The sequence below is a fragment of the Labrus mixtus genome, chromosome 1 (genome assembly GCF_963584025.1).
Source record: "Labrus mixtus chromosome 1, fLabMix1.1, whole genome shotgun sequence".
NCBI lineage: Eukaryota > Metazoa > Chordata > Actinopteri > Labriformes > Labridae > Labrus > Labrus mixtus.
In genome coordinates, this window is record NC_083612.1 from 15871898 (window position 1) to 15942150 (window position 70253).

Below are 70253 nucleotides of genomic sequence, written 5' to 3' on the forward strand. Positions count from 1 at the left end.
TATTGCCTTCAACTTAAAAAAAAAAATGACTTAATGAGCTATAAAATACAACAAGCTGTTTTTCCAGCCAAACACACCAAACTCATCAATCAACCAGCTTTACTGTATTTGATGTGCTCTTTGCCCTTTTGTATTTAACTATAAATACAATCTCTATTTAGAGAGAAAAAAGTGTCCTATTTTAAGAGAATCAGACCCATAAGCAACAAAGACAGCAGTGTCCCAGTTTTGACAGGAGGGAGCTGAAGCCTCAAGGCTCAAGTGGCACAGGCGACACAGAGAAACTAGCTGTGGGGTAATGGTACACAAGGACTTACAACTAATTGATGTTGCATCCAACTTTCTATCAAGATGTATCACTATAGAGACATCAGTCATATTTGGGATTTCTGATAAGGCAGCCGATTCCATACAGAATTAAATAGGCAGTTTAGTTTCTTTTTTCTAGTGATGCATGGCTAGGCTTTTGTTTTGGACATGCTTCACCTAGCAGAAAAAACTAATCTGAAACCCTACGATGTGGATTTAAATCATTTTGTAACATGCCCAGGATTTCCAGCAGATACAAAGCAGCAACTCTCACCTATGATTCCACTGTCTTTGCTCTCCAGGGTGGAGGTCGGGCTATGAGAAGGAAGCCCAGGGCTGTTCCCGGTGATGAATCCAGGAGCAGAACCAGGGGCGGGGCTGGGCACAGGGTGGGAGAGCGTTCCACTGGGGCTGGTGTTGGAGCTGCAGTGCGGTGAAGGTAAAGGTAAGGGCTGGTACAGAGGCTGGCCCCCTGCACTGTGGCTCAGGGTGGAAGAGGGGCTCTCTGAGCAGGGGGAGGCGGTGCTGCAGGTCAGAGTGGAGCTTGGACTCCCCCCCTGAGCGGAGGAATCACACTGAGGAAGAGAGAGCAGAAACATACATTGATACATAATACCAAGGAGGTTAAAGGGACATATAGTCATGATATGAAGTGAGACATTTTGTCTACTGCATGTAATATTTCTTGTTATTTCTGTTTTGAACAGTAGTTAATTCAGAAAAATAATTAGTACACCAGTGTGCATGATAACGTTTGCCTTTGTCATGTGACTGAGTGTGTTTGTGTGTGCACACAGATAGGAAATGAAAGGATAATTCTAGTGATTTTCATGCTGGCTCTCATTTTCCCCCATTTTTCATAATAACTGCTCGCTGTGTTTGAAACTCGCTGCAGACATCATCTATGGTTCAACGTAACCAATATAAACACATTTTTCTGTTTGTCACCGGGCAATGACAACAATTCAATGTGAACTTTAATCAAAGGCAGTTTAAATATGGACAACCCAATCAACCCAGTATTAGAAAGTCTGAATTACACACCTACCAAAATATATTATATATTAAATATATTATGTCCGATGTGTCCTTGGGCAAGACACTTAACTCCGCATTGCTCCCGCTGCTTGTGTTGTACTTACTCTCTGATGTACGTCGCTTTGGATAAAAGCGTCTGCTAAGTGAATTGTAACACTGTAACATTGTAAGTTCTCAGTATCTGATATTTGGTAAAAGTACCACTGCAGTTCATGTTACTGCATTAGAATTTGTGCTTCAGTTCCTTTTGCATAGCAACAGCGAGGAATGCTCTACAGCAAAGCAAAAATACAAACGGATTCTGAGCACAATAAGTCATCATGGGTGGAGGAGAGTACAAAGAGAGCCAGTCAGATGGAAAAAAAAGAAGATGATTTTCAAACAGCCTTCACAGCTCTATCTGAGTAGTACCTTCTATTTGAAATGGAAATGAGTCTATAAAATCATTTTTTCAAAAATAAAGAAAATACTAACATTACATAATGTAGAATAATGAGTACATCCACACAATATATATTTGAACCTTTAGTACCACTGCAATAAGTATTTTTATTATAGAGCTTATTATGTCATATTTTAGTTTGAACTGTAAAAAGGGCTTCCTAGTGTTCTGTGATGTTGAAGTTTATGGTTATCTTGTGATATTCTGTATTAGTTTCTTCTTAGTTATATGTTATACCAATATTAATGTAAGTGTTTAAACTTGTCTCCTAAATATGATTTATTTTCACTGATCTTTAAAAATATTTGAGCTCACTGTCAAAATTGCTGTCGTCGGCACTTATTTAAAAAAGCAGCAGTAAAGGATCTGTGTGAAATGTTCGGAGGAGATTAAACCTTTTAACAGAATATTGATTAATATGTGGAGATGTTCTTCGAGGAAAACAAGGCAACCGTTTACTTTTATTCTTATCCTTGTAGTTTTGTTCACGTGCCTCTCAGGTCTCCTCATTACTGATGCAACGTTTCTGCAAGGCAGATAGATACTGTAGGCAGACCAGGCAGCAGAGTTGAAGCAGCTCACTGTTATTCCCTTTATACCAGAGCCTCATCTATCTTAGCCAGGACAACCCACATTCCTCATATGAGCCGCGCTATCGCTGCGAAACTGAGTGAATCTGGAGCTCAGGTGGTGGAATGAGGCTGAGAAAATGGGCCAAGGCTGAGCAACACAACGACATAGAGATGGAGAGACATAAGCACATCCAATAACTGTAATACAGATAGTGTAAGCTTAGATAGAGTTTAAAAAAACACAGGACTGGAGAAGCACAAATAATGATGCTTCAAGATATTGACCCATTTTTCCAAACAGGATTTGAGTGCATTTATCAAACAGCGTATGAAATGCATACTTTCATTTCACATAACGACATTGTAATAAAACTATCAACTAATCCTAATGTCTAAATGCTTTTAGAACAAATTAAGTTTATGGTGTCACTGTTTGGCGTAAAAGAAGAAGGTTGAAGGTTGTAAACCATCCATCACATTTTTATAAGACAGCAAAGGGCCAGTAAATCAATACGCTGCCCTACCTTCTTTTCCCTCCTGTCCTCCATAGGAGAGCTAGCAGTGCCAGGCGTTGCTTCTCCCAATAAGAAGCATAGTCTGGTCATCAGTTCCTGGGTAGAAAGGGAGGAGCCCGAATGGGGCTCCACGTGGAGGTCTGTAAGACACACACAATCAGGATACATGCATTAACAAGCAAATGGAAACCCGGACGGCCAGATGAGACCGTCGTCAAACTGATGCTCTCGTTTCGGCTCAGACCGCTCGTGACGTTCCCACCCAGCAAGCAGCGAGCGGACTGCAGGAAATGTGTGCATCCACAGGTCAGCACAGCCCCAGCTGCCCTGATTACGGATGCACAGACTGTGGCTTTCCAGTCCCTGGTTGAGGCAGCAGCAAGAGGTTGTGTGAGGTTGTGAGTTTGCCTGCGCACACGCCTGCCAGGTGCTCTCGGTTAAAGACGGGCTGTGAATTTCAATGAGCTTCGTGTCAACTGTGGAACAGTGTGAAGGAGTGCCTCAGCTCTGCCTACGTTGTTTCTCCTGGAGAGATTGGCTGACACTGGCCATGTGCTGCATTCATTTATCACTCTTTAAGGCTCCCTGATGCTTTGACCCCCGACCCCAGCTCCTCTAAAGGTCCATGCACATATCTGCAGAGTAAGGCTTCTAACAGCTCTTACATCTCAGCGCAAATACATTCCTCTGTTCTCACACCTTACCTATGTACAGCTATCAGCTGAGGAACATGAATAATGAGTAGGCATATCAACAAGATGACAGCACATCATGGATAGCAGGAACAGCTCACCCCTCCTCACAAACATCTTTGCGTTTAGATATCACATTCATCTAGCACTCCCTCCACAGATTTTTTTTTTTTCTGTCTTGCTGGCTCACGCTCTCTTTTTTGAAAGAAACCGCATCACTTCATGTTGCATTTAACCCAAGTGTATTCAAACGTGAGCTTTGAGGGGATCAAGGTCCACTTTGAGAGGGAAGCTCGGTAATAATTGTTCCATAAAGCGCTCCAGCTCTAGCCTTTAATAACTCTTTTCACTTCAGATTGAAAAAAAAAGAATGTGAAGAGTCGGTGGGTAGACGGGGTGGATGTGTATTTGCAAGAGGGGGAGGAGAGAAAACTTTGCATTTAGTAGGCAGAGCACTGCGATCCAATCTGGAGTAACATGAGGACATACTGAATGTCCAGTACTATTCATCAAACCACCTAGCAGTTGCTATTGGAAACGGGAAGCTGAGAGGTGCCTGGCAACCAGGATTGAAGAAGCCTCATAAAAATCTGTTAAGCCTAAGGGTAGCCCTTTGGTCAAAAACACAAGGAAAGCTGTTGGAGATGTAAGTATTCACACCATGTTTCCTTTAATTAATCCAACCTGAACTGTGGGAACAACACACAGACAAATCAGGGGAAAGACTCAGGACAAACTGTGATAACACAAAGCCTCTTTCAATGACACACTGAGGATAACACAGACATCACTATCGCTATACGGATACCTGAAAGACAAAAACTTAATGCAAAGCTTCTTTCAGATGTTATTAAAACACAACCACACGCTCACTTTTCCCTGTATCTCATCAGTCATTCTCCCCCTCACCTCTACCACATTCATTCTAATTCAGCCCGCCTGATCAATACCTGGAAAAACAGACATGATGCTCAACACACGCCCACACGCTCCCGTTCTCACCTCTGTGGTCTGCCTTGCCACGGCACGAGGCAAAGACAAGAGGTTCTCTCGCATTGGAAGAGCCATCCACATACTCCGGCTTCCTTACCCGTCCTTCGGCCACAGCAGAGAGGGAGAAGGGAGAGGGAGGGGGAGAGCAGGCAGGGTGGGAGGGATTGAGGGTGGAGATAAGGAGGGATATGAAAGAAAGTGAGAGAGAGCGAGAGAGAGAGAGAGAGAGAGAGAGAGAGAGAGAGAGAGAGTGAGATTAAGCCTCCCCAGATGAGATCTCTGGTGCAGAATTTGAATTGTGTCCCCTGAGTATAAAGCAGTATGTTCAGAGTGCGAGTTATGCATGCAAACAGAACAATATTCACTGTACCGTGGGCGTTTATCTATAATATATTAACACTGCTAATGTCTGTGTGTATGTGTGTGTGTGTGTGTTTGTGTGAGATGGCAGGGACAGCGGTGCACTCATATTGATGCATGTGGGTGTGTCTCAATTTATGCAACAACATCTGAGGCTTCTTGCGAGCGCAGAATCTTTAGTACAGGATATCATTGACAAGGATGAAATGTTTGAGAACACTGATTCTGCACTCAAGGTTATTTGATGTTTGAATCCTGCTTGTGGGTGGCTCAGAAAAAAACTCTGTGCAGTCTGACATACAGCTGGATGTGTGCTTTTTGCACAACCACCAAATGTAAGAATGCCTTGATAGCATATATTTTGGGATACTTGGTGTAGTTTTATTTTATGGTTCGGTGTAGTCAGGGGAAACAAGGCAGCGCTGCATGCAATGAAATGTAACAGCATCGTTTTCTGAATGGCTCTTCCTGTTGCAGGACACTGCCACCTAGTGCTTTTCCAAGTTGAAGACCCCCACCTAGCAATCATAAAGTGGTGGTTGCTAAACAACCTTCAACTATAAGATTTAACTTGACTGGAAATGTCCCAGATCATTTTCATGTTTTACATTATTGAACAACTTATTTCCCATTAATAACCATACAACACACATACTGTATTAGCTGAGTTACAAAACATGTTTAAACACGGATTATTCTGCTTTAACTTAATGAATAAGGAACTTAAGAAAGCTGTTAATTTTATTGTGATTTCACTTGAATATTAAACAATCATTTTGCAGTGATTTAGGTAGATTTGATATATTTTCACTTTCATCTACTGATTGGGGAAAAGTTATTCTCTACTCTTTAATCAAAGTTAAAGCATAGCCTACTATTATTATCTTCTGAAATTGCAACTCATTTTTGATTATATAGTCATTATCCAACCTACACAACTGTGACGTGTAAATCTGAAACTTCAAGTGTACACACGGTTTAGTTTATCTCTCAGGGCTGCCTGTGTGCATGAGAATTATCTTGATCAAGCAGCATTGAAGGCCTGCGCTTGTGAAATGAAACATTTTGCTCCTGAGCATGATGCGTTTTTTTTTTTTTTTTAAAACCACAGATAGGTTCACGGCAATGCCAAATACTTTTACAGTAAAGTGGGAGATATCTTTTGTCCAGCTGGTAAAGCATTTTAATGGAAGATGTAAACGTGTGTAGAGATTGCAGATGTCATTTTTAACAAGGGGAAATGAAAAACGACTAAATCTTTGGTCACACACTGTGTATCTAACAGTTGACTATAGGGTTTGACAGGGGAAAGAAGAGATGGAGAAATGCCATGCATTAATCAAACAAGTGTCCCAATTCAAAGCTATATGTGTAACTTAAAGACATATGGCACACTTGCATGACTGCGCCAACAACCAACATTACATGAGATTCTTCTTTTTAGCCCAGATGGTGCAAAAAAACTATTTTTTCAGAAGATTATAAGTTGTCTTTAAGCATGATATTATTAGATATTTGATTAAATTAATATAGATCCAAACTCTAAAAACGATCTCATAATCGACCTCCTTAATTGGGGTTCCTTTGCCTTAAGTAATCTTGTTCAATCATTTACTCTGACAATCTGTCTCATGGTTCTGGGCCCAGGGGGCACAGTCTGTATGCTCTTTTATTTGCTGTCACATGCATGGAACAGCTGAACGCACAGAAGCTCTCTCTGCTAATCAACCCAAACCCATGAAAGCTTTCTGCTGTTTCTGCCTCTATTCCCTCGTGCACAGCGTCTTGTCATGTTCAGGCCTTCAGACTGAGAGACCACGAGGCTTAGTTTTAATCACTACTTTAAATAAACCCACCTGTGAACCTGATGCATGACTGTGAGGGAACTACGTCAGCTGGGCGTGGAAGAAGAGGGGAGGAAGGTAAAGAAATGGACACCCCCTTGGTCAGTCTCTTCCTGTTTGCTGGGCTTTGGGTGTAACCGCCGTCTCTGTCATGGAAGTGAGTGGCATGCCCGGCTCCCTCTCTTTGCAAGGTGCCACCTGCACGGAAAAGGTGGTGTACAAAGAAAGAAGAGTGCAGATGTAAAGGGTTAGAGAAGCATAGTTTAGAAAGCTTTGGCATAGTTGTAGTAGGGTGAGTTGATTGAACAGAAGTTTGGCAGAATTAACATATCGCAGGGAGAGCATAATGAAATATGTCTCACAGAAGGCTGCGATGGAGTGAACATATCTTGTCTTGGAGGCATATTGCCTAGTGAGGTAATGGAAAGTTGGCAATACCAGAACATCTATTCAAAGTAATGGGATTGCACTCAGTAAAGAGGCTATACACTTAATAATAATTCATTCTAATATTTAAATCATTTTAATGTCCTCTCTTATAGCACTCATTAAGCCTTATCCTGTGTATTCAAAAAAGGATTATGCATTAGAAGTCATTAAGCCAGGTGATTACAGAGGCCTTATTGCTACAGATATTGGTTAAACCAGATTGTAATTCTCCTTGTGGTATAATTCAGCCATTCACTTTTAACTATCATAAATGAGTTTGCTGTTATCACCATGAGCAAAACAACCACTCAGAGGTCCACTACATATATTACAGTTCACACCATGAGCAGTTGAATAATCCCTGAAAGTGTTCGCAGATCAGTGCCTTGAAACGTTTCATCATGAGCTTCTGTGAAGAAGTGATATCTCCCTTAGATGATCAGAGCCATTCATGTACTGTAAACATACTATATCATTTTAATGAGACTGACACACTTCTCTATCTTTCTCTCTGTTCTTCCTATACCCAGAGCAGCAAATGATTAAATATTAATGTGCAACATGGTTGCTCTAATACTGAGCTCTACTTATGTTCATCTATCTTCACTGTGCAGTCTGAAATAGCCATGGTAATTGCAGAAAAAAAATAACGTAGAACATCTTAGTTTTGTTTCAACAGCCCACATGATGAAGTTGCTCAGTAGACTTTACAGTTAAAATGTCAGTAATAATCCAAAAAACACATTTAGTTGATTTACAGCATAGAGGAATGTATCTCAAGTCTGCAGGATCATCTCATTCAGTTGGGGCCGACTCATAAATTCTGGTGCAATTCAGTATGTTTTTAGTAGGTCAGGATGTTTTGCCTAACCTACTCTAACTTCTCCTGACACACTTTAAATGCAAGCAGTGGGACACTGTGTGAAGGACAGAACACACTGATGAATTAGGCTAATTGAAATGGCTCTACTTAAATCACCCAAGAGAAGAGAACCTGAATATCGCTGTCAAAATGCAATAGATGTAGTTTATAGTGTGTATAACACATGATATATGACAAGATAAATATTGGTTTGGGGTCAATAAAGTACATCTTTCTATCTAATTTTATTCATGATATCAGGGATCCCAAAAAGGAAAATGTATATGCTTTCAAACTGTAAAAAATATATATAATCAAGGTAAGCCCATGGGTAAAGACAAAAGGTGACACATTGGTTTAAAACTGAGCATAAATGCCACAGTTTTGTATGCGCAGGTACTTTCAGTATTTTTATCCTTACCTTGATGTCTTTGTTTCTTTTTTTCTCCTCGTTTTCCTCCTCCGTCTCTCTTGTTTCCAAACACTGCTCTGAACATGCTGTAGCTGCGCTGTTGCTTCACTGTTTACTGCCTGTGGAAGAATTAACGAAACATTCCTTTAAATAACAAACACATTATTTCAGGCAACATTGCCCTCACAGTTGTTCTTAATTCAACAGCTAGGGAGCCAGCTTTATTTGGTGGTATCTGGAGAAAGTAATTACTAGGCTATTCAGTCTTTTAAAGTAATTTCTTCACATTTACCAACTATTTAATTCACATTAATGAAACCACACAAAGAGATTAAGTCATGCTCCAACTAATCTTGCAATTTACCTGTTCTTACGTCTTCGTTGATGCCTGCATGTCTGCGCATAAATCCACAGGAATCTGGGAGAGCATTTCAACTCGCGGAGTCCAATGAACAAGTGCTGCAGCTCCTCCGTCACGGACACGCGCTTCAAGCACGTGCGTGTTTGCCTTACAGCGCAGGCTTCCATTGATAATTCAATGTTTTGATTCATCTCGTCTTCATCTTGTTATTTTAACTTAAACTATAAGTGTTTTATTATTTCATCATCAATTTCTAACTGCTGTAACTCCAAACCATTCCAATAAAAATAATGATTATGATTTCAATAAATGCATAGGCTAATAGCCTACAATGAAAGTAACATGTAGCCTACTAATGAAACAGTGTTGATTTCTGTACTTAGCCTAACATTAGATTTAATAGATAGATCTTTACAAAGAAATGTCCCCCAATGGGGGATCAATAAAGTTTGTCTTTATCTTTATTGTCATTGCATGTAAATACAACGAAACTCGGTTGAAGCAATCCTGTTTGCAGCATATAAAAGATCAAATATGTACACATAAGCCAGCACACAAACACAATCCACGCACATCTCACCCATACCCACATACACATTCATACCTGTAAACATTTGTAAAAAGAATTTAATAAACTCTATAAATTAAAATATAGGGAGTTAAAACTTAATTGATTGCACTCTACTTAAATTGTAGATGAAATTGTAATGAAATAGCCTAATTGTCATTAAAAGTATAAATGATACTGTAATAGGCTCTTGCTCTCTGTATCATGTCAAGCAGGCTTATAATTTTTCTTTAGGCTAACTTGTGTAAAAGATGCTATAGGATGAGAATTGCATGCACCTCGCCAGAGAAAAAAACTACGGCAGATGCAATTTCCCCTACATAGCCCTCTGTGAAGTTCCTATACATACTTTAAAGTCAAACACTGTTAGCAGCTCATATTTAAGCAGGCCAATGAAAACGCATCTTCTCTCGAGTCTATCGAACAATGAGAACAAACGACTTTATCAAGCTTCAGATGCTTTGTCATCACAGGTCTTGCCCAAGAAATATGACTTATTCCGTTTTAAAGCTGTACTGCGAGGTGCATGCAGTTCTTGGTATAACACCGGGTTAAAGGGAATGTGAGAAAGTAAGCAGTTTTTTTTTTTAATGGGAACTTAATTCATGTGATAATCACCCAGTAACGTTATCCAGTTAAATTTGTAAATGGGCCATTCTACCGAATTAGTTCAAAGTCAGGTTCAAGTTTTATTTCCAAATTATTTTCCCTATATATATTGTTCCCTATCTGAAGTACACATAGGCTATCTAGTAAAAGAACAGTCAAATTTGATATTGTATTTTTAGACTGTTTTGGAATGTAGCCTATTTCCTCTCCCCAAATTTGTCACTACCGAAACATAGTATTAAACTATGATACAAACAATATTATGTTAACCTGTTAGTATTATGTTTACTTCCCTTATGTAAAGATAATTTTTTACAAGTTTTTATTGAAGGTTTTCACAATAAAATCAATAAAAATGATTTTTTTTAACAAATTTTAAATTTCAATTTTTAAAAATTTTCAAAATCTATGTGCAATCTTTCTTTCTAAAATGTAAAATGCTGATCAGATTGAGTTCAGAGTTAATGATTAATGAGATGGAACATACAGTTAACCAATCAGTATTATAACATTTTAGTTGATAACTCAATAACCTATATATATATTTTTTTTTTAAAACACCCAGTGTTTCGGTAGTGATCAGTATTTTCTTTATAGTGTTTTATCATATTCCCTCAACCTTATTGCTTAATTCTAACTCATAACATGCCTGATGTTGGGAATATTACAAGCATGTATGTTTAGTGGTCAATAAAATAATTTATTTTTGAAGAAAAATGTTCATCCATGACCATATAGTACAAATATTACTTATCAATTGCTTATTTGCTGTAAATAGATGATTGAAATGATGATACTCATAGAAACTCACTGATTCTAAGACTTTGGAACACATTTATTTCAAAATGATGAGATTTAACTACTAACCAGTCCATTTTGTCACTACCGAAATGATAATGTCACTACCGAACTTGACCATATGATTCGGTAGTGACAATTCTACCTAATTTTGAGCATTATTAAAGAATGCTAGCAAGCACATGGCTAGCAAACACATCTTTGAAGAGGTGTACACCCATAGAAACATAATAATTTGCATAAAACCCTAAAAAGTTTACATAATTGAAGAGAATGTGTGTTCGGTACTGACAATTTTTAAAGTTACACACTGATTTTCAGACTTTGGAGCACATTTATTTAAAAACTATGGGATTTAGCTGCTTATCATGCAGCCTTGGGGGACAGGGATGCAATGTCACTTCCTGGTAAAAAAAAATCAGGGGTGTGGCTTAAATCTAGACTCAGCCAAGCCACTAAAACTCGTGTGTTTCGGTAGTGACATGAAAACAAGAGACATGAATTTTTGAGCATAGTTTTTTAATTTAAAAATTAAACCCACAATAAATCTAAGTCTTTCAACCTTTGTTTAAACTTAATCATAAATATATTTTAAATTACACAGTTGAAACAAATCTAAAAAAATGTTACATAAATGTAGGGGTCAGGATCGGGGACAGCTACTTATTTTTTTTATTTATTAAGCTTATCACTATCTCATTTAATACTGAATACTTAATTGTTTTGTTAAACCTATTTTTTTTGTAATGGGGCTGCACTTTGAAGAGGCTCCAGCTGCAGCATTTCATTCTTGAGGAAAACGAGCAGTGTCCAGCTGTGGCCACCAGAGGGCGACAAAGTAACATAAAGTTTTCTATTCGACCACAGGGCGGCGGCATCGAGCAAAAGCTGCAACCTATATAATCACTGAGCTACAAGTAAGTCCTTCCTTTCACTGCTCACTCTCTGTGTGAAGCAGTACGATGGCTGTTCATCTTCAGTGTAACAGCTTCAGATGTTCATCCATGTATGCCGTCATACTGTGTTGTAAGTATTTCATCTTTACGTATCGCACTGTCATGTGTAGCCCAATTTAAATTAGGTGTGCGAGTTAAACGTGTGAAATCTTCAAATGTGGACACGTGTTAATAAGTTGGTGCCATTTTGTATCGCCATGTCACACACAACTTAAACAATAGCGTGGGCTGCAACCTAAAGACTTCTGAGATAACTAAATAACTTTACAGTACGCGTAACTAATGTCCCGATTGTCGAGCAAGAGGAGGATTTACAAAATGCATAACACCGGTGAAAGTGCCTTTTAAAGCCATGTGTCCTAGGTAGCTAACATTAAAGCTAATATGAGTTTGTTGCAAAGATAAAATGTCTAAATGTTTCATACCCACCCGAGACACAGGGTTTGGGTGATTTCATATAGGCTGAAGTGACTTAAACTAACATCAATGTAAACTAAGGTCGCATAAGATGTTCATTATACTCCCCAAAGTCCTGGTGAGAAAGCAGCATCATGATTTATTATCAATCCTATCCAGGGGTCAAAGGGACTCCTAATCCTTTCAAGTTATTTAATTAAAAAGTTATCCAAGTAACCAAACTTGGGTAATTCTTTATTAATAAGAAATTAAATTCACTATCTGCCTTTCAATTGTAGCTACAATTTGCAAAACTTTGAAATAAGCAGTAAACTATAATTACCATTAATCACGTACAGTACTAAGAGTTTTATTCTAGCACTGGGTTAGTGTGGCTACGCTTTGTCTCAAGAATTCAAAAATATTTTCAAAAAGCAATGCATTAGAAATAATGTTTCAACCATATTATAATAATAGCTTTGATTTATGTAGCACCTTTCAAGAAACCCACGGATGCTTTACATAACTAAGAAGGGGGGCAGTAGACTAAATATACCGTTTTTATTAGCTGGGATCAAAGATGAATGTCTAACAACTATGTTTTGGTGTAAGCATCCAGACAAGGCTCCTAAAGGAAGTGTATCCTGTTATTTGGTTGAATTAAAGTAAATGTTTGCGTCTTTCAGAAAGTAGTGACTAATTTCCCCTTTTGTCTTTCCTTCCCTCTTTCAGCAGCCCATGTGCCGTGCAGTGGACATGTGCGTGAGCCAGATGGAGGATGATTGCTGTGTTTGAACATCACAAGAATGCTGAAGCTCAAACAGTGACGAATGTGCTGTTGACACACACACACACACACACCAGTGTGCCACGAGAAGAAATGAGTCTGAGCAAGGAGCTCAGAGCAGAGTGCTGCCATCTACCCCAAGCCGTGTTTGGAAATGTATGTAAAAATGTGGTTACCTTTTTGAAAGACGTATGCTTTGGTTAAAAAAAAAAAAAATGTTTTTAATATCAAGCCTTGAGGCCTCGTTAGCAGCTGCATCTTTGACAGCCTGGGCTCTCTGATGTGAGACACCCTGGGTTTTTACTATTTCAGATGCAATATTAAATGTCCCTGCGCTTTCTGCCCGCCTCTTTTCCATGGCGTCTTGGATTGAATCAGGGAGGATATATAGCTACTATTAATCACCTGAACTGCTTAATATTGCATCACTTTGTTTTGCTGTATGAAACCGTAATGTCATGGTTTTCTTGTATTTCCAGTCTGTAGGTATAAGCTCTTGAGAAGACGCCAGCAAGATGTTGCAGCAGCAGCTTGAGCAGATACTGATGAGCTGATTTGAGAGGAGTTTATTATCTGCAGGTGAGTACTTGTTACTTTGGTTTCGGTTGCATCCACTGATAGACCTGAAGCAGGTTTATTTGGCTTCTAGGTTTGCATAGAGATGCTAAACTAAACCTTCCTCATGCTTTCTGACTGCTCAGTCTATAGCAGCACAGATTGCATTGAGGAATACATGTGGCAGCTTAGATTTACAGATGTTATCAGTCGGACTCTGGAGTATCAAGCAGACAATGTACAGACGCATTTTGCAGGCGCTAGATGAACTACCAATTACAGGATGACATTCATGTTCTGTGTTTCATCTCCCTTTTTTAATATTTTTCATTTTCTTGTAGGTGATCAGCAGACTCTGCATAACAGCTGATGGAGATTGGATCTGTGGAAATGTCCTTTCCTCCCCCACATGATGAACACATTTTCTCTATATTTATAGCAAAATTATAAACACTTATGCTGTCAGATTTGCTGTTTTCTGATATGGTTTATTCAAACAATGTGAATCGTTCTGTGCATGTAGAGTTTTAAACTGCTGTCATGTTGTCTTCAATAAAATTGAATTTGACTCCAGTTGAGGCCTTCCTTTTAACTGTACTTAAAAGATCAGGGTTATCCAGCATACACACACAGGGTTGTTCGGATACATTTCAAGTAAACCGTTGGAGAGAACATCACTATTTGCCATGTGGCGTCATCGGGTTTGCTTTGAGGCCACAATGTGAAGTGTTGTACATGCATTAAACTTTAAAATGTATCTGAACAATCCTGCTGTGTTGGCTTACTGTGATATCAAAAGCTGTCTGTTCCTAGCTGCACCGTGGATGAGTAGCATGGCTGTGCACAAGCACCCACCAATCCTCCAGTTTCAAATACTGAATTTGTACAAATTCTGGGAACTCCAGATGTGGAAGTTGCTCATTAAAACTGCTCTGCCACCAGAATATACTTGAAGCCCCAAATTAGGTTCTGTATAATGTACATTATTTGTTTGTTCTACATTTGCCTGAAAGTAAGGAATAAATGGATCAGGGACACAAAGACTAGAGTGGTCTGATTTCTTAACATTTAGTTAAATACTTAAAGCCAGACTGGCTGTAGGAAAAGAGGGATGTTAGGTGATAATAGCTGCACAGGTGCTTAGATGTTAGGCATGTAGTTAAACTAGAACATGTAACTTTTTCTATTGAAACATTTATTACAGAAGTCAATAAAATGTAAAACCAGTTAAAATTGTCATGCGCCTGAAGCGCGATTTTTGAAAAGGGAATACAACATTGCCAGTTTAGATATTTTCAACAGGCTCAGGGTGAATTAATCTTCCAAAATCATGACTCTGAAACTTGCAAGGTTGTTTAAAAGAAGCACATCACTCCAATAAAATGAGAAAGTCAAGAAAAAGAAAATCCCTTATCACACATCGGGGGAATCATTTCTTGCAACACATCCTACCTGCTTACAAGTTTATCCTTTAAAAATTAAACCCATTTTCAAAAAGCAGAATGCATCTTTTGCTTTTTCAAATGTGACGTCCTTTTCCTCTGATGGATGGCACAACTATTTCAAATACTTCGTTTTACCATGAGGTTGTGGTGCACATCAGCATAAAACCTCAATTTGTTTCCTAATGCATCTTCTTGTATCCTACAAAATAACAATAAGAAACAACAACTTCTCTTTGTAAAACTCCACCTCTGCTTCACCTCGTTAGTCAGTGTGTTTCCACACCTGTAAAGAAATCAGGTGAGAGCTCCATGGTCCAATCAAGACCTGATTTGGGAGTTACCCCCATCAAATGAAGAAGATGGTGTATCAGCCCTGCGAGGTCTGGAAACTATTCGTCAGTCTTTTCCTCTCCTTGGTAATGTCGGTATTCTGGCTTGAGCTCCCAGGTATTCTTGTGTGTTCCCTTCACGTTGTAGATGCCAATATCACGCAAGATTTCTTTCAGGTAAATCTGAGAGAAGAAATGAACCAGTTAGGATTAAAGATGAATAACATGTTGTGGTTTTGTGTGACTTTAAGGTATAAAAACAGCAGGAACTTTAACTTAATCAACAACTCTCTCAAGAAAAAGCTTCACCCGTCCCACAACAAGAGCTCTGATTTTGCCCTCTGGTCTTACCACAGGCTGTTTGGTGATGTCCACCAGGTCTTTGATGTTGTAGTACTGGTGCTTCTCAAAAGCAGAAAACAACATGTCCAACACCTGCTGTTTGTCAGCTCTGGCTCTCTTGCCCTCCTCCTTCTTTTTCCTGTCATACTCGAGCTGCAGCAGAAAGTAAACAGACAGAGGTCAGGTATCGTTTACATTACAGATCCACACCAGCACATGGCACTTTTATTAGGACTCTCATTCAACTGGTGTTCATCATTTCATGAAGAATGCAACAGGACTTCCTCTCATATTTGATGTATCTATTTTGTATGGATGTAAATATGGAACACTAGAAATTGGCTTAAATGCTAACTTATAAGGAGCTTAGCTGTAATGTACTGTAGGGCTGGAAGTCTTCGGGTGTCTCATGATTCGACTTCGATTCTTGGGGTCACGATTCGATTCATGGAAATCTGGATTCATCGATCCATGGATTCAAAGTCTATTAATGAATTAGTACTTCAGGATCTACTCCAGTCATCTGTGAGACTGGCCGCATTTCTTGTTGCTCTATTTGGAATTCTACTGAGTTAAAGAGCTAGCCTTAGCACTTAGCAGTGAGTGACTGATTTGCCCAAAAAAACAATTTAAATCGATTTTAAATCTTAGAAGAGAAAAATCTCGATTTTTTTCCATAAATAGACGTTTCCCCCCACCTCTAATGTACTGTAAACAGTAAACACACTGGTCATATCAGAGCTACAATACTTTCACCGACTATTTATTACATTTATGGTTCAGGTTCATGTTACTCTATTTGTACCCTTAGGTAAATTTGGTACAAATAACATAACCTGAACCAAAACGCCTATATTAACTGAAATCAGGGAGAGAGCTGGAAAGGACATGCAGCAGAGGAGCCCCACAGGTCGGACTCGAACCTGGGCTGTCCGCTTTGAAGACTGTAGCCTCTGTCCCAACAAGCTACATTTTTGATGAAACATAGTAAACAAAGTAAACAGCATTCCAGTATGACATGTATTTCTTACATTGTAAGTATGGTTGGCAACAGGTTTGTAGTTGTTGGTGACTGGACTTTGCAACTGTTGTGACAGCCTGACTGGCTTAGAGGACTCCTCAATTTGTAACCTGGAAGATGGAAAGAATGTGTTTACCTTTTGGAGAAGTCATGATATTTACTAACCGACATGAAAGATATTAACTTTGTGATTAAAAAAAAAAAAGATTTCACATGATGAATTGACGAAGCGATGGCATGATACACTTACTATTTCAGTAGTACATAATTAAATGACTGGTTGTTTTTAATGATCTACAGTAATGCATGCAACATAGCAAATTGAAGAGAAGGTGAGGCTCATAACATACTAGCATGTACTCAATACTCACCTCTTCAGTCTCATGTAGCTTTCACTGACAGCAGGTCTGCACTCTGCTCTCTGCACCACCACTCCCTCCAAAGCTATTTTATCTGAAAACGAGGAGTTAATTAAAACACCACTTTAAATGCATGTGTGTGTGTGAATGCATTATTAATGCATGTTTACTTCCTATGGAAGGAAAGAGGAACAGTTACATGTGTGTAAGAGAGAAAGGATGAAGGAATTATTGAACTATTGAATGTTTGGAGTAAAAACAAATTGAACAACATACAGTAGATTGCCTTTGCTAGTGAATGAATGTGGTTCAGCCCAGGCTCACTCCTTAAGTTGAAAGGAAAATGTTGTAACATTCCAGCATCTATTTCTGATACTCCCATCATTTTCATCCACTTTGATCTCCAAGTAATCTAAACTAACATTTAAATCCAGATCTAAACTTTCAAGCCAACAACAAATCACAACCGGACTCACTCGTATTACAACCATCATAACCAGTAGCTGGCACCCTGCACATTTGCAGTGTCAACCATTCGAAACACATACTCTCATTTCCATCCTTCATTCAAGGCAATGCACTCTGTGCAGAAGCTCCATTGTGTTTGCACCAGTGTGCTAAAAAATAGAAGAAGCATGTGTGAGGCTTGGAGTAGAAACTGGGTGATTCCTGAGGACAATGTGTCTACAGCTTTGGTGTCAATACATGCATTAAGCATGTATTAAGGTTTCTATTGTGATACTATAAACACAATATTTTTAAAATAACAGACAGTGTGTCTGATTCCTATTAGTGCAACTTTGTCACTCGCTGGTGAAACGTTGGACTCACCTGGGCCTGCCCCCGCCCCCGAAACTGAGCTGCTGCCATCAGATCTCTCTTCTGACTGGCCTACAGGAAGGGAGGGATGGTAAACATGAAAATACAGGGGATGGAGGACGGAGGGAGGAGGGGAGCGAACAGTAAGAACCACACCCAAGGGTTTAGTCGCACACCAAAACGATCACACAGTGCATCTTGGCGCAATTTTTGACGGGTACACGCGCGTGTGCATTAGCAAAGCAAGCAAGCCCTTATGACAAAGAAGCACAGATAACCTTGTCCCACCAAAAACAAATACATAAGCACAACAGGGCTGCACAAATATACTTCACTTATAAAGAAACAACAGTATTACATCTCATTTAACCAGCTGTTAAGCTGGTGTTGAATACCTTACATTTTACTGTCATTCAAAGATGCAGCAAAAACAAACTTTAGATTTATGTCAATCTACTACATCTTTTAAAAGTTGTTTTGCATTGATAGCTGCTTACTTAAGACAGGTCTCCATTGGAAAAAAAATACTGCATTTAATGGGAAAAAAGTATATTTAACAAATTAAAAATGTTAACTAATTTCAGCTGTGCAGCCCACACACACACACACACACACACACACACACACACACACACACACACACACACACACACACACACACACACACACACACACACACACACACACACACACACACACACACACACACACACACACACACACACACACACACACACACACACACACACACACACACACAGAAGAACAGAAGCACAAGCTCACCAGCACCCATGGCAACAACAAAAAAAATGAAACATTCAGAGGGCAGATGAGGGCAGTGAAATTCAAACCAAACCACATGCACAAATGAAATCAGCTCCAAATTCAGCAATGATTTGAGTTGATTCGAATCGACTCTATGTTAATTAATTCCAAATGGGGCCATTGTGCTGGATCAGATACTGGAAAGGTTAAACCACAAAGTTTGACTGACAGAGTATCAAACACTGAAGCTAAAATTCGCTTATAGACAGACGGAGAGAGAAACTCAAATCAGATTGGAAAAGAACAATCTTTTCTGTTTTCCAGTGAGTGTGCAGGTATCCCATATGAGCAGTACATCAATTATATGTACTGTGCTGGGACTGTGAACAACCTCATCCTGGTGAAAGTTTACAACACACAGAGACGAGCAGGCAGGGGAAAGACTTTGCATGAAGACAGCAAGCTGTACAAACACTTGCAGGATGAGCGCCTCCACCACCTGATCACACAGAACTTACCGTTGGGCAAAGAAAATAAACTTCACATAACAGCATAACAACATAATTAGTAGATTTTAGTGAGTGTCACATCTTGCGGTTGAGGCATTCAAAAGAAAGTTTTTCCCCCCGCAGGGCTCAGAAATGAAAGCAGAAACTCACCCGATGAATTTTCAGTGAAGACGGCCAGCGTCTGACCTCCGACTGACTGCATGGTGAACGGGTGCTCACGAGGTGCAGACACCGTCTTATCTTCAATGCCCTCAATCACAGTCAACTCTTCATTCAAAGTGAAAGACACCTGTAAAGAATATGTAGTACACATATAAGCTTACCAGCCACTGTCCTTACTTTTGATCAAATTAACATAAACCCGTGTTAAGTACAATTTCATGATATAAAACAGAACATGCACTAAAACAGTTATAAGACGTTATACAAAACGTATTACATCTTGAAAAAATCAATGCTCAATTGTGAAAATCTGAAAAAGAGTTTTAAACAGTTATCATTAATAATGTATTATACCCACACTGCTTCCTATCAGAAATCATTTCTCTCAAAATGAATATCTCCAGGCCTTAAAACTGCAGTTAAAAGGGACTGCTAGGTGTATACAACATTATCATTTTGCATGTTTACTAGTACATATTATAAATGGCTTTAGCGTCTCCCTCATGAAAAAGAGAAAGCATAAGCATGCCCATAGACCAAACTGAAAATAATCTGATGAAGTTAAGGGCTTCAATAGCCACCCATCCCTTACTTGACGATAATCTGATGAAAAGTTTGACGAGTAAGATTTCATCACTTACCTCTGCTTTTCCTAAGTTTCCTTTCCTTTGAGAAAAAAAAGAGCAAAGTCAGCACGAGTTGAAAGGCATGGAGAATACGATAAATTCATTTGAAATGCATAACAACATCCAACGCGACTTGCACAGCTATCTTGTTCACCCACACAATCTCATCCTTCATTAGCAAATGTTTAGTTCTTCCTTCACACAAAACCTACGTAAAAAATAATGGTTTGCTGTTTTTTTAACATACTTGCAGATTCGAAGTTTTCCGACCTCTCCTCTGCCTGTCGCTTTTGCCCATTGCTGAGCGAGGTATTTGGGGACCTGCGAGAAGGAACAAGAAACTTATTGTGTCGTCTCCCCTGCACATGGAAATAAAATTAATGTAAAAAAAACTAAAAGAAACAAACAAACACAAACTTGATAATGCCAGCTTTTTATACGTTTAATTTTGACCGTGCGATATTTGCATTCATTAAATGAGTCACCCCCTTCGTGTGGAGTAATTTCTCATCCTACATGTGTATAACTTCTGTACAGTTTATTTTAATTTACTTAGCTGTTAATACAACTTATTTATTTTTACTTTTTTTCTTACAATGCTAGTCTATTTTATATACAATTTGAACTTTTTTTGTAGAAGCTGACTCAGGGAGAAATGCACAATAATTCCAATGTACCTGTACTGTCCTGTACCTGTGCAAATGGCAATAAACATCTATTCTATTCTATTCTACATTTGGCTGTCTACTCTCCGTTATATTGTATAGTTTCTGCTTATAATATGTCTACACTCATGCACTTTAACTTGTGTCAATACTGTCCATTTACGACTGTTTTTGCACATTTACATTCAATCTTCCATATTTAATCTTCCTATTTAAGACTAGTAATGCTTAGTTAAATCCTGGTTGTATATATTCACATTCTTATTTTTGATATCTTTTAGTACTTATTTACTTTATATTTAATATTATATTGTGTTTAGATTTGCTAACATTGTGTTTTTTACTCATATTGTGTGTTGGATAACCTGCTGCTGTAACGCCACAATGTCCCAGTTTGGATCAATAAAGTCATTCCATTCCATTGCATTCCATTCCATTCCATTCCATTCTATTCTATCCTATCCTATTCCATTCCATTCCATTCCATTCCATTATTCTATTTCTTCATGATAAATGTTATAGGACCTGACAAAGTCCTGTGGGAATAAACAAACTACCTCAGTGTTGTGAGGCTCTCTGGAGGTATACATGCATTTTACACTGCTGCACATGTTGGCTCTGCAATAAGAAAATATGCTACATTGTATTTCAGGTTGTGTATCCAGTTATTGGTTCTCTGTGGAGTTTCACGTTTTCATACCACACAGACTACAGCTTTTACTTCAATGTCCTGCCATCTTTTGTTGATCTGGTGTTGAGAGTTGTCTCTTGTTAGATACATTTTAAAGGCAAACCACACTTCAAAATAAACATGAGAAGTAGTTTTGACCGGTTCTCTTGACTGGCTCGCAGATAGGAAGTGAACTTAGCCATCGTTAGCTCCAATGAACGCTTTCTTTCATTGTAGCTTTAGATGCTAAGCTAAGTTAGCCTTAGCCTTAGGTATGTTTAAATTATTTACTGTTCCCGTAATCCACCACCAAGCGTTGTTGAAAATATATACACGTACCTTAACAAGCCACACGCCCGTGTTCTGCTTGGCACCAGTTAAATCCACTTCTCCTTTTTCTGACATTTTTTTAATAATAAAATGTTGATAGCTTTTCAATGAGACTACCACACGCATGCGTAAAGAAAACTGAACTACGGCTACGCAGAGGGTCCAAAAATACATCCACTCAAAAACATTGAGCCCATTCTGCGGGCTGCAGCGAGGTATTTTCGGAGTAAATCCCAACACATTTATAAATGAAATAAGGAATAATAATGTAAAACGAGAAGGTTTAAAAATGAATTTTTAATCAAAGTAAAAGAAATAGGAACATAATAATTCAACACATGAAACACGATGCTATGAATACTGCAAACATACATTTTAAAGCAATGCGTACAAACGTTTTGGAAGTTTTATTTAATCCTGTGGGCCAAATAAAATTGAATTAATGAAAGGGATGAATGTAAAGTAACTAGAATCTGAATTTTGACAGGACACTAAAACATTAACAAAACTTATTTTGTAAAGGAGAGATACTTTAATGCAGCTTTGATCAAGCAAGCATTAAAGTATGTACATTCCTATATCCTTTTTGATTGCATAAACACTTGGACAACATTGCTTATCCCCTATAATGTACTTCTATAGTGGGATTGTTATGTATAATGACTGGTAGTTTTGTCTATGATTTAAACAATATCAAACATTGATTAATCCCTGAATTATTTATACTGTAAATTAAGACATGAGTCCGATAAGATTAAATATTAACCACGCTAAATTTAACATATGATAATCTAAAACTCAAAAGATATGCTCAACTGTTCAGCAAAAAAGAAAATATTGTGTATTCTTCCCCCATATCTGTTGTATAAAATATGCAGCTTCTTCTGTAAAATCCAAGTTGGCCACATTTCTATTTTGCCTTCTTAGTCTACCTAGTCTAGTTTTCTTTACTTCCTACTTAGCATAAAGTTAAACTTACATATGTGTAACACAAGACTATCCATAAACAAAGTCCATATTGTACAAACCATGTAAGAAGTTGTCACCAATTTAGACCGTAGCAACCTATTCAAAAAAAGGCTTTTAACATTTTGAGAGTTCATCACAAGAACATTCGATCTTTGCTGTGGGAGAAACGCGTGTTAAGTTCCTGAGATTTCTTAAGGAGGCGCTCCTTCTGCGCATCATCAAAGCGATTCACCTGCAGGTCTGCATCCCTATCGAATGGCTTCCTCTCCACCGGTATGTCAGCCTTCTCCTTCGCTTTTTCCTTCATTGTTTTGGTGTGCAAAGTCATCAGAGACTCGGCACGTTTCGTTTCCTGACAACAAGAAATGGGGATTGAGTTAAGTGTGCTACCCTTTTGTAGTCTTTAGTACATCTGCCATGACTTATGTGTGTGGACATTTAGGAAACAAGGACAATGAGGTATCACAACTCACATTATATTTAGAAACTTTATCTGCCATTTCCAAGTCCTTCCTGGAGAGTTTTGGAACTTTTTCATCAACTTCTTCTTCACCCTTCTGCTTTCGTTCAAGGCGTTCCTTTGGGTCAAGACAAAAAAAAAAAAAAAAAAATCAATAATTGATCTGAAAAAAGAAAAACTTGGTGAGGAAAAAGAAACGTTTATAAAAAATAATTAACTACCCTGATCTTACGCTCCCGGTCTTCTGGCGTATCTGTCCAAATGGAGCGATCTTTGTTCTCTGGACCCGACTTCTTCTTGAAGGTTCGAGCCCCCAAGCCAATGTGCTGCAGTTCTGGTGGGAGCTCTGTCATCCATGTTTCTCGAGCCAGAACCTCGGGGGTCTCCTAATTAAACAAATAATAATACAAACTTTACAATGTCTTCAAATTCAATTAAATGATGTTGGTTTTTTTGCTTTTTATACTATTATTTTCTCAGTAAGATTTCAGTCTGTAATCAGTGAAATGGATGAGACTTCGGGGGAAACAAATAAAACTCACTTCTCCTGTCAGCTTGTCCTTCATCCTTTTTGCTCTTCGCTCAAAATCCAGTGCCACAGAGTCTTGAATATCTCCTTTGGATGGCATGGGTCCGATCACATCATCCTCTCCTTCGCTGCTGGAGGACTCAGCCCTGTAGCCCGGTGGAAGTGCCGGCCCTGGGAAACCCTCTCCGTCCTCACTGTTATCATCATCGTCGTCGTCGTCGTTCTCGTATGCTGCTCTGCGAAACCCAGGAGGTAAAGCGGGTCCCAGCACAGGTGGCCTGAGGGAACACGATGAAGTTATAGTTTTCACAACAAAACATTGTGACTGTAAGCATTTCATGTGCACATTTTATTTTTATTTTTTTAAACTCATGTGTCAACCTTTCTGGTGAACTCTGTTGTTTCTTAAAACCTGGTGGCAGAGCTGGTCCAAAGAAACCATCATCATCATCATCTTCTTCTTCTTGTGAATTTGTCTTCTCCACCCTGTTCAAAAAAAGCAAAAGTTACTGTCTTGCTGGTTGTGAAAGTTGTTTTTTTTTAAAACTCATAGTTTACTACTGAACCTTACTCTTCTGCAGCTGTGTGTTTTGTTTTAGCTCTTTTGAACGACACCTCCTGTTCACTGTCGTCCGATGAGCTCGACGGTCCTCCTCGTTTATACCCGGGAGGTAAAGCAGGGCCAGAGACTAACACAATACAAACACAGAAACTACCATGAGGAAAGAAACTTGACACGAATATCCAGGGCTTTTAATCAGTTTTCCGGGTCTAACCTCTAACAAAAGATAATTTGTCTGACTTACATCCATCTTCAGAGTCTGAGTCTTCATCGCTCTCCTCCTTTCTGAACATAGGGGGTAAGGGAGGCCCGATTACTTTATCAGACGACATTTTTGAAATCTCTAATTAGTCACGTAGCTTCAAAACATTTCTTTTTTAAGCTGGGAAAACCAGAAGTGCTTCGAAGAACGAATTTGACCTTTCACACAGGAAGTAAACATCGAGTCCCCGATGGTTTTTTTTTGTCAAGTTTCCAAAAGATAGCGGCACTAAAACCGGAAGTGTGCTATTGAACTGCAACAATAAAGTAACAAGTTCTCACGTTATATTTGTTAGAAAAATAAGTGTATAATTGTATCTTACATTTTTGTGCTTTTTTTTTTGTTGGGTTTAATCGTATAATATCTTATCATGTGTTTTTGTGACAATATATTTGGCTACTTTAGAAATGTGACTTTTCCAATGTGAGAAATCCCTTATAAGAGACATTTTCTGAATATTAAGCTTCATTTAAAATTCCATTATTTCTTCCGATTTTCTAAAAAAAAAAAAAAAAAAAAAAGGTTTAATTGAATATGCAACTTAAAAAGTGGTATGTTTCTCATAGTTTTTTTTTAATGGTTGTTGAGTAGAAAAATAGATTCGGAAACTATTTTTTCTCAAACATTTACTTTGAAGGCTGTTACCGGAAGTAGTACTTCATTATTTTATATTTTACTAGACGTAGGTCTTTTTGTCGTAGCAACTTTTGTATCATGCGACACAGTCGGTCTGTGAGGACCGCGAGGAGGGCGTTAGGCAGAGTTTGAAGATATGTCTGACATCTTTTGAAAGATATTCACTTTTAAAGAAGTCGTAAAATGGGTAAAAAGGATAAAGGAGATCGGGGTGAGTTGTTAATGTACAGTTCAATCTAGACACAGTTAGCTTTATCAGTGACAAGTGAAGAAATGAGGACAATGAGGCAGGGATGGATATCAAACCCAAATGTCCCTGAAGTGTACCGATGATCCCCTCAATAGTTAAAGTATATTACTAATATGATCGTCTCTTTTTATTGTTCACTGTCTTACATTAGCAAGCAGGTGTAGTCACACAGTTTAGTTTAGTTTTGTCCAGGAGGAGGGAAGGTCACTACTCAAATCCTTGACGTATATCTCTGTAATTATCATTCATGTCAAGTCATACTCCCTGCCTTCTTATTTTAACACTGTAACCAAACGAGAGGAAGACACAAAATTAGGCTAGATATGGGTCTTACTCATAACCTTGAAGAGTAATACTGCCTTAAATGATACTTCAATTCAGTAGAAATCGGGTCACTAATTCACTTCTTGACCTAATTGCGTCTTTAAGACAGGCACACTGGCACATGTGCATTTGTCCTGTGAGGTTTAATAATGGATCCATCCTGGCATTGTGATAACAATCTTCTTTCACACTTGTAAAGCAAAGCCAAGCACATCTGTGGACGTAGAAAGAATAATCACGTCATGATGTTGTGAGGAGTGTATTTCTATGTCACTGAGAACACATTCTAACTCACACTGTGTGGCTGCAGACAAGAGGTCCAAAAAGCGTGTGTATGAGGAAGAAGAAGATGAAGAAGAGGTTGCAGGCAGTGAGTCTCAGGAGGCCATACCTGCTGCTGCAGGCAAGCAGGTGGACGAGTCCAGTACCAGGCTGGATGAGTACGGAGCCAAAGACTACCGCGCTCAGATGACGCTGAAGAACGATCACTCTTCTCGCCCCCTCTGGGTGGTGAGACATGTCTGGATTACTGATCCTCTCGATCTTACACGGTATTGTAAGGAATGTCTTCCGTCTCGTCCTCACACATTTCTTTCTCTGTTTCTCTCTCTTTCAGGCTCCGGATGGACACATCTTTCTGGAAGCCTTCTCACCAGTGTACAAGTATGCTCAGGATTTCTTGGTGGCCATCGCAGAGCCAGTGTGCAGGCCTAACCATGTCCACGAGTACAAGCTGACGGCCTACTCCCTGTACGCAGCTGTCAGCGTGGGGCTGCAGACCTCTGATATTGTGGAGTACCTGCAGAAACTCAGCAAGACGTCCGTACCTGACGGAATCGTGCAGTTCATTAAGGTCTGAATTAGAGACGAACAGGTTTTCTGAGTGAAGAAGGTGGAGGGGAAATGTATGCAGCATTTTCCAAATTAACTATCTTGGAAGTCATGTGCAATATCTGAATTCAATATCTCTCCCTTTTCAGCTCTGCACAGTGAGCTATGGCAAAGTCAAGCTGGTGCTGAAGCACAATAGGTAAAGTCATTTCTGCAACCATTCATTCCACCTTGCCATCCTGAACCATCCTCCAGCCCTCCTCTCAAAAGTGCGCTTGCTGCCCTTCTACCCACAGGTATTTTGTTGAGAGTGCCTTCCCTGAAGTGATCCAGCGCCTCCTGCAGGACAATGTGATCCGGGAATGTCGCCTCCGCACCGCAGACGGAGCGGATACAGAGCTTATTACTGAAGTCATCCACAGCAAGTCTGCAGTACGCTGTCCACCATTAATTTTTCTCAACTCACACACCAACATACCAAAGAATAATAACTATCGCTTGAATTTTGAATCTGTGTTTACTACACATGTTTGGTGAAGTAACAAAGTGCAAAAAGAATTTCAACTAGAGGAGGTCTTTGAAATAAATCAGCACAGATTATGCAGCTACTGCTAGATGGCAGCACAACTGTGATTGTTAAACTCAAGCCGGTCTATGCACTCGTTCAAAAAACAATCTTGATGTGCCGCAAACTAAACAGGCATATTAGGCCTGTAACCTATGAAAATAAAACTACTATCTAATTGAAAAGCAATAAAACAGCAAGTTTTGTAAATTAACCCTTAAGACACCCAACATGAGTTGTAACTGTCCTGTTTTTGTTCCGTCCCTCTGCTGCTTCTTCTTCTTCTTCTTCTGACAGATCTCCAAGTCTGTTCAGGATAAAGGAAGTACTTCCACCTCAGAGCAGCCTGCTGATGGACAGACTGCAACCCAGCAGGTCCCCGAGGACATCTACAGCTACTACGAGCAGATGGATAAAGAAGAGGAGGAGGAGGAAGAGACTCAGACTGTGTCCTTTGAGATTCGCCAGGTACCCTTTCTGATTTCATCTCTAGTTGCTTGTTTTGCCTCTGCGTACTTACCGTAATATTCCTGCTGACAACAACATTCAAGCTTAGACTGCTATATGGTTGTCTGTCTTATTTGAGATTGTCCTATTGTTATTCACCTGACTGTGATTTTAAATGTTATTGCCTGAAGCTGTAACTAACTTTTTTTGTCATGAGTAATTTGACCTTTTAAGATAATGAATGATAAATTATTTAGATGATCGCAAATTACTCAAACAGTGGTGAAAAACTTGTTTTAATAAATTCACCAGAAGACATTGGGGACTTTTTCAGCCTGGTTATTTTGTCACATCAGCAACCGAAAACATGGAAGTTATTCAGTTTACAATGAATTAGAGAAAAGCTGAATATTATAGTATCTACGAACCTGGAACCAGAGACTGTTTGGCACTTTTGTTTGATAATTGTTGATGGTCGACTCCTCAAAACGTATGTAAATGTTTGCTTGTTCTGCTGTGGATATAGTGAGGATTTCTAGTTGTTAAAGTCTTAAATAAATCTCCAACATTTTTAAGTTTGCTTGAAAACCTGGCGTGGAAGATGGAAACTTTTTTTTAAAAATAATTCTGGTATGCTGTTAAACAATAAGCAGTGTATATGTGACTGTGCACAATTTGTATTGACTGAACTTTAACAGTCTAATGGTTCATAATTAAAAAAGCACTTTTGATCACTATATCAAAATGCTGTCTGTGGATTTGTTTCAAATCGACCTTTACACTTTTAAACATATTTCTTCTTCCACTCACAGCTGTCTGATTCTTCTCTTGTCTGGTGCAGGAGATGATTGAGGAGTTGCAGAAGCGATGTATTCAGCTGGAGTACCCCCTCCTGGCAGAGTACGACTTTCGCAATGACACGGTCAACCCAGACATCAACATCGACCTCAAGCCCACCGCTGTGCTGCGGCCCTACCAGGAAAAGAGCCTGCGCAAGGTGTTTGGAAATGGACGTGCTCGCTCTGGGGTCATCGTGCTGCCCTGCGGTGAGACAGCTGCTTTGAAATGTCAAAATTGTAGCGCCTTCAAAATAAAATGTAAACGATGTGTGATATTAAGTGCTAAGCAAATATAAGCGTATTCCATTTGAAACCAGAGAAACACATTTTTCAGCCTTATTAACCCAAAGTCCCAAACTGCTTTTCCCCATTATTGATATTTGTAGTTGCATTTCTTGTAGGACACAAGAGAGTATGTCTCAATTTGTGTGTCTTTCCTTTTCCAGGAGCTGGAAAGTCTCTGGTGGGTGTGACAGCAGCGTGCACGGTTCGTAAGCGCTGCCTGGTGTTAGGTAACTCCTCGGTGTCAGTGGAGCAGTGGAAGGCTCAGTTCAAGATGTGGTCCACGATCGATGACTCTCAGATCTGTCGCTTCACCTCGGACGCCAAAGACAAGCCCATCGGCTGCTCGGTGGCCATCAGCACCTACTCCATGCTGGGTCACACCACCAAACGCTCCTGGGAGGCAGAGAGGGTCATGGAGTGGATGAGGAGCCAGGAGTGGGGACTCATTATCCTGGATGAGGTGCACACTATCCCTGGTGAGCCGCTTCAACACATCAGACAACTTGACTTCCCCTTTCAATGTTACTGTTTTTATGAGTTTTTCCAGTCACATTTAGATGTAGACAACAATCAGATTTTAACGTGATAATTCTCTGCTTTCTCTATAGCCAGGATGTTTCGCCGTGTACTGACCATTGTCCAAGCACACTGCAAACTGGGGCTCACTGCCACACTGGTCAGAGAAGATGACAAGATTGTGGACCTCAACTTCCTCATTGGACCAAAGTTATTCGAGGCCAACTGGATGGAGCTGCAAAACAACGGCTACATTGCCAAAGTGCAGTGTGCAGAGGTGAGTCTCGCCGTATTATAATAGAAAATAAGAGAAGTCAAGTTGATTTATAATGCTGATTAAGACCCGATGTAGTTGACTAAAGTGCAGTACAATGCATAAAAGAACATTAAATAGGAAACAAAGCAATAATAAAGAATAAGGCAAAAAAATGAAAATGAAGAAAAACAAGTTTATTCAAGGCTAGAAAAACGCTTCCAATCAAAAGTCAGTTTGGAGTCTTGAAATAGAGGCAGTTCTGGAAGGAAGGAAGGCTGTCCCAATTTTTTTTTTTGCTCCTGGCACTCAGCTCTAAGTTTCAGATTAGAGTGAAAGGCTGCTCGGAGGCCTGTGTCAGATGATCTAAGGGGCCTGGAGTTTGTGTCAGGACTGAGGAGGTCAGTTGTGTTGGACGGGACCAGACTGTTCAGGAGTGTAATCGTGTATTGGGAGCCAGTCCAGAGTGGCTAGAATGGGACTGTATGATCCGTCTTCCTGGAACCAGTCTGGAGCCTGGCTACAGCGTTTTGCTCCAGTCGCAGGTGGGACAAGGACTGCTGGCTGATCCTGGTGGGAGTTTCAGTGAATGGAGAGGGAAACAAACACCATCACTCCAGAAAAGAGCGCTTTGTTTAATGGTTTCTCTGTTCAGATTTGTTGTATTTTTTAGGTGTTGTCTTAGGTCATTCAAGTCAGACATTTTTCAAAGCTTAAACTTTTTTGATTGTATGTCAGTGTCAAAAAGTACATTTTCCTTTTCTTGTTTTGTAGCAACTTTAACATAACTACATTACCAAGTGAGCCTGTTCCTCTTTGATCTGATCAGTGTTCCCTTGTCTGTGATTCAGGTGTGGTGCCCGATGTCTCCAGAGTTTTACAGAGAGTATGTGGCCATAAAGACAAAGAAGCGCATCCTTTTTTACACGATGAACCCCAACAAGTTTCGTGCTTGCCAGTTTCTCATTCGCTTCCACGAGCGGCGCAATGACAAGATTATTGTCTTTGCTGACAATGTGTTTGCCTTGAAGGAATACGCCATTCGCCTCAACAAGTAAGTTGTTTACAAAAAGAGTGGCACTTTGGGTTTTTTAAATTTATTTTCAGATAAGATTTAGGTCTTTCATTCTGCTTCCTAACTTCCCTCTCCAGGCCTTATATCTATGGGCCAACCTCACAAGGTGAACGCATGCAGATCTTACAGAACTTCAAACACAACCCCAAGATCAACACCATTTTCATCTCCAAGGTAAAGCAATCCATGTGTACTGTAATTACTTTGATGTTTATAGCCTGGACTGAACTCATTCAGCTGCAGGGTTAGGGTTAGGGTTAGGGGTTAGGGTTAGGGGACACATCATCATCAGTCATTTGCCTCCTCTCTGCATGTGTGTTTAAATGGATGCAAAGACATGGACACAGGAAATGAGGGTGCTGATGCCTCTAAAACAGTGGTACTCAGCCTTATTAGACTTCAGAGCCACATTGACCAAAAAATATTTCTGCAAGAGCCACAATCAAAAAACCTCTTTCTTTCCTAGAATACATGTGGGGAACACAGTGACATGACATGCAAAGACTAATTTCTGCTGACAATGTTTCCCTTTTTTAAAGAATTACTTTGGATTTTTTTTTCTCAAAGTAGGACTTAAAAGAGCCACAACTAGTCCCAAATGAGCCACACAGGTTGAGTATCAATGCTCTAAAATCAGTTACTAAGACAACCATCAGCACACAACATTTAAACATATGTTTCCCGCTTTTCTGTTTACATAAAGGTGGTTGAATAACTTTTCACGTGGAAGGTTTTTGTGAGCCAATTGTAATCGACCGATAAATAGTTTCTAAAACTTTTGCAAAGTGTTGTGTGACCAGCAGCTTTCCCAGTGCTCACGATTACTGTGAAAAAAAAGGTGTTTTTGAGAATTTTTCAACAGGAAATAATCAAAGACGTGAGGACAATAATCAACCTGTCACACAGGGCATCAGTGATAGCTGATGTTTATCAGTTTAATTATTACTGGAGCTGTTCAGTTCCAGGTTTAATGGATTATTCATTCAGTAGTTTTTAAGTCACTGACTCCTTGACTGAGGGAGAGAGTAAGTGTGCTTATATGGGCAGAAGCAAAGGCAAAAAAACAAAAAGATCACTTCATATTCAAGCCCAATGTAACTCAGTTTATCAGTGAAGTGTGTAAACTGCACTGCAGACTGGAGTCTCTGCTAGGCTATCTCTCATATCGGACTGTGTCGTCCCCACAACCAACGCCGTCCTCGTTTATGCACGGCCTGCTCCGACCTCCACATCAGCGGCAAGGAAGTGAGGACAACAGGAACCTTGAGGAATATAAAGGAGAAATCCTTCCTGCATCTTATCCCATCTTCCCTTATCCAATTTTCTTTAACAATGAGTGTGGTCTTTTACCTGCTCTTTTGTAAAGCGCCTCGAGATGACACCTGTTGTGAATTGGCGCTATACAAATAATGATTGATTGATTGATATGAAAGGACAGTGTCTGTTTGCTCTGCCTTACTATAAATCAACGGATAATGAAGAGATCAGAGGCCCCATCTGAGTGCATACACTCTTTGCTCCCTCATGTTCTCTGTACGGTTTTAAAAGTGGACTCCTGTGATGTTTTGCTGTGGCTGCTTTGACGAGCACATGTATATTCAGATTTCTCTCTGTTTTAGCGTAAATGTTAAATTTGACCTGAAAATGAAAAACCACTGTAAAAGCCTGAATACTGAGAAGCATTAGCTATAATGTCATGATGCCGTATAGACATCAAACTCTTTCTCATTTAAAGCAATGTTGAGCAAACAATTTGATTACAATAAGCTTATCTTCTTATTCTTAATCCTGCAGGCTTTTACACATTCTTTCTCACATTCAGACCAGTCTGATGCAAATTCTATAAACTCAGGTTACTCAAATCAGTTTACTGAGAACAATCATATTAACTAAGGCAGTGCCAGAGTCTGCTTTGTACAGAGACCTCAGCTGAACTTAGCATGTGTGTATATACATTGTATATTATGAAGTATGTTCCCTGGTTCCCTGGAGGATTTTCTGGCACAAAAAAGAGTGAAAAGCTTAGAAGAGGTCAAAATGCTCCAGCAACACTTGTAGTAAGAAGATCAACTTTATTAACAATTTAGACCGACGCGTTTCGGCTCGTGGCCTTCATCAGGGTCATGCTGGAGCATTTTGACCTCTTCTGTGAATTAGTGGAAATTGTTTCAAATACGATTGTTTCCAATCATCACTATCCCAAAGGTTCACAATTTTTGCCTTAAAAACAGTGAGAGCATACTCTGGGGCGGCTGTGGCTCAGTTGGTAGAGTCGGTCGTCTCTCAACTGGAAGTTCGGGGGTTTGATCCCCAGCTCCTGTAGCTAGATGTCCGATGTGTCCTTGGGTAAGACATTTAACCCGACGTGTATGAATGTGAATGAATGGGATTAGTTACCCCTGATGGTCACTTTACATAGAAACCTCTGCCATCAGTGTGTGAATGGGTTGGATGGGTAGGTGTTAGGGCTGTGCTCAAAAAAATCCACATGTCAATATATCATCATGTGCTCCTTGCAAATACATGTATCGATGCAGATGTTAGAGAATAGATACTGCTGCAAAACTGTCAGTTTTAAAGAATGTTGACCTATGGGGCAGTTCACAAGACACCCTAGCTCTGGGATTCAAATATTTTAATTTATTTCTAGGATCTCTGAGGACCTGAATTGAAGTGTTTTAAGTTGTAGGCTCCTTAATATGCATTATTCTCAACATTAAAGAAGAGCTGTTGTAGTGAATTCTGTGTAGGACATGGTCATTATCCATAAGTTATATCACGATATGTATCGTATCACGGCCTCTGTATCGTGATACGTATCATTATGTGGGGTTGTGGGAAATAGCCAGCCCTAGTAGGTGTGACATGTAAAAAGTGTAAAAGTGCTTTGAGTTGTCAGAAGACTAGAAAAACGCTAAACAAGCTTAATATAATATAATAATAATAATAATAATAAAGTTTATTTATAAAGCACTTATCAAAACCAACGTCACAAAGTGCTTTACAGAAAAAAGAAAAACCCCAACAGTCAAATACACAACAATAAAATCCTATTAAAAAAGCATGAAAAATAAAACAACAGTGCAGCAATCATCCAATTAACAGAGAAAAGAGAAACAACGGAGACAAAGATTGGCTAAAGTTAACAGTAAAACAAATAAAACATCATGGATGAAACAAGGATTATAAGAAGGCCTAGTCTGAGATCCTCAGGCAGGTCGTTCCACAGCTGAGGAGCCCGAGCTACAAATGCTCGAGTTAGGAGGTTCCAGCCTGAGGATCTCAGGCTGCGCAAGTCCATTAAGTCCATTTACCATTTATACTGTCACAGTGTTAGTACGGTTATGTGTAAACTTGTGTCTTGTCTACTAGTCCACTAGTCTTGTGTTTTTTCTTCTTTTTATGAAAAATCTACTCAAATCTATTGCAGCCAGATGCTTTAAGAAGTCAGTTTATTGTTTAAATTGAGATCAGCTTGATTGATTAAATAGTAAATATACCTGTACCTGAAAGGTCCAACGTCTGGTAAGCCAGTATTTTAGCAAAACCTACACTATGAAGACAAAAAACCATGCCAGGGTGGGATGAATAAAAAATAAATCAGGTTAAAAATCAATTATCAGGAAATGGAGAGAGCCGGCCTTCCAAAAAGGCCAACTAAAGCCCTAAGGACTGCTCTGAAGGAGTTACATTTTCTGTGGCTGCTACTTTGAAATGTTTCTTGGAAAGCTTGTTTATGTAGAGGGATTAATGTATGGTTTCAAATACATGGAAACCCTGTCATAAAGCTTGGAGCATTCAGCAACACAAATACCATTTAGAAGAATATTTGTTTCCCTACAAGACCGAGACCTTAAACAAAAAGCAACAGCTAAGCAGGACTGACTTAAAAAACAGCATCGTGAATGTCCTGGAGAGTCCTGACAGTATCTCAACTTAAGTGAGAATTGATGGTTGCACTTGAAAAGGGCACTGAGGATATCCTCGCAACCTGTCTCAGTCCGAGCAGTTTAAGAAAAATAACTGTTCCTGATTCCTGTGAAAAGTTGATCAAGACCTGTCTGCATAAATTTGAGGCTATGATTTCTACAAAAGGAGCATCTAGAAAGTGCTGAACTGAAAGGGGTGACTAATTGACCTACTGTATGATTCCTGTCAAATATTTATTTTGTAGAAATGTGCTTGAAAGCTCCTGTGAGGAGTTTTTAATTGGTTCTGAAACTGATTTAATTAATTAATAGTAATGCCTTTTTTATGACTGACAAAAAAAAAACGTGAACATCTGCATAAAGGTTGACTATTTCTTAATCGTTTATGCTTGAAATCTCTACCAGGGTAGGTATCAAATAAGGCAAACAGCTATAAGAAATCAGGACAACATTTTTCATTAAAAAAAAACAAAAAAAACATTGTCCACAGGGGTTGCCATCAGAAGTTACTAATCCCATTCATACATATTCAAACACGCCGGGTTAAGTGTCTTTGACAAGCACACATCGGACATGTGGCTGCAGGATCTGGGGATTGAACCTCCGACCTTCCAGTTTAGTCATGACCTCTACCAACTGAGCTACAGCTGTAGACACTTGACAATAAGAGTTCTATTGAACTAAACCCTCCTGGCGTTTCTTCCAGGCTTTAGAGAATAAAGTAGCCACATTGAAAGTAAACAAACATTCCATCCTGTCATCACCAGTGCTCTAAAACACATGTGCAAAGCTTATCCACTATATTTTGTGTATGTGTATTCATGATAAACCCCTTCCACCACAGGTTGGAGACACCTCATTTGACTTGCCAGAAGCAAACGTTCTGATCCAGATCTCCTCCCACGGTGGATCACGCAGACAGGAGGCCCAGAGGCTTGGCAGAGTCTTACGAGCCAAGAAAGGTGAGTCGGTCTTCAAAGACAAAACTTAGTTTGCTTGTTATTCCCATGTTCTGACATTTCTTTTTCATGACATCCCATCTTTGACCAGATACAGTTACTTTTACTGCCACTGTCTGCTCTTTTAGGAATGGTAGCAGAGGAGTACAATGCATACTTCTATTCACTGGTGTCCCAGGACACCCAGGAGATGGCTTATTCCACCAAGAGGCAGAGGTTCCTGGTGGACCAGGGCTACAGCTTTAAGGTGTGTTCTCCACACAGTTTAACAGTATTTGTGTCTCCTCACAAAATTACACGACTTATTTCATCCTGTTCATACAGAAGACATTTTTTCATTGAACTATTTTTCCAAAACCAATGTTGGTTTTTGTTTTTATCCCTGTTTTGAAAACTAAAAGTTTTAAAAACCTCTTTTTTTAAAGGTGATCACAAAGCTAGCGGGAATGGAGGAAGAGGACTTAATGTTCTCCTCCAGAGATGACCAACAGCAGCTGCTTCAGAAGGTCCTTGCTGCTTCAGACCTGGATGCTGAGGAGGAAATTGTGGCCGGGGAGTTGGGGGCACGACCACAGGTGAGGATTTTAGCCGTACTTGGGACTCAAATATATGATTGCTTGTGCATGCTTGCACTTCGGGTGTGGTGTTTAGCAATATTCTCACAGTTTTTCTCTCTCCTTTACAGTTCTCAAGGCGAACAGGCACCATGAGCTCCATGTCAGGTGCAGACGACACTGTTTACATGGAGTATCAAAGTCGAGGAAGCAAATCAGCTTTAGGCAAAGGCATTCATCCTCTGTTCAAGCGCTTCAGAAAGTAAATGCACTATCGTAAAAGACAGCAAATAACAGACTTGCTCAGAAGTTGGTGCACAATGACGTACATCAGACGACCAGCAGCAGGTACAGAAGTGTCCTGGAGAACAGAGCAGTGACTTGTGATAACCCTGAAAGAGATGATCTGAAGCTAACGATTACACACTGTACCTGCTTCTTGAAAACTGGTAATAAAGGTGTTGTTTTGAGATTACAGCAAGGGATGTCTGCAGGACTGAGCCGCTCTATTTGATGATTTTGAAGCTATCACATGCAGCTTTCTCAAGCACTTACTGTACATGCACAGATTTTTGATTAACTGCTTTGCAAACTCCATCCTAAGTGTCAGCCACTGTTTACCACTATTTGAAAAAAATAAGAATGAGAAATTGGGCTGTGCCACGTTACATTGGTGAAGCTGAGCAATCATGGCCTGTTCTGAAAAATAGTTAGGCACTGTTTACGAAAATAAATCTAGTTTCCATAATGTTTGAAAGCATTGGCTTGCTGTTTGCAGTGTATTTCAGAGACTAAAGTCTGTTTGGTATGAGAATGGATGCGTACCAGAATATTTAGACAGTGATATTAACCTTTTAAGAGGGTAAAGATCAGCTCTAAAGCCTTTTTTAAATGAATGGAAGTCTTATCTGCTGTTGACGGTCTCCTCACAGATAACTGTATCTGATCAAGAAAAAAAAATATTTTCTAGGTTGTGACCTTACCAATGTTTATTAATGTGGTTAAACACACATCTGCAGATGTTGGTCTGTTCCTGAAAGCTTAATTGATTTTTTTCACTTAAGAGATATGTTTTTTTCTAGAATTTACTGAAACTTAATATGTTTTGTACAAGAAATGTCTGATTCTTTAAAAACCGAAGAATGAAAACAACTTGTGTGTTTATTTATTTATAAGCCATATGAGAAAGCTTATTAGCACACATAAGGACAATATTAAAAAAACATGTTTATCTCCTTAGAAGGTATTTTAAACTAGAGTTAATATATCCACTGATGCATTACATACAAAAGTGTGGCCAAATTATCTTTTTTTTAAAACATTTATCAACCATTCTCTGGGACCAAAAAAATCTACAATAATAGATTAAAAGTGATGGCAATTTACAATTTATAAAATTAAGAATTAATGTAATTTAATTCAAACCTTTTCAATCCAGATGTGCTTTGATCTAAATCATTTACAACACATTGATTTAAATTTTTCATTTTAAAACATCATGAGTTGGAACATTTTAAATGAAACAAGTTCTATTGTATAGTATTAAAAGAAAGTTGTATTCACAAATAGCTAGGTGCAGATGCAGAGCTATATCTGCAAAAAACATAAATTATCTTGGGATAATTATGAACAAAACTTTTGATATAAAATAAATAATATTGGTCCCAGGATCGATCCCTGTGGCACACCCTTGGACACACTGAGGGATCTAGAAGTGAAAGCATCAATCTGTTCATTATAATCTGGCTGATAGGTCATTTTCTTTTGAAATCCAACCTTTATCAGTCTTTTCTTCATATAAGTGTGATCACCTTTGTCAAAAACTATTCTGTTAAATGATTTACTATTTTACAGCCCATGACAATTTTTAAATCACACATTTTCTTTGATGAAACTGGGGCTTAATTGTGTGTTGTTACACTGGTCAGAGGGGATGAAAAAAAAGCCATGACTCCCTTGTTCCCAATCAGACCATAGCTATGTACAGTATGAGGACAGCTGGGTGGAACTGCAAAAGTAGATTAATGATTACACTGCCAAAGTTCAATTTGCAGAGGTGAGTCTTATTGTAGTTAAAATGGAATCTTATTTGACCAATAAATGAACTCACATCTATACTTAAATGCTGTAGGTCTTAATAGTGTGTGATTATTTTGTCAGCTGTATAATGTAAGGAAATAAGCTTTTTCTCTTGTGTCTTGCATACAGTGTTTTAGAAGTGTAACACTGCATAACAAAGTGAGTCATTCAATATTGATGAAGTTTTCTGAACATTGTCCACTTGTCTGAGCTCTCTCACTTTACTCTTAAAGCCAACGCTTCAAATGCAACCTGAAGATGAAAACCATATATATCTCTAAGGTAAACATGGCAATCAAAAATAAATGTACCATTTTGACTTACTCACTCCTGGGGCGCTGGTGGCGCAGTGGTTGGTGCACACGCCCCATGTATGGAGGCTGAAGTCTTCCAGGTGGGCGGCCCAGGTTCAAATCCAGCCTGTGGCTCCTTTCCCGCATGTCGTTCCCCGCTCTCTCACTCCCTGATTTCCAGCTCTGTCCACTGTCCTATCTCTCCAATAAAGGCACAACAACAAAAAAAAGAATTACTCACTCCGCCACCATGCTGAATGGCCTGTAGGAGGCACACTCTTTTTCTATCAGTCATGTGCCTCCCCTCCACACTACTGCTGATCTGAGTATTGGTTAATTCTATCAATGTTGGATCAGATTATTTTATTTTTTTCTTAAATCCTGCAGGCAATTACACATTACATTTGTCCCTGGTACCACTGGTCCCATCAACAGCATAATGTAAATCCTCCCCCCTTGGTGTGAAAGGTATTGTTATTTGTGTTTCTTTCAGATTCACTGCTGAAGTTTACCTTGAACTTGACCTTGACTCACATCAGCTCATTAGAAAACAAAGCATTTAAACCCAGATTACTAAAACCAGTTTTCTTTGAATGATTAAGATTAAAGCAGTGCCTGACTCAGGGTATTAGCAGAAACCTCATATGCACTGTGTGTGTAGATGTACCATAATGATTATATTAATGTCGAGCATCCAAGAAACAAAAGATCATCTCCAAGTCACTTGGCACAGAGTGGAATAATTTGTTTCATGTAATGTATCTTATCAGCTGATGGGGTCACTTCACTGGCAACTGAATCAGGAAGAAAAAACACACATATTCATGTTGGACTTTCACCTGTGGCTACATTTACTCATAAAAACAAAATCTGCAGAAATTACTCTGCTCCTGATGTTTTCACTCATATATTTTGTACTGGAAATGTCTCTTTTAAAGAATGTAGTGTTAAAGGAAATGTCTAATTGTTTCGTTTCTGGAGAAAAGATAAAGATAAGCTTTATTGATTCCCCATGGGGGAAATGTTTGCGTTACAGCAGCTCAAGAAAACAGGAAACAGGAATATAATTATTAAAAATAAAAATAGAAATTAAAAATCAAACATATTTACATCAGTTAAATAAAAAAATACAATAATAGAATATTACACGGTATCTACACTTCCACTTGTGGAAAAAGTTATTGTTATTAAAAACACACACACAGTGTGTAGCATTATTGAAATGAGTCATGAGGTGGTGATGCTGTTAAAGAGTCTGATTAAACAGTCTGACAGCAGATGGGATGAACGACCTGCGGTAGCGCTCTGTCTTGCAGGGTGGGTGTCTCAGTCTGCTGCTGAGGGAGCTGCTCAGGGCCCCCGCAGTGTCATGCAGGGGGTGAGAGGGGTTGTCCATGATGGATGTCAGCTTCACTAACATCCTCCTCTCACCTACCTCCTCTTCAGAGTCCAGAGGACAGTCCAAGACAGAACTGGCCCTCCTGACCAGTTTGTTCAGTCTCTTCCTGTCTCTCTCTGTGCTCCCTCCTCCCCAGCAGACCACTGCATAGAAAAGTGCAGACGCCACCACAGTGTCATAAAAAGTCCGTAGCCGAGTCCTGCACACTCCAAAGGACCTCAGTCGCCTCAGCAGGTGCAGTCAACATTGGCCCTTCTTGTACAGGACGTCGGTGTTGTGTGACCAGTCCAGTTTATTGTTGAGGTGAACACCCAGGTATTTGTAGGTCTCCACCATCTCAATGTCCAAGCCCAGGATGTTCACCGGTGCAGTCTGCGGAAGTCAATCACCATCTCCTTTGTCTTGCTGGCGTTGAGCTGAAGGTGGTTGAGCTCACTCCAGTCGACAAAGTCCATGATGACCTGCCTGTACTCCTGTTCGCTCCCCTTAGACACACACTCCACGATGGCTGTGTCATGTTGTAATTGCTCCTCCATCTTTGCCCGGTAGCTGGCTTTCCCCTCCTTGATTTTTTTCTTGAGCTCCTTCTGCACCCTCCTCAGCTCCTCTCTATCTCCGGATCTAAAAACCCTCTTCTTTTCTTTGAGCAGGGTTTTCAGCTTAGGGGTCACCCAGGGTTTGTTGTTGGAGAAATATTATTGTTGTAAATATTATTTATCATATTTTTACCTCATTTTATTTTATCTATTTTACCTTATCTTTTTACCTCATTTTGGTTGTATTGCACCGCGGGTCGGAGACAAACGCAATTTCGGCTCCACTGTATGTCTGGCATATTTTGAAATTGACAATAAAGTTGACTTTGACTTTGACTTTGACTTGAAACACTGTATTTTTTTTTGGTGGGTACAGTGTTCTCAACACAGAAGTTTATGTAATCTGTGATACAGTGTGTCAAGCCGTCGATGTCCTCTCCATGTGGGCTGCTCAGCACCTCCCAGTCAGTGGTGTCAAAGCAGTCCTGCAGCGCCTCAGTGGCCTCCTTAGACCACTTCTTCACATACCTGGTTGTGGGGGGGGGGGTTGTTTTTTCACCATAGGTATGTAAATGGTATGTCGTCTCACCAGGTTGTGGTCTGAGCGCCCCAGTGGGGGAAGGGGTGATGATCTGTATGCATCCTTGGTGTTTGCATACAGTAAGTCCAAAGTTGTATTGTCCCTGGTATGGCAGTCAACATACTGGGTGAAAGTAGGGAGAGTGGCAGACAGGGACGCGTGGTTAAAGTCTCCTGAGATGAGAATGAAAAAGACTGGGGGTGAGATGTTTGTAGCTGAGACACTACACTGTGGATGAGTTCACAGGCTGCAGCAGCGTCTGCAGGTAATATGGCCAAATGCTTACAGCCAGCAGCTCCACATCCTTAGTGCAGCGCTGTCCTTTAACAGTGATGTGCCCAGGGTTACACCATGAAAACTCTGAATGAAAACGCTTCATGAATTTATTTTTTCTTTTACCTTTTTGCAAGCCATAATGGAAAACCTGTTTACAGTACAGGTGGAGGAAATTAACCTTAGCTATTTGCGTCTGATAATAATGATAACAACTAGTGTGGAATGGTAAAAGACAGAAAATGGCAAAATGAATGATGATATTGTTGAACTCAGAAGTATTTAAAGGTAGAAGGTCTCGCGCCACACTGGTTAGGAAAGACTTAAAGATTGTGGACCTCACCTTCCTAATTGGGCTAAAGTTATGCCAACAGAGTGGATCTGCAGAACAATGGCTGCATTACAAAAGCCCTATTAGCAGAGGTGAGACCTGCAGTATTAAACAAGAAACTAGTGTCTCACATGTGCTTTGACCCAGAGATGCACCGGGTCAGGGAACAAATGATTTCTTTGTGAACAAAAATATATCAGAGATTATAAGATTTTGGTTGTACAAACCATTATATGACTCAGTGAAATGATGAGATGTGACAAGATTAAACTATTCACTTACTGCAAAACACTCTGTTTTGCTCTCTAAGCCTCACATCTGTGGGCAAATGAACAGCGGGAATACATGCTTATTTAACAGAGCTTCTAAGACAACCCCAAGGCCAACATCATATTGAGCCACAGGGTAAACCACTTTGTTAAGAATGGAATTAACTAATTTAGCCACCATGTTCACCAAAGTGAACCAATGATCAGGTCAACTGACTGACAGATTATTTACCTCCTCTCTGTGCTTCCACTGAATTAATGAGGGAGCTCAAGGTGCTTATATTTAGATCACAATCAAATATCCTCTTATCTTTAGCCTGCTGTTACACATTCTTCCACACATTAACCCGGGGCGGATAATTATACAATAAACTCAGTTTACCTAAATCAGTTTACTGAGAAGTGTGTTAAATATTAAAGCATTGCCTGAGTCAACGTATTTGACCTGATTGCATGTGAACTTACTGTGGTTGTAAATGTACAGATGAGTATCACGTTTGGTTCATGGAATTTGTATATTGGAATTGCCTGGTACTGTAAGTAGGACGGGCACTGTGAATAGTATCAAAGATTCAGACCTTAATGTAAGAGAGAAGATTAAGATAGGGAATTAATTATGACTTCCCAGAAGCCATTGTTTTGATCCAGACCTCCCTCGATGGAGGATCACTCAGACCAGATTGAGTTTAACAATTGAAATATTATTTAAACAGTGAATGCCAAAATGAAACATGACATTATTCAAATGATGCATATTATTATGGTTAAACTACTGGCTGAACCACATTTCTATTTTACTATCCAATTAAAGCAAGTGTAGTTGAATGATTATTTTCCCTACAAAGATTGAGAGGAAAGAAAACATTGAGCTTATTTTGGACTTGGCACAGGAAAAAGCAAGCGCAAGAGAGGGGCAACTGGCTTTTCATGAATTAGATATTCAAGAAGTGTCAAAGAACAACATCTCAAGCTGCAGGGTGCCTTGTGCAAGCTGCCAAAGTGGTGAGTGTGGGAAACTAGCCACCTCTGTCTGTCTGCCCTGTCAGCCTTCACTAGGCCACAGCGAGGCTGCTATCACGTCTTCCTCCTGTCCGGTTTAATCCCTTTGTTTGTTCTTTGGAAAATTGAGGTTTATTAACTTTGAGGGAAAAGTAGTAAAGAAGATTTGAATTTGTGTGGTGAAACAAGTAGAGTGGGAGTGGATGCACCATTGAAATGAACACTGTATCACAGTGTAAAGGAGAAAAAATGTAGAATACAAAATGTGCTCATTCATACCCTTAGAACTGATGCATGGTTTCATGAGATCTGTTAACTGTGACTGTTTGGACTAAAAGTAAGAAGAAGAAAAAACACCCAAAAAAAAACAAGCTGAAATGTATTTTTAGGTCTTCAGAGACTGCAGATTGTAAATTAGCTTTAGTTTGGTCCAATACATCAACTGGCAACAAATATGTGAAATATTGTGCAAGGTCCCTTTACTAAAAAAACAACAAGTTAAATTGAAAAAACAGCTTATGCAGTTAAATAAAACTAGCATACCATTTATCTTAGGGAGAGGTTTAATTGCCTTTCAGTTCCAAGCAAAAAAAAAAAAAACTGTAATTCATAAGTAGCTCAAGCCTTTAGGAGGTCCAAGCTTACAACTTTCCAGGGATTTTATAAAGTCTCTCATGATTTCATAAAATATAACTCTAAACATTGTCAAACCACTCAGCAATAACATATATAAGTGTAAACAGCGGATGATTTGTGCTTTAGCTTATGATCCAGACTTGGGGAGGGATTCCACTATTCTGTTTGCTGACTAATGTAAACATGTAATTTGGCTTCATGTGATTACATTAACTTCCATCCAGTGTGTGTGTGTGTGTGTGTGTGTGTGTGTGTGTGTGTGTGTGTGTGTGTGTGTGTGTGTGCGTATGTGCACACGTGCACGCAGTCTGAGTGATTCTTGTGATGTAACCGGGCTTTGGCACGAAGTAAAGACAGAACAATGAACTCAGCTGCTTTTTGGGGGTAAGAAACGCCCACATCCGAATGCAGTGTTATCCCTCCCTTCTTCAGAGGCGAACATCCAATCCTATTCCACCTCTGAGAGCTTGTGCAAGGAACCCTTTAAAATCGCTCTACATCTCAAGCTTATCCAACATTTCCACGCACTGAGTTTGCACGTGCCAGAAATTTACATCAACAGAAGTAAACTTTTATTTTATTTTTTTAGACTTTGCAAATAACTTAAATCATCGAGCGTTTGTGCTCACGGAAACTAAAGTATCATAAAAATGGCCCTCCTGAATAATTTTACAGCATGTTTGAAACATTTTCAAGGAGACCGGCTACACAATCAGGTATTCTTCTTTTTACGCGCCGTACACAAGTCTGCAGCCAGCGAGTCTTATGGAGTGTCCCCAGCCAGGGAAGGAGCGATGCCTGAGAGGATAATCACAGCGGCAGAAGTCGGCGAGAAAACTCAAATCAAGAGCCTGAAGGAGATGCCTGGACCCAGCACCTTATCCAACTTGATTGAGTTCTTCTGGAGAGACGGGTTCAGCAGAATTCATAACATCCAGGTAATGATGTCGAAAAAGGACTAATCAGGCGTTTTATTGCTTTTTCATGTAACAGAAAAAAAACTGTCTTTGTTCCCATCACTGGCAAAGAGCCAGCTCATCCTCAGCGTCAGCCAGTTATGACATCTATGCGTGAAATGGCGCAGCCATTGCGCACAAGCGCACTGAGATTTGCCGCTTGTCACCTATGACTCTCAAAATTTGAATTTTGTTGAAGCGTGTTAAAGAGTTACACGAGGCACTGAACTTGTTCTCTGAATTACAAGATGCAGCAGATGATCACGCGTTAAAGAGTTCAGTTCTCTCTGTAGAGAAAATCTTAATAAAGTTGGAAATTTGCAAACGAGTGCATATTAGCCAAACTAGCCAATCAACAGTAGGCTAGGTAGTACATTACAAAACCTAAAACTACAAAATAAACAGAAGTTCCCTTGTGTTGTTTGCTTTAGATTGAAACGAGTCAGTGCTAATGTTTACTGAAACTTGACACAGTTAAAGACGAATACAATGACTCATATGTTGTAAGAAAAATGTTAAATCAGATAAATAACCCCTCTTTTTAAATTAAATTTAATAATGAGAAAGTAGTTTGTTTCTTCTTTTTTAAACGTATTGTCTGTGAAGTAGTACTTTTTGTTTCCTCAGCCCACAGTCGTCTTAATATGGATTTTTTAAGTCACATAACTGTTCTGTAAAAGTGAAAGGAACATTGTCTTTATACTTTCATTAAAATGATTAAATGATCCAAATGACTGGATTATAAAGGTACAATTAGATTTAGTTAATAAAACATTCTATTAGTAAATTCAAATTCAATCCGTATTGGAGGATACCATTAAGTATCTATCCATTCACAATATGGCAGAAGTCCTCTTCTGTAGATAAGAATAAGCAATTGCCAACAAAAAGGAAGCAATAAACCTCATACTAGTCGTACTAATTAGTTGTGTGAAATTTGACCCTTAAAAGATGGACTTCGACCCACACTGTCACCACATTCAAAACATTAAAAGTGACATGGCTGGCATTCAGCATTGTGCTGTTAAAATGTAATCCACTAAAATTAATATAAATAAAATCCATTCAAATGTCTCTGATACAGTCAATATTTAACAAGTAATAATTCGATTTTTATCAAAAATATTTAAGCCCAATAAAGTAAAATGTGTCCTGTATTCTCTAAAGTCCATCAAGAGGTAAATCTAAGTAAGTCAGTGATGCTACATTTGTACAGCACTTTAAAACACACAGTAACACAGTGCTACCCAAACAACTAAAACAAATACAATTTAAAATCTTCTTAATTTGTGTTTTTTCTTTTCCTGATCTTTTCCAGTTGGAGCACTCAAAGAAGTTTGGCAAAATTTTCAAATCTCGTTTTGGACCTCAGCTGGTGGTCTCGGTGGCGGATCGTGACCTGGTGGCCGAGGTGCTGAGGGCTGAAGGTGTGGCCCCTCAGAGAGCTAACATGGAGTCCTGGAAGGAGTACAGAGACATGAGGGGCCGTGCTACAGGCCTCATCTCAGCGTAAGTCCCCTTTAATCTTTGACTTGTGAGACTGGACATGAAGCTCCAGAAATAAATGACTTGGAGTTGGACTGGAGTTCCATATGTGCAGAACGGAACAGTACAAAACGTGTTGTCAAGGCTACATTTCCATACTATTACTTCTAAACGGCATGCTTGTGTTATTCTCTGAAATAAGGCTACATTTAGCCTTTGATTCTCCAGAAAATCACGTGTTAACCATTAATGAAAATTTCCCCAAATTCACCTGGTTTCCTGTGTCTTGTTGTCCAGGGAGGGAGAGGACTGGCTGAAGATGCGGAGTGTGCTCAGACAGCTCATCATGCGACCCCGGGATGTAGCAGTCTTCTCTGATGATGTGAACCAAGTGGTGGATGACCTGATCAAGAGAGTCAGTATTCTGTGCACCCAACAGACAGATGGAGCGACTGTCCTCAATGTGAATGATCTCTTCTTCAAATATGCCATGGAAGGTTGGTAAAGATCCTGAAACTGTTATTTTATTCTCTTCTATTTACATTTTCTACTTTGTGATGCCTTTCTAGTTGACAAAACTAGTTGAAACTTGCATCCAAAACCAAGTGATGACTAAAACACCTTGTTGCAGATGTTCAGAAAAGATTATTGATGATTAAAGATGATCTGCTTCCCGCCTTTATCCTACAGGTGTTGCAGCCATTTTATATGAATGCCGACTGGGCTGCTTGCAAGACCAGATTCCAGAGGACACACAAGACTACATCGGTGCTCTACACCTCATGTTCAGCTCCTTCAAGACAACCATGTACGCCGGCGCGATCCCCAAATGGCTCCGCCCCATCATCCCCAAACCATGGGAGGAGTTCTGTCAGTCGTGGGACGGCCTCTTCAAATTCAGTAGGTGTTGGGATTTTTGACCACATAGAAACTTTTTGTAAAACTTGTATTTAGTCTCTGAATTGTCAATCTGTAGTTACCAGTGTTCATTTACATTAAAAGGGCATTCTAGCTGTTTTGTCCTGCACGTGCAAAAACAAGGAGAAATCCCAAAGGATAGATTACAAAAGAGGAAACTGAAGCGGAGAAATCCAGATGCTCTGAAGACTCTGTTATGAAACTGAAGTCCCTAAACCCAGACTGAGATGACCCTATTACCATTATTGGGATTTTTTTAAAGACTTTTCAGACTTCCACTGATAAGTTAATTTATCTTCTTGTGTAAAATTGATGTTATGTCCCTTTAAACATTTTGTCCCATTTTTTCTGAGTGGCTTGAAAAAGAGTTATTTAATGCACACCAAACATTTCTTTGGCTGTAAAAAGATAGTCTTTGATTGGTTTTCCAGGTTGTATAGATGTTAGATAACGCTTTCTATGCAGAACTTTTGAAATCTTAAAACATTCAAGATTAAATCTGGGTAAGCAAACATTTGGAAGATAAAAAGCCTGGCATCAATAGAAAGGAATGTTGATTTGCATATAAATCTCTGCTGCTGTACCAGGGGATTGTGGGAGGATGGGGTCCCTCTGTTATATAACATGTTATTTTCCTCTCTTGCCTTTCCTTCACCTCCCATTCACACACCCCCTCCCCATCTCCATTCATCCCACCCTCTCTGTCTCTGTTTTATAATCTCAGGCCTCATTCACGTTGATAAGCGTCTCTCGGAGATTAAGGCCCAGCTGGAGCGGGGCGAGGAAGTGAAGGGTGGACTGCTCACACACATGCTAGTTACCAGGGAGATGACCATAGAGGAGATTTACGCCAATGTAACGGAGATGCTTCTGGCCGGCGTTGACACGGTGTGTGTGTGTGTGTGTGTGTGTGTGTGTGTGTGTGTGTGTGTGTGTGTGTGTGTGTGTGTGTGTGTGTGTGTGTGTGTTTGAGTGTTTGAGTTTTTACATAGAGTTTATGCAGAGAGGAGTTCAGGGAGTGTAAAGGTACAATGAGTGTGGAGGGTTTGGAAGTTGCACTTGTGTGTTACTGTGTGTGTGTGTGTGTGTGTGTGTGTGTGTGTGTGTGTGTGTGTGTGTGTGTGTGTGTGTGTGTGTGTGTGTGTGTGTGTGTGTGTGTGTGTGTGTGTGTGTGTGTGTGTGTGTGTGTGTGTGTGTGTGTGTGTGTGTGTGTGTGTGTGTGTGTGTGTGTGTGTGTGTGTGTGTTTGAGGCAGTGTTGAGTTTCAGGAGTTGGGTTTCTGGCACCACATCTGTGCCTGTGTGCCTGTGCCAGCGTCAGGTCAGAGCAGTGAATCAGGGGGGTGAGACAGTATCCCACTGACAAACTTGTTCTCACTCAGATTTGGTTTCTTGTCATTTGTCTGCATCTGTGAGATCCACACAGGGGGGCTTTGTCTTTTTTTCCCCCTCTGCCAGACATCTGTGTTGTGTATGTTTTTTTTAAAATCAGGCTTGAAAAGGGTTTCCATTGAAAATAATTTAGACTTTAGGGGTTAATGACATTAAATGATTCCCTTATTTATCACTTTTTAATGCAAATTTAAGGACAAAGCAATAAGAAATGCTGTGAAGAAGCAGGGGATCTTTTTTTTGGACCTTTGATGTTTCTATTACACAGTTAAATCATTTGCCAACTAGAGGCAGAATGATGAAAATACATAAATAAAATGTAATTAATTTTTCTTTCAGAAAAAAAAAGTTTTCATCCTTATCTGAAATATTCATTCATTCAGAATGATTTTTTAAAAACTTGTCCCACTCTGTCTGCTACATGTGTGTGTGTGTGCATTTACACTGTGTGCACAGTCTCTGCCTAATTTGTTTGGGGTACTGTCAGATTAATGAGAATTATGGCTGTGGAGTGTTTTGTTCTGAGCTTGGGGGCAATGGGATAAAAGAGTGTGTGTTTTTGTTAAACTTGTTGCAACGGTCACGGCCTGGTAGGGGGTGGTTTTAGCTGAGCCATTACCTGACCCTGTGGTGTGCTCGCCTTTACTCAGCATACACAAGAGCTGTCAAGACACATTAGTCAGAGCCAGAGTTATTGCACAGACTGGGCAGAGGTGTGATTACAGTAAAGGGCTGGGGTCTGAGGAAGAGGAAGAGGGACGCTGTTATAAAATGGCTTAAAAATGTGGGAGTTAGCGTCACATCGATACAGTAGATGTGGAGGGCACAGGGTTAGAGGAGCCTGTCTGTGTTGTGTTTGGAAGAGCTTTTGTCATATGATTCCTCTCTGGCTTTGTCTGAGGTGTTGCAAGCATCCGTCCCAGCTGGGGATGATTAGATGCATGTTGGGGAGATGAGTGGAAGAGGGTGGTGACAGAGTGGGAGAGGGAGTCTAAGCAGGGAAGGCGGGATATGGGAAAGTTAAAAAGCTGACAGCACTTTGACAAGGAAAATGATTTTATGCACATTAGTTAGTCCTCTGAGAGAAAAACACCCCACACTGAACTCTGGGGTCTATACACTGTAACATGTACAGTGTAGCAGATCAAATGTGTGCCTTTTCTAGCAGTGCATATACAGTGGGTATAAAAGCAAAGGGGCTGTAGAGGAAGATGGACATTATGCCAGGGAAATGATTAGGTTTTGTGTTGCGGTAACAGGGCATTACAGTACAGCCAGTAAATAAAGGATTTGAATAGAGAAAAGGTGACACACATTTTTCTAACATTGCTCATCTGCCAACGTCATTTAAATGAAATGTCTGAGAAAAAGGAAGAGCTGTAACAATTGAGAGAAAGGAGATACATGAAATGAGCATGCAGGGAAAGAGCAGATGAAAATGGTCAGGGAGTGTCTGTGTGGGTAGTTCGACATTAGATATGTTAAGGATTATTTTCAGTTATTTAAATCCATTGTATCAGTGTGTCTGTTCAACATGTGGATTTAGCCCCTTTCATAGCCAAATCCCCTCCCAGTTTCCTAACACTTGCACAACATCTTGTGTCAGCTTGAATTGCAGTCAAACCTGTTGCAAAACAACAAAAAAGGTTCACAAATATCCAATAGGAGAGCTGTTAAATGATAACAATGTTGAATCAATACATTCAAGTAAAACAAAACCTTTATTTTCTCGTAGACATCCTTCACCCTGTCATGGGCCAGCTATCTGTTAGCCCGGCACCCTCAAATACAGGAGCAAATCTTTACAGAAGTGACGAATACTCTGGGACATGGAGCAATTGCCACAGCTGATGATGTCTCTCGTCTTCCTCTCATCCGGGGGCTGGTCAAAGAGACTCTCAGGTGCAGAATGCATGTTGTTTTGAAACCTCTTTCAGATTTCTTCTCTTGCTGTAAACACATGTTTGTCTTCTTTGTTGGCCCTCATTTGCAAAGTGAAAAGACTTGCTTGCCTTTGTTTAAGATGTTTACATGAGTACCTTTTCATTTGTTCATTCTTCCTCCCTTTCATTAGTCTACTTTTCCTAGAGTTGAACTTCTTAGTAAGATTAACGTATAAGGCTGTTGAATAAAAAGTCTTTGTGTCTCTCCCTGGGAGCAGGCTTTTTCCAGTTCTCCCAGGAAACGGACGGATCACACAGGATGACTTGGTGGTGGGCGGATACTTCATCCCCAAAGGGGTAAGAACCATAGAACCATAAAGGATGTAAATTTAGAGATTGCACGAGGAAAAAGTGAGGCAGCCAAAACCGGACAGGAGAGCTGGATGTAACATGATCCTGCATTACTCGTACATCTCTTTCTGTGTCTTGTACAGCTGCATGTACAATAGCCAAGATGTTTTCATAGCACAAACCAATTTCTTCTTCTTTTTTTTTTTTTATCATCTTTGTTAGACTCAGTTGGCTCTTTGTCACTACCACACATCCATGGATGAAGAAAACTTCCCCGAAGCTATAGACTTCCATCCAGATCGCTGGATAAGGAAAGATTCCACAGATCGCGTCGACAACTTTGGTTCAATTCCCTTCGGCTACGGCATCAGGAGCTGCATTGGGAGAAGAATAGCAGAGTTAGAGATGCATCTCGCTCTCACAAGGGTATGGGAATGACTTCTTATATATGCACACAAATATGCTTAAATAATATGGACAATCAAGAAACCATAAATGAAAGCTGTATCCGAAACACTGATAAACATTTTGAAACGAGAAAAACAGAACCCGACAAATATATCTGTTGGCCAATATTATAGGATCAGTTTGGACTTTTTTCAGAGTATACTGTACAATGAGAAACTCTTTGCTTCAGGTGATTTAGAAATGGTATCATAAGTTTTTCCAGCAGAGGGCACTCGGATTCCATAGTTTACAACACTCTCAGTATTATCTGCAGTGTCATCAGAGCGTCACGTCTGAGCACAAAGTGAGTGACTCCAAAATAGGATGACATGTATCATAATGATTAATATTTAAATACGGTAAAAAAAATTTAACAAGGAAGCTTTTTTGAGAACCTCTGCGTAATTATATCTGTGCAAAATAGATAAACAATCTGCACGGAAAAGGCACATTTTAATTGCATCTCAAAAATGTAGTTTGGGGCGGCCATAGTGATAACAAGGAATTACCCCCTCTGAAATCAATATGATTCTCCAAACAGCTGTGCAACTAAAGATCTTTTTTTTTTCAAATACACACTAATTAGAGACTACTTGTCACAATTAAAAGTGTACATGCAATCTAAATGATTTTTTTGTGTTTTGTCTCTTTTGCAGCTCATTCAAAAGTTCCACATTGGTGTTTCTCCTCTCACTGCTGATGTCGAGGCCAAAACCCACGGCCTGCTCTGCCCCTCTGCCCCCATCAACCTGCAGTTCATCGACAGGAAGAGCTAGACGCTTACTCTTATACATAAGGTCTACTGCAGTGATTGATTTTTAAGTGCTGATGCATTATTAGTTTTTTTTTTTTTTTTTAAACATACTGCCTTTAGAAAACCTTTCTCTGTAGGATTGTAAATACAGACCTGAGATTGAGGTATGACCTTGTCTTTACATCATGGACTATTTTACATCTTTCCAGGAACAGGACAAGAGCTGTGTTTTTCTGTTGATTATTTGTACTTAAAGAAACCGCTGCAATTCAGATTGTTACGCCTTTCATAGTGATGGGTGGGTGGAAAAAAAGAACTTTAATCTGCATACAGAAACGGTATCCTTTTTATAGCAATAGCAACAAACCCGTTCCAATGCGTGACAACCTCATCTTCTCCGGCATTCCCGAACAAACACCCGACAATTCCGGAATCTCTCATCAAAAACTTCATGACAACTCGCCTGAAAATACCAGCCGACACCGTCGAAAACATAACATTTCACAGAGCTCACCGCCTCGGCAGATCATCAGACAAAGGACCCAGACCAATTATCGCAAAATTTGAACACAATCTGCAAAAAGAACAGGTCAAAAGAAAAAGGAAGGGAACTCAAAGGAACATCATTTGGAATGAATGACCAATACCCAAGAGAAATAAATGAACGCCGGAAAATACTTTACCCCATTCTGAAAGAAAACAGGAGCAACAACAAACGTGCATCTCTGGTCGTTGACAAGCTGTATATTGAAGGACAATTATTCCGAAACACAAAAATCACACCATGGCTTTTCTAAATGAACGGACTTAATCTGGTTTAAACGTTCCTAAAATAAAATAAATATCGCTCTCTATTACACTCTAAGCTTCTTACCCGACATCCTGACCTACCCATGACCCCCTCAGACTTTCTCCCTTATGTCATTTGTGCAGAAGCTTATGTTTTGCTTTGTTTTTGTTCTTCACCCCTCACTCTTAACAAGTTTATGTCCTGTGATGTGTATGTCTCTCTGTATTTATGTTATACCTGTTTGTACAGACAGCCTCAGGCAGTGTTTCTTTTTTTACAGGAAACCCACCTCACACACTCAGAAACACAACACCTCAACTTCAAACAACTCAATAAAATATATTCATCAACATTCAACAGCAAACAAAGAGGCGTCTCAGTCCTAGTAAATAAAAACATCCCATTCACACATACTGTACCTCATCTCTCACTGACCCAGATGGAAGATTTACCATCATTAATGGATCAATAAACCAAACAACATTCACACTTGCAAACATTTACGGCCCCAACAACGACGACCCATCCTTCTTCCAAAACTTCTTCTCACTACTAAATAACTCATCCAATATCATCATAGCTGGAGACTTCAATACTGTTATCAACCCCACAACTGACCGCTCGAGCACCCCCGCTAACTCAAGAATCTGGCACTCCACGGAAATAATTAAGCAATACATGAAGGATCTTGGACTTGGCGATAGTTGGAGAATGAGAAATCCATCATCCAGAGAATATTCTGACTTTTCAGCCCTCCACCAATCATCCTCCAGAATAGATTTCTTCCTCATAAGTAATTCACTCTCCCGACATATTAGAGAAAATACAATTCATCCCATCATAATCAGTGATCACGCTCCAGTCTCCCTGTCAATAAACATCAAATCACACATCAAGCCGCTCACAAGATGGCGCTTTAATACATCACTTCTACAAGACCCTGATTTTATGTAATTGATTAGGAGAGAGTGGGCTTTCTTTCTGGAGATGAACGACTCTCCAAACATGCAAAACAGTAATAAGAGGAATAATAATATCATATTCATCACACAAGAAAAAACAGGAACAAAAACATGAAAATGATCTAGACACAAAAATCAAACAATTAACAAGACTACACAGCGATAACCCCAGTGAACAAACACAAAATGAATTGAATCAACTTAAATGCCAACTGGAAAGCATCATACATAAAAAAAACACAGTTCATTATCCAACAGCTCAAATATGAGAACTTTCAATACAGTAACAAATCAAGCAAATACCTGGCTAATGTTCTACAATTCAAAAAGGAAAAAGCAATAATCCCATCTATACTTAACACTGACGGCACCATCACCCATAACCCAGAAGATATAAATAAAGTATTTTATAAATTTTACAGCAACCTGTACTCCCCCGATCATGAACCCAACCAATCAGAAATAGGCACCTTTCTAAATAACCTAGAACTACCAACCCTGCCATCAGAACAAGCCAACTTTTTAGATACACCCATCACCACTGAAGAACTACACAAAGCCCTACATAAAATGCCAAGCAATAAATCTCCAGACCAGACGGACTTTACAAACACTTTTAGGACATATTATCACCACTATTCCAGTAACTACAGAAATTAAAGCAACCTCCAACATACCCACACACATGAACACTGCTGTAATGACACTACTTTTGAAACCCAATAAGGACCCTACCCACCCCTCCAGCTTACCGCCCCCTCTCACTTATCAACACTGATCTAAAAATGATTACAAAAACACTAACAACAAGAATAGAAACAGTTATTCCAATGATAATCCACCCTGACCAAACTGACACACCTCAGACAACATCCGCAGGCTTTTCAACTTAATCCACATATCACAACAACAACAGGACAAAACCATGATCGTCTCATTGGATGCGGAAAAGGCCTTTGATAAAGTTAACTGGACATTCTTATTCAGCGCCTTACGCAAGTTTGGTTTTGGAGAGTCGTTCATCCACTGGGTAAGAACACTGTACACATCACCTAGGGCCACAATAAGCACAAATGGGATCACTTCACCGAACTTCACACTACACCAAGGGACCAGACAAGGATGCCCACTCTCTCCATCCCTAGTTGCAATTTTCATCGAACCTCTCGCAGCAGCTATAAGACAAAACAATAACATTAAAGGAATCTACAGTGAACAAGCAGAGCATAAAATAAGCCTTTACGCAGATGATCTATTATTACACCTACAAAATCCTTCAGCGTCATTACAAGAAACCTTCAATATTATTACAAATTTTTCTTCCGTCTCTCACTATACCATAAACTGGAATAAATCAACCATCCTGCCAATATCAGAAGGAGCCTGGGATTCTGCAGCCCAAGATCTCACCCTCCCATTTAACACTGGCAATTTAAAATACCTAGGCATTAACATTTCCGCCCAGGCTGTCAGAATTATTTCACCTTAATTACACCCCCCTGCTAAAAAAAATAGAGGATGACTTAAAGCGCTGGACCAAACTACCACTCACTCCCATTGGATGAATCCCCACAGTTAAAATTAAAACCTTACCACAGATTAATTATTTATTCTCAATGCTCCCCATCACTCCCACTGACAAATGGTTTAAAACAATAGATTCATTATCATCACAATTTTACTGGAAAAACAAAACATTACAAAACCATAAGTCACAGGGCGGCCTCGAAGCACCAAACTTTCTCTACTACCATCTGTCAAATCAATTACAATATTTATTCAAATGGACGCAAAAAAAAAGAAAAACACAACAACCAATGGCTAGAACTGGAACAAAACCAATGTAAAACCACTTCAATTGCAGACCTTCCCTTCCTATCGCCAAGAAAATCATCTATCAGAACTGGAACTCAAAAAGATACTGCCACATAACTCACTGGACCAACCTACTCACAGAACACATTGTAATAGAAAGAATCGCAGCCTGCAAGAATAACAATATATCAGCCTTTAATAACACCTGGAATCCATTCATAATTCACCTAAATCTCAGAAAAATCATACCTCAAACTGAAATTAAAATGTAAAATGTTCTTCTTTCCTTTAATGTTGACACATATATATTGTTTTTGTTTTTCTCCCCTCTTTTCTCTTCCTCTCAATTATCTTCAATTTTGTTGCTATTTATTTTTCTTGCTACTTCCCATTCAGCCACTCACTTTAATGTATTATACTACCACACACACATTCACACCTTTCTTATACACTACTTCAACTTACTACTTGACTTTTATTATATTTACTTCAATTGTATTTGTCTTTGCTAATGTTTGCATATTTTGATTTTGTTTTGTTTATTTGCCGTCGCTTTAATTGTCATGACTATGTGCACATTTTTGTTTTGTACTTGTTCACCTTATCACAATAAAAATAAAAAAATAAAAACAGTATCCTTTTTATAGCAATGTGCACACAGATTAATACACAATCACAACTTTTCCTCCCACTAGTTTGGGAAAGATTTTTCACTGAATTACGCTGTGAATGTCAAATGGCAAAAATTAATGTACTGAAATGTTCTGCTTTCAGAGGTACATATGTACAGTGGAGGAAATAATTGTTTGATGCCCTGCTGATTTTGTAAGTTTGCCCGATTACAAAGAAGTGAGTGGTCTATAATTTTTATGGTACTTTTATTTTAACAAACAGAGACAGAATATATTTAAAAAAAAGTCCAGAAAAAAAACATTACATAAAGTTATAAATTCATTTGCATTTGATTGAAGGAAATAAGTATTTGATCCCCATGCAAAACATGACTTAGTACTTGATGGAGTAACGCTTGTGACAAGCATAGAAGTCAGACGATTGTTGTAGTTGGTCACCAGGTTTGTACACATCTCAGGAGGGATTTTGGTCCACTCCTCTTTACAGATCCTCTCCAAATTCTGAAGGTTTGGAGGCTGCCGCTTTGCAACTCGAACTTTCAGCTCCCTCCACAAATTTTTTACAGGATTAAGGTCTGGAGACTGGGTAGGCCACTCCATGACCTCAAAGTGCTTCTTCTTGAGCCACTCCTTTGCTGCCTTGGCCGTATGTTTCGGGTTGTTGTCATGCTGGAAGACCCATCCAAGACCCATCCTCAGTGCTCTGGCTGAGGAAAGGAGGTTCTCGTCCAAGATCTTACAGTACACGGCCCCATCCATCGTCCCCTCAATGCGGTGAAGTTGTCCTGTAGCCTTAGCAGAGAAATAGCCCAAAAGCATAATGTTTACACCTCCATGCTTGACGGTGGGGACGGTGTTCTTGGGTTGGAATTCAGCATTTCTCTCCCTCCAAACACAACAACTGGAGTTTATGCCAAAGAGTTCAATTTGGTCTCAACTGACCACATCACCTTCTCCCAAGCTTTCTCTGAATCATTTAGGTGTTCATTGGCAAACTTCAGACGGGCCTGTACATGTGCCTTCCTGAGTATGGGGACCTTGCGGGCACCGAAGGATTTCAATCCATTACGGCACAGTGTGTTACCAATGGTTTTCTTGGTGACTGTGGTCCTAGCTGCAAAGCTCCTCCAGTGTAGTTCTGGGCTGATCCCTCACCCTTCTCATGATCACCCTTACCCCACGAGGCGAGATCTTGCATGGAGCTCCAGGCAGAGGGCGATTGTTGGTTATTTTATATTTCTTCCATTTTCTTATAATTGCACCAACAGTTTCTACTTCTCACCAAATTTCTTGCTGATGGTGTTGTAGCCCAGTCCAGCCTTGTGCAGGTCTACAATCGTGTCCCTGATGTCCTTTGAGAGTTCTTTGGTCTTACCCATGGTGGTGGAGTGGCTAACCGGTCTGTGGGAGCCAGAATTCGTGTTGGTTTTTAGGGGATCAAATACTTATTTCCTTCAATCGAATGCAAATGAATGTATAACTTTATACAATGTTTTTTTCTGGACTTTTTTTTTTTTTTGATATTCTGTCTCTGTTTGTTAAAATAAAGGTACCATAAAAATTATAGACCGCTCACTTCTTTGTAATTGGTCAAACTTCAGCAGGGGATCAAATAATTATTTCCCCCACTGTATATAATGCGCTTTACTGTTTTGTGTTGCGAACAAAAAAACAGAAGCAGACTGAGGAAGAAAAAAGGTGGCATTACATGATTATAAATCAATGTATGTAATGTAACACATTTTAGAATATAAATATATTTTTAAAATTAATGAGAGTAAAAAAAAACACATTTTAGAATATAAAGATATTTTTTTAATTAATGAGAGTAAAAAAAACACATTTTAGAATATAAAGATATTTTTTTAATTAATGAGAGTAAAAAAAAACACATTTTAGAATATAAAGATATTTTTAAAATTAATGAGAGTAAAAAGATTTTAAGGCCCCCCCCCTCCCGCCTGCCTGATCTTGAACTAATGAAGAGACCATAAATCATACAAATTCATCAACAGTTATACTTCCTCAATTTATGAAGTTACTTTAACAATTTTTTTCACCACAATAAATTTAGATGAACAAAATGTGTCAATAATTTTTTGGGTGAGTGCTGTTAATGTGAATGCAAGTAGGCTATTTTACTAGTTACGTCATGAGAGAGGAGGATGAGCTTGGACGTCCTGGGGAGCTTGGAGTAGAGTTGTGGCATCTGATAAGGATGCCTCCTGGTGAGAAGAAAGTCTGGGCTGACATGCTTCCCATGTTGCTACCACAACCCGACCACAAATTATCAGAAAAAAAAAACGAAAGGATGAATTATGACAGAGTTAATGCATGTCTCCTAACATTTTTGTAAGGTTTATAGACAAGTTGTTGGATTGTGCTATAAAGAAGGATCCCACTGGTATGCAGTGAAATTAAAACTTTCACTTTGTATTTATCTGCTCTTTTTTTCTTTCTGTACCTTTTCTACTTTAGTTACAGTGAAACTGGAAACAATAAAAATGATTGAATAACTTTCAGATCTGTGTGTGTTTCCCTTTGTCAAGGTATTTACAGTTTTCTTCATTGTTTTGACTCATTTTTCGTAACTGTCTTAACATTCTCTAAACTGTAAGTGCAATAGTGTCATGGAAAATGTATGTGCCTACTGGACCCAGAAACTGATCTTTTGTAATAGAAAAGGACCTTGACACTTGATGAAACTGTCTTCCCGGATTGAACTGTCCGTACCATGTGTTTCTTTTTTATCTCAGCAGAGCCACAGTGGGATGCGTCATAACGAGTGTCTATATAGTACAGAGAGGGTCTGCCCTTCTCTGAGCTTTGCTGCAGACTGATTTTTCACTCTGAAGCCTTGTTCCTTCCATTTGCAAAGGGAATAATAAAATACCAACAAATAGCCTACAACTGAAGGACTCAATGATCTGTTATTAAACAAACTCTCTTTACAGAACTTCCCAGCACAAGCTCCAGGATGTCTTCCACACACTTCTGTCCGCTCTAGGAGCTCTCAAAGGCGGACAAACTCATCACACACTCCTGCTCTCAGCCAGTGCCTGCCGAGACTGAATACAGACACACAGACTCCTTCACAGACTTTCACATGTGTATGACCACTTACCTCCTCTGTAAACATTATGCCGGTAAATATCCAGTGTTTCACGGCCGATGATGACGCTCGTTTGTGTACGTACGAGCACGTGAGGGAGAGCGAGCAACAGGTTACTGGTGCAGTTCACCTAAAGGCCATGCAGGGTCGCTACAAACACAGTATTTTTGAAAGTTACATATAGCCCCTTTTAAAAAAACACCTAACTAAGATCATGTTCAAGCATTCGGTTTCAGGTTAACTTGTTCACCGTTTATTGGACTGCTCTTGTTTTGTTACAGTTTTTCTCAGTCGCTTTGGTACATTTCTCAGATCAGAATTGAAATTCTCAAAACTACTTGTTCGATCTTCACATCATTGTGTCACTTGTGCACGTCGAAAAAAGCAGTTTCTCATTTCTTTGAACAAGTTGCAAATGCTTTGGTACATCCATGCAAATGATTATGTACAATTATACCTACATTATCAATTGCTTATGTCATGTTGATCAAAATGTATTATAATGGGGTCTCTGTTGAATAGTCTCACCCCCCTCCCCCCCCCCCCCCCACAACATTTAGGCATTAGTTCATCCCATAAGTCTTTACATGCAAAATGGTTGAACAAGTTGTCATAATATGTCAAGCATATTTCTATATATTTCCATTAGACTTTTTTTCTAAATCTGTCCTGAATTGGTAAATTGCTCCCAGGTGAATCTTGACTTTCTCTAACGAAGGGAAATGTGTGAAGCATTAGATCAACCAGTTTTCTGAAATAGCTCAAAGATGCATCTCATGAACCATCAACTGGCAAGTATATATATAGCCGGAGCACAACACAATGTTACAATGTCTGACAATGGAAGGACAAGGAATTGGATGGGGTCAACAGCCAGAGAGAAGAAGAAGAAGAAGAAGAAGAGGAAGAGGAGTGAGGCTGTGTGGCGGTGGAGCTGGGAGGCAAAACAGAGGAAGAGGCAGAAGAGGCTGAGGACATAATGCACGTTCCTGATGAGATAAGAGCCACACTTGTAGACCACGTTCTCAATCATGGGCTTACAATGGCCGAGGCTGGTCAAAGGGTGCAGCCAAATGTTGGGAGAACAACTGGAAATACTGGAAAGTATATGATCGCCAGCCACATACACAGATGACCCTTCTGGCTGCCATGGATGCAGCGTGTGATGACATCACAGCAGATGCCTGCAGAGGCTGCATAAGACACTCTAAAAGATTCTTTCCACGCTGCATCACAAGAGAAGATATTCATTGTGATGTGGATGAGAATTTGTGGCCCAACAGACAGGAACGTCAGGAGGCGTAGGAAGACTGCACTGTAATTCCTACAGCACTGCATGTACAGTTTTCCCTAAGGAGATTGTCCTATGTTCACATTTCTGTTGTTTTTTTGTTTTTTTCTTTGTGCTATGCAGTGCTGTCTTTTCCTTTCTGTATCGCAGTGACATGGTCTGTCAACAAATTACAGTACAAACAGTAAAAGCGTAAATGTGAATCTTGTCCAGTCTCTTGCAGTCAATCTCCCACATACACTAAGGTGTAACTTACAATTTACAATAATTGTCATCAGAACTTTAGCCATAGTTTATATCAGAACACCCCTCCAGAGTAGACTGTTATATTGACAACATGACTAATCAATTTGACTGTCTTATCCGTACACAATGACACAAGGACTTGTCATTCTGATGGCACTGACACATTCATTGACACAGATATTTACTTTTGAGAGATGAACCAAGGATTTTGAGCAAGAGACTGGCTTTTGCAGGTAATCCATGATGTTTTGCTATTTGTACGAATTGTTTTGAGAAATGCACTAACTGTTTTGCAAATGTCGAGGATGATTCGAGAAATGTACCAAAGCGACTGAGAAAAACTGTAATTAATTACGTTTTTCATATAGGCTATAGACAGACAGACAGACAGACAGACAGACAGACAGACAGACAGATAGATAGATAGACAGATTGATTGATAAATAGATAGATAGACAGACAGATAGATAGACAGACAGATAGATAGATAGATTGATTGATAAATAGATAGATAGATAGATAGATAGATAGATAGACAGATAGACAGATTGATTGATAAATAGATAGATAGATAGATAGACAGATAGACAGATAGATAGATAAATAGATAGGAACTTTAATGATCCCAGGGGAAATTCCAGCTTAACCAGGAGCTTAAAAATCACTTGACATGGCACATCTTAAAACATCCCCTGCTTCTTTTGTCAAACTTGAAAATTGCTATGAAGAGGGAAACAACTTTTATCAAGCAAGGTGCATCAGTGGCTATGAGGTAGTGGGAATTTGAACTTGATGAGCAGAGTTAGAGCTGACAGCGGGCTGCAGAAGTGTAGGCTATATGTAATAAACAAAATTAATTAGAGTTAGAGAGCCAGGAATCATAGATTATTCAAGCTTGTACCATTGTTGTGTTAAATTGGAAAAATGCTTAAAGGTGTGGATACGTATGTTAGACACTATTCATCTCACGTCATCTCAGGTCATCTCAGGTATTTTGTCCCATCAGCAGTTCAGTTTCTGAATTTGCTGCATTGTTGTCAGTACACTTGGTCTTGGTGTCTTTTATCTCACTCACGTCCATCATGATGGTATCCATGGTAGTTATGTTTAATATTTATGTCTTTGTGTTGTTTTTATGATGTGGATTGCCTGTTGCAAACCGAATTGCCACTTTGGGGACAATAAATATTTTCCAACAGCATGTTAAAAATATATTTATCATATCATGACAAAGTATAATGTAATGTTACATATTTGTGCAAAAAAAAGAAAAAAAAAAGAAAACATAGATAACTTTGAGAGGTTTGTTGATTTTTGGTTTTATTTTATGTGGTAAACAGTAAGCCACTGTTCATCTCGCGATATTTGCGAACGACGGGACAATCGGAAGTAAATATTCGCCATGGCATGTATGCTAGTCACAGGGGGATAAAGTAGCAAGTGCAGCGTGGGTGGTGAGTGCAGTTTTACGTATACAAAATAGTTCTCAACCCTCAGAGTTACCTGGTTGAACGCTGGGATTCAATCCTTTCCCCGCGTCTGCATTTATTTGATATACAAAGTACGAGAAAGGAGGGGGTAGCACAGCACGTTTGTGGCCTGGAAAGCCATCTGTTAGCGTAAGTAAGCTAAGGTGGCTAACGTGAACGCGGCTGTTCAGCTACCTAGCACCACGGGCTGCACACACACACACACACACACACACACACACACACACGACACCGAGGTGGTGAGCTTGTCTAGCTGATGCCTGCGACCCTCTTACAACAGATAAAGTCCCCCCCCATCTAGCTTTAACTCCTACCGTGGTGGAAAAGAAGTTCGTGCTGGATCTAAAATGATCATTGAAAACCTCGATGCCTTGAAAACATGGCTGTCTGATACCCTCGAGCCCATGTAAGTATTGTTTTTAGTTGTCCATAGCATGTGTTGTTTACTCTGAATTACAAGCTTATAGCAGTTTAAACATTCAAACATACCAGTGCTAAAAGTGACGTAATATCTAATAGGCTATTTGACCACCGCTTTGTATTATTTGCATAATGTTTCACATGTGTGTGTTTAACATCTGCAGCTGTGATGCAGACCCTTCTGCCCTGGCCAAGTATGTTGTTGCTTTGGTGAAGAAGGATAAAAGTGAAAAGGAACTCAAAGCCCTTTGTATAGACCAGTTGGATGTATTTCTTCAGAAAGGTAGCTCAACAAGCAGTTATTGATTCATTTGATGATCTGACATGAGGTGATGTATTGTCTCTAAATCACCCTGTTACGTTTTTTTTCTTCTTCAGAGACCCAGCTATTTGTGGATAAGCTGTTTGAAGCTGTTAACAACAAAAGCTACCTCCCGCTGCCAGAGCAACAAAACTCTGTGGTCAAAGTTGAGAAAGAGGAACCAAAAAAAGACGAGGTAATGTATATCGCGGTCATAGAAAGATCTGTCAGGGTAACCGTTGTAAGAATACTGTAGTTCATGTGACGGTAGCGCTGCACAGGAACAATTCATATGATAAGCGCTAATGTCAGAGCCTGTCTTACATTACCAGCGTTTATTAAAAGTCACCTTTTTGTTTCTTCAGGCTTCTCGTGAAGACGATAGAGACAAAAAGTTTCCCCGGAGATTGAACCACAGCCCTCCCCAACTAAGCTCCCGCTACAGCAGAGATAGCAGGTGCGCTCAACACCACTTTCCCTTCCTCCCCTTTACTTGAAATGTATATTTCACTTAACATTAATGTCTGGGTTTTGTTTTGTTTTTAAATTAAAGGAGAGTAGATGATCGTAAAAGAGACGAGCGCCCCAGGAAGAGGGAGTATGACCGCAATCCACCCAGGAGGGACTCGTACCGTGATCGCTACAACCGCAGGAGAGGGCGCAGCCGCAGCTACAGTCGTAGCCGCAGCCGGAGTTGGAGCAAGGATCGCATCCGGGACCGGGACAGAGAGAGGGATCGCGATCGCAGCAGGAGCCGGTCAAACGAAAGAACTCGGTCTAGAAGTAGGAGTCGAGGTAAGAGCCTTATTGACGGATTCAGTGCTGCCCTATCAAGATCATCGTCCAATCTAGAACCATTGTTCTTTATGTGGAGAGAGATAACCCAGAGATACCTGGGTTAAGAACACTCCTGCTTCCACTCATGGTCCACTTTGTTTGAACTATGACCCTAGTGTTGCCAGCTTTCTTAAGCCGTTTTCATATATGCACTCCGGATAATATCTAGATGTTTACAGGAGGACTTCTCCGGAGATTCTCCCGAAGTAGCCGTTCACATATGCTCCTCACAGCGGGGGACTATCCCTGTCAGAGGGGAGGGGGCGCCGGGGATTTCCCGACGTGAGACGTGACGTAAATAAACAATGCGGAAAAAATACTAGGGGTCTGGCAGGATAAACTCTGGGTAATATCGGAGTAAAAAATTTGACTGTTGCGTTCACACATACAGCTCCTCCTGGAAATCTCCGGAGTTTTTCAGGAGATTTCCATATGTGTGAAAAGGGTTTTAGTGTGTTCTCTAAGGTAACTGTTCACCAAGAAAAAAGATTGCACCATGGTTTCTACAGATGTTTGTGTCTTCTTGGGTACATTTATGTATTTGGTTTCCTTGAGCATGCATTGAAACACTCTACAATTTAATTGCTGCCTGTACATGAAGATGTATCTTCACATATCTTTCTTATATCAATGTCAAAGCAGCTCAGACAGCTAATGAAGTATAGAAAACATGAGTGAACAATTCATTAATTTTAAGAAATAAACAAGTTCAGGAAAAAATAAATTTCAATTTATTTTTGTGGAAGACAGTTTTTTTTTCCGCTAACGCCTTGTCTTGTCTTTTTGCAGAACGCGATTCTGGCAAGTTGAAGTTTGATCACGATCGACTGGACAAGTCAGAGACTGGTGATGGCTACACCCCAGCAGTCCTGGTCTCCACTGCAACCACTTCCCACTTCCCTGTTCCAACACTGAGCAGCACCATTACAGTTATCGCTCCCACACATCATCACAGCAACAACACCACTGAGAGCTGGTCAGACTTCCGTCCTGATCACCCTGTGGACCGAGGCCCTTTTATCAGGGGACCGCCCCCTCAACCGAGGAAGCGATGCCGTGACTATGATGGTATTAATCCTTTTATTTATTTTTTTGAAAGTTGAAACTATTTTTGTTGTTCACATGACAGGAGCACTGCACGTGAACAATTCATATGATAACCTCTCATGTCATGTTTTATATTATCCACCTTCTTTGTTGTCTTTCCAGAAAAAGGTTTCTGTATGAGAGGGGACATGTGCCCTTTCGACCATGGAAGTGACCCTGTTGTAGTAGAGGACGTCAATTTGCCCAATATGATGCCCTTCCAACCTCCACCCATCCCGGGTGTGGCTGCACCACCGCCCCCAGGCCTCCCACCACCACCTCCTCTCATGAACCCCCCACCTGTGAATCTGCGACCCCCTGTGCCTCCACCAGGCGTTCTCCCACCTAGCCTTCCTCCTATTGCAGGTAGGAATTCAGCCGCTTCTTCGTTTACTTAACTCTGAGTTAACGTCTGATTTTACTATGATACTTGGTTTCATACTTAGAAAAAAAAACTTATAAGTATATGCACTTTACAAAATATGAGACACAAAGTATTGTTTTCATTTGAAACTTTAAACACTTACTAGTTGAGTATGCAGAATAATTACAAACAAATTAAGAAGAGGATATATTTCACAAAAAAGAAAAATATCATAAAAATAATGTAGTAAAGTGATGGTAATGTGTTTTAGACCCTTGGTCCGTCCAGTTTATAAAAGGTCAGAATTCAGAAAAGGTCCATGGTTACATTTTGAAATTGCTTGTTATTCTTTAAAAAAATAAATAACAAAACCCAAAGTAATATCTACAGTACAACATGAAAGTAAAACAGCATAAAATCACCAAATGAGAGCTCAAATAACATAAATATTCTTCACAATTATGCATCAATTAACTCATTTAGTAATCCACTGATCTTGGCTAAGCCTCTGTTAATCTCGTAACAATATCCTGTAGAATCTGACTTTAACTGACTTGAATTTAAAGCTGCACTTTCACTTAAAGACTTAAAGACTGTAAAGTCTAAGAAACTACTTTTCAAAGAACTAAAAGGGTTATTTAGCCATTTGTTGTCTGTGTTTCTAGAGAAGTCCAATACCTTGTAAATTAATCTGCTCACATTTGATAAAGACAGCCTGTTTCTTTTTTTCCCCCGTTAGATGACAACTACGGTATTTGCTTTAGAATGAATAAAACATGAAAACAATATAATTTTGTATTTCTTACTTTTGAAACACTTGTGTATTACTTATGGTTTGAACATTTAGTGTTTGGCTTGGGCTTCATTTTGAATTTTGTTGTACTGTGACTTACACAGGCCCCCCTCCTCCCCTTCCTCCTCTGCAACCGTCGGGCATGGATGCTCCTCCAAACCCCATCACCAGCTCTGTTCCCACCATTGTCACCTCTGGGATGCGCTCCTCACTTCCCCAGGCTGCAGTGCCTCTCTTCAACACCAGTAATAGCCTTTTGTCCCTTTTTTGAAGTCACAGTTGTATTTTTATTTGTAAATCACTGTTCTCATAACGTGCCTCACTGTTTGATGAGATCACTTGTCCTCTCTCCTCACCAGACAACTATGAGACGGATGTGTACAATCCTGAGGCTCCCAGCATCACCAATACCTCCAGGCCGATCTACCGCCACCGGGTCAATGTTCAGAGACCCAACCTGATCGGTCTCACCATGGGAGATGTGGATCAGCCACCGAGAGGTATTATTTGCATGAACTTAACCATCTAATACTTCAGTGGGCCGTCTATATTCAGTCGTTTAGTTTCCTTCTTATGAATAAAATACTTTGTTTGAGATAGCCTCTTGCTGCTTCACAGACTATTGAAAAATACAGTTCTTCGTCCATGCTTATGTATTTGTGTTACATATGTGTCTGTCTTTTTAAGTCTTACACAACTTTTTTTTGTAGCTCTGTGAATTGACCAATCTGGTTTTTTTATACCGTCACCAGAAAAAATTCCGAACAACAGTATGAGAATCGTTATGGAATCAGATTCGAGGAAGAGACCACATGTGTCCCATGATGGAGGGCTCCTCTCCAACAAACCTTGGTTTGACAAGTAAGACACATTTTCTTCTTTAATATATCACAAACTGAGAGTAACATAGAACTGTTATAGGCTTCTGTTTCAGTACAACTCATGCACATGGCTACAGCAACATGTTTTAAAACGACAGAGACAACTCTTCTTGTAACTTGCCCGGTGTTTTTAGATACCATTCAACTCACTTTTTCCATAAGTCCAACACAAAATGCTCCTCCAGCGAGGAGTAGGGTTTACTGCTCAGACTCGGTGTGTTTGTGTGTGTGTGCCCAGCTCCAGCATGCTGCTGCAGAGAGAGCAGTCAGCCATCATACCTCTGGCACTGCTCCCCTAAGCCGCTCTAATGCTGCATTCATGTGCTTCTTGGATGGTCCGAGTTTCCAGGTCGTTGTTCTTGCAACTTCAGTGTGTTCACGTAAATTTAGTTCGGAAAGTTGGAATGTTGTAACAACAACAGCAACAAACATTGTGTGATGTGTGGAACAACTTAAATTTGATGTGCAATATGTGACTTAATAAAAAGTATCTTACCATGAAAGAAACACATTTTGCTCCCAATGTGACGGCCATTATGACGTCAAGTTGTGCACCTTATTCTTTCCCGAGTTGTTCCTCCGACTTCAGCAGGCGTTCATGTGCATTTTACAACTCGGAAACTTGTTTTTCCGACACCACATGAATGCACCACTACACTTCTCTACCCTATGAGTCATACCAACACCCCATTACCACACTCCACTACTGCATCAGTTGGTTCAGCACATCTGTCAGAAATAGGTTTCATAACATCCTCACTGAATTCCTTCATGATTTCTCCTGTTCACTCAGACCCAACTTCAACAAACCAAACCACCAAGGCTACCACAAAAGAGTCCCGTTCTCCGCTAACACCAAGCTGCTGGTTCGGCAAATCCCCGCCGAGCTTAACAACATCAGCAAACTCAACGAACATTACAGCAAGTTTGGTACCATCGTCAACCTTCAGGTCAGTGTCACTACGGTGCGACAGACGCCAATGGTCACAGCTTTGATAGTTTCTCTGTACTGTACCATTTCCATTTCTATATCTATTTATACAGGTTGCTTACAACAATGACCCAGAGGGGGCTCTGATCCAGTTTGCCTCCCCCGATGAGGCTAAGCGCGCTATGCAAAGCACAGAGGCTGTTCTGAATAATCGCTTCATCAGGGTGCACTGGTTTCGTGAGGATGGGAGTGACAGTCAGTTTCACTCACAGCAGCAGACTCAACCACAGCCAGCCACGGTAAACATTCATTTTAAAGTCATAACTGTCCTCTTATTCAATGTTTGTCTCTAACTTAAAATGTTTCCAGCCTGGGTCAAAATGTACCCTTACATTTGATTCCACTGTATTTCTGAAACCTGAGGCTTCAAAAGTTTAACAGTTAATTTAAAGAGTCTTGCATTTCTGAGGACTTTTCATAGTTTGCTAGTTGATTCTACATGTGGTACTTGACAACTGGCTATGAGCTATAGAGCAGAAATGGTTCGAGACCTTTTTTGTACCTGTCTCGTAGCAAACCTGCTGAGTGGTTGCTACAGTGGATTTTAAATTGAAGGCTGTGATGATTAATCAACAAACTATCACCCGGTCACATCAATTGTTCTAAGGTTTAGAAACGTCTGTGCCAATCATAGAAAAGCATGAAAGCAGTAGACATGTCAGTCGCTGATGAAAACCCTCTTTCAGGATCAGTGGCCCAAGAATTTACTCTGGAAATGAAGAATATTTACGTTTTTACTTTTATCGTTTTGCAGCCAACTCAAGTCAGTGTGTTTGAAACTGTCTCTCCCTTCGGTTTTCATACCCTGTCACTCTCCCTAGACTGTACCAGTTATTTTCTAATAACTGTGGTTCTAAAAAAACTTTTTATCAAACTAGTTAATGAGAGAAAACCTGCCCTTACAATCAAGAACCACTGGAAAAAAACACTCGCAGGAAAACAATGTGGAATTATGAAATAAATGTTATTGTTTTTATTTCTATTTTTAGAGCAGTATTTAAACTTTAAGGCAGTTTTTGACCTTCCACTGGGCCGCGAATGCAATCGGCTGGCCAGGAGTCAAACCAAAGTTTGTGTGTAATAAGCACAAAATAATACTGAAGATGTAACAGATGCACCTTAAAGTTCAGCAGAGCAAGAAAACTGGAGGATGTTGGAAGTTGGATTGTGGCTTTTGTTAAAATGCACTAATGCATAAATCTAACAAGTGCCTGTTTAATTATTAAACTATCATCTGTTGTCTTTCAGCAGCCGTCAGCCACGTCTCTGAAGCAGTCCGTCAAAGACCGACTTGGACCCCTGCTCACGGCTAACTCTGAGCCCTCCCAAGACTCTCAGGTTTGTGTGTTTCCATTTTTGGCACATCCTTGCAAAAATCTGCACAAGGTGTGTATAAACATGATGTCATTTTTTCCAGAGTCCTTCAAAAGTGTCAGTGAAGGACCGTTTGGGTCTGCCGCCTGCCAAACCAGCAGCTCCTGTTGAAAAAGTAAATGTCCATTTTCCTTTCAGCAGTATATAGTTCCCATTAGATTTCCTGTCTGCGTCTTACAAGTTGTCTTCCTGATATGTGTAATGACTATAATTCATTTCAGGTCTTTTCAACGTCCATGGGCCTCACAAAGACTGTGTACAATCCTGCAGCCCTGAAGGCCGTGCAGAAAAGCTCAGAAGAGGCCCTGAAGAAGAAACAGGTGAGAGGAGAATGAAAATGGGATTGATAGGGGACGGGGGAGTACAGGGATTTACAATAAGAGTCTTAATATGATGTCAGTGGCTTAGAATCGTAAACTAAAAATACGAGACGGCACCTAATCATTTCCAAAATTCCTTTCATAGGAAGCTCTGAGACTACAGCAGGATGTAAGGAAGAAGAAACAGGAAATATTGGAGAAGCACATTGAAACACAGAAGGTAAGATCATCTGGAGTTACAGTGTAAATAATATTTTGTACATTTTAATTTTCTTAGCGGCATCGATTTAGATTTTCAACCTCTTGGTACAAAACGTAAATCATAATCTGTTTGCTGTAAAAGAAGTCTGACTTTCTTCCCTAGACTTCATGATAGAAATAATGAAATGTCTGGTTTTGAGTTAGGACAGACATCAAAGGAAGGTTTAAAATAACAGTTAATACAGATAATCTGAATGTCTTTAGGGTTTGTTTTGAAACTTTTCAGTTGTCCTTCTTACAGCAGCTAAACCTGTGAGTCTCTGTTTGCTTTCTTCTTCTGTCCTCATTAGCTCCTCATATCCAAACTTGAGAAGAACAAAGCAATGAAGGCCGAGGATAAAGCCAAGATCATGGAGACTTTGGGCATGTTAACCAAAAGCATCACCAAACTGCAAGAGGAGATAAAGGGAATCTCAACCAGCAGCATCCTGCTACGAACAGCCAAGAGCAAGGCCCAGGTACAGCGCTGCCTCTTAGCTTTAGGCATTCATAAAACAACAGACAGCTCCACTTGTAAATAAAACAGATTATGAAACACATAACCGTTTAACCAACTTTTGTTCTGCTTTTTAATAATTGAAGATCTCAGTTCTTATAAAGGCACATAGTCAAAGAGAACTGGATTCTAAATGTTCTGCTTATCCAGTCCAGTTCATTTTACTTATGACTTACAGTTTTGTCTCCCCTAATGCAAATAATATGTTCAGGCCCAGAAGGAACTGCTGGATGCAGAGCTGGATCTTTTCAAGAAAACCCAGGCTGGAGAAGATACAGCGTTGTTGAAGATCAAGTATACCCAGCTGCAAATTGAGGTATTGACTTGATTTGAAAGGGACAGCTTGAAATCTAGTGCTGAGCATCAAAAGATCGGTTGGGAGTTTTCTTCACCGCTGTAATTATGTGTGAAATAAAGTAATCCGATA

General features: G+C 39.7%; 6 protein-coding genes, 1 long non-coding RNA gene and 2 other non-coding genes across 12 annotated transcripts in view; 6 read left to right on the top strand and 3 right to left on the bottom strand.

The window, feature by feature from the left end:
* Positions 1-7060, bottom strand: part of LOC132972497 (protein TANC1-like) — a 35088-nt gene extending 28028 nt beyond the window's left edge. The window contains exons 1-4 of the mRNA XM_061035390.1: positions 6778-7060; positions 4571-4663; positions 2886-3016; positions 584-884 (exon numbers count right to left, since the gene is read on the bottom strand). Of these exons, the coding sequence (XP_060891373.1) occupies positions 584-884; positions 2886-3016; positions 4571-4663; positions 6778-7045 (793 nt within the window). The 5' untranslated portion in view covers positions 7046-7060. The remainder of the gene's footprint in view (positions 1-583; positions 885-2885; positions 3017-4570; positions 4664-6777) is intronic.
* Positions 7061-11815: 4755 nt separating this feature from the next.
* LOC132972554 (uncharacterized) lies at positions 11816-14071 on the top strand. Of its 2 annotated transcripts, none has more exons than XR_009672921.1 (4): positions 11816-11830; positions 12889-13114; positions 13437-13522; positions 13840-14071. It is a non-coding gene; the product is annotated as an uncharacterized LOC132972554 (long non-coding RNA). The 2 variants fall into 2 exon arrangements; XR_009672920.1 differs by having other exon boundaries at positions 12889-13099; positions 13423-13522.
* LOC132980405 (small nucleolar RNA SNORA31) lies at positions 13196-13332 on the top strand. Its single transcript, XR_009674169.1, has one exon. It is a non-coding gene; the product is annotated as a small nucleolar RNA SNORA31 (small nucleolar RNA).
* Positions 13549-13680, top strand: LOC132980399 (small nucleolar RNA SNORA31). The gene has a single exon (XR_009674167.1). It is a non-coding gene; the product is annotated as a small nucleolar RNA SNORA31 (small nucleolar RNA).
* On the bottom strand, positions 13973-21673 carry LOC132972541 (general transcription factor IIF subunit 2-like). 2 transcript variants are annotated; one of them, XM_061035454.1, is made up of 9 exons: positions 21550-21673; positions 20123-20196; positions 19891-19915; positions 19238-19376; positions 17826-17885; positions 17007-17088; positions 16646-16745; positions 15624-15767; positions 13973-15455 (listed from the first exon to the last, which is right to left on the bottom strand). In XM_061035454.1, exons 1-9 carry the CDS (start codon positions 21664-21666, stop codon positions 15333-15335), a joined length of 864 nt encoding a protein of 287 aa, XP_060891437.1. In that variant the 5' UTR covers positions 21667-21673; the 3' UTR covers positions 13973-15332. The 2 variants fall into 2 exon arrangements, with proteins under 2 accessions (XP_060891437.1, XP_060891445.1); XM_061035462.1 differs by lacking the exon at positions 17826-17885.
* A 145-nt stretch (positions 21674-21818) lies between these two features.
* Positions 21819-24486, bottom strand: gpalpp1 (GPALPP motifs containing 1). Its single transcript, XM_061035695.1, has 7 exons — positions 24305-24486; positions 24070-24187; positions 23880-23984; positions 23512-23776; positions 23191-23355; positions 22983-23087; positions 21819-22861 (listed from the first exon to the last, which is right to left on the bottom strand). Exons 1-7 carry the CDS (start codon positions 24390-24392, stop codon positions 22643-22645), a joined length of 1065 nt encoding a protein of 354 aa, XP_060891678.1. The 5' UTR covers positions 24393-24486; the 3' UTR covers positions 21819-22642.
* A 532-nt stretch (positions 24487-25018) lies between these two features.
* ercc3 (excision repair cross-complementation group 3) lies at positions 25019-36937 on the top strand. The gene is made up of 15 exons (XM_061035487.1): positions 25019-25169; positions 25843-26042; positions 26149-26385; positions 26513-26562; positions 26660-26795; positions 27226-27396; positions 28217-28421; positions 28661-28975; positions 29108-29292; positions 30120-30322; positions 30421-30517; positions 35117-35234; positions 35360-35478; positions 35657-35806; positions 35917-36937. The coding sequence occupies exons 1-15, from the start codon at positions 25142-25144 to the stop codon at positions 36049-36051; spliced, it is 2349 nt and encodes a 782-aa protein (XP_060891470.1). The 5' UTR covers positions 25019-25141; the 3' UTR covers positions 36052-36937.
* A 6693-nt stretch (positions 36938-43630) lies between these two features.
* Positions 43631-51464, top strand: LOC132972667 (cytochrome P450 27C1). Its single transcript, XM_061035669.1, has 9 exons — positions 43631-44118; positions 45455-45645; positions 45919-46118; positions 46312-46521; positions 47264-47427; positions 49665-49831; positions 50091-50169; positions 50386-50589; positions 51267-51464. Exons 1-9 carry the CDS (start codon positions 43831-43833, stop codon positions 51384-51386), a joined length of 1623 nt encoding a protein of 540 aa, XP_060891652.1. The 5' UTR covers positions 43631-43830; the 3' UTR covers positions 51387-51464.
* A 10144-nt stretch (positions 51465-61608) lies between these two features.
* The window catches only part of rbm26 (RNA binding motif protein 26), an 11808-nt gene continuing 3163 nt past the window's right edge, over positions 61609-70253 (top strand). Inside the window, exons 1-18 of one of the 2 annotated variants that reach the window (XM_061035647.1) lie at positions 61609-62108; positions 62287-62405; positions 62501-62619; positions 62789-62880; positions 62977-63218; positions 64050-64328; positions 64470-64712; positions 65608-65748; positions 65863-66003; positions 66256-66364; positions 67178-67334; positions 67429-67614; positions 68624-68713; positions 68793-68864; positions 68971-69069; positions 69215-69289; positions 69621-69788; positions 70038-70142. In XM_061035647.1, the coding sequence (XP_060891630.1) occupies positions 62050-62108; positions 62287-62405; positions 62501-62619; positions 62789-62880; positions 62977-63218; positions 64050-64328; positions 64470-64712; positions 65608-65748; positions 65863-66003; positions 66256-66364; positions 67178-67334; positions 67429-67614; positions 68624-68713; positions 68793-68864; positions 68971-69069; positions 69215-69289; positions 69621-69788; positions 70038-70142 (2496 nt within the window). In that variant the 5' untranslated portion in view covers positions 61609-62049. The remainder of the gene's footprint in view (positions 62109-62286; positions 62406-62500; positions 62620-62788; positions 62881-62976; positions 63219-64049; positions 64329-64469; positions 64713-65607; positions 65749-65862; positions 66004-66255; positions 66365-67177; positions 67335-67428; positions 67615-68623; positions 68714-68792; positions 68865-68970; positions 69070-69214; positions 69290-69620; positions 69789-70037; positions 70143-70253) is intronic. The other variant, XM_061035656.1, reaches the window with a different exon arrangement.

Bases quoted from the DNA above. Each gene is read 5' to 3' on its own strand.
- ercc3 (XM_061035487.1), top strand. From the start codon at position 25,142: ATGGGTAAAAAGGATAAAGGAGATCGGG. The intron at 25,170-25,842 runs GTGAGTTGTTAA...GTGTGGCTGCAG, and splicing joins AAAGGATAAAGGAGATCGGG to ACAAGAGGTCCAAAAAGCGT. The intron at 26,563-26,659 runs GTAAAGTCATTT...TTCTACCCACAG, and splicing joins CTGGTGCTGAAGCACAATAG to GTATTTTGTTGAGAGTGCCT.
- LOC132972541 (XM_061035454.1), bottom strand. From the start codon at position 21,666: ATGCGTGTGGTAGTCTCATTGAAAAGCTATCAACATTTTATTATTAAA. The intron at 19,377-19,890 runs GTAAGTGATGAA...TATTCTTTACAG, and splicing joins GAAACTTAGGAAAAGCAGAG to GTGTCTTTCACTTTGAATGA. The intron at 17,089-17,825 runs GTGAGTCCAACG...CCTCGTTTTCAG, and splicing joins GGGGGCGGGGGCAGGCCCAG to ATAAAATAGCTTTGGAGGGA.
- gpalpp1 (XM_061035695.1), bottom strand. From the start codon at position 24,392: ATGTCGTCTGATAAAGTAATCGGGCCTCCCTTACCCCCTATGTTCAGA. The intron at 23,356-23,511 runs GTGAGTTTTATT...TTGTTTAATTAG, and splicing joins AGGACAAGCTGACAGGAGAA to GAGACCCCCGAGGTTCTGGC. The intron at 23,088-23,190 runs GTAGTTAATTAT...CTTGACCCAAAG, and splicing joins ACCGGGAGCGTAAGATCAGG to GAACGCCTTGAACGAAAGCA.
- LOC132972667 (XM_061035669.1), top strand. From the start codon at position 43,831: ATGGCCCTCCTGAATAATTTTACAGCATGTTTGAAACATTTTCAAGGA. The intron at 46,119-46,311 runs GTTGGTAAAGAT...TTTATCCTACAG, and splicing joins CTTCAAATATGCCATGGAAG to GTGTTGCAGCCATTTTATAT. The intron at 49,832-50,090 runs GTGCAGAATGCA...CCCTGGGAGCAG, and splicing joins CTGGTCAAAGAGACTCTCAG to GCTTTTTCCAGTTCTCCCAG.